At 54.6% G+C, this 60,948-nt stretch overlaps 2 protein-coding genes across 3 annotated transcripts; both read left to right on the forward strand.

The window, feature by feature from the left end:
- The first annotated feature begins 17,127 nt into the window (after positions 1–17,127).
- Positions 17,128–24,551, forward strand: KLHDC8A (kelch domain containing 8A). Of its 2 annotated transcripts, none has more exons than XM_045982077.1 (6): positions 17,128–17,393; positions 17,748–18,349; positions 21,390–21,554; positions 21,752–21,967; positions 22,216–22,345; positions 22,587–22,660. In XM_045982077.1, exons 2-5 carry the CDS (start codon positions 17,974–17,976, stop codon positions 22,299–22,301), a joined length of 843 nt encoding a protein of 280 aa, XP_045838033.1. In that variant the 5' UTR covers positions 17,128–17,393; positions 17,748–17,973; the 3' UTR covers positions 22,302–22,345; positions 22,587–22,660. The 2 variants fall into 2 exon arrangements, with proteins under 2 accessions (XP_045838033.1, XP_045838032.1); XM_045982076.1 differs by lacking the exon at positions 22,216–22,345 and adding an exon at positions 23,539–24,551 and having other exon boundaries at positions 17,131–17,393; positions 22,587–22,688.
- Positions 24,552–35,248: 10,697 nt separating this feature from the next.
- Positions 35,249–53,482, forward strand: NUAK2 (NUAK family kinase 2). Its single transcript, XM_045983539.1, has 7 exons — positions 35,249–35,690; positions 44,892–45,012; positions 47,670–47,821; positions 48,156–48,221; positions 50,045–50,164; positions 50,758–50,890; positions 51,323–53,482. Exons 1-7 carry the CDS (start codon positions 35,253–35,255, stop codon positions 52,387–52,389), a joined length of 2,097 nt encoding a protein of 698 aa, XP_045839495.1. The 5' UTR covers positions 35,249–35,252; the 3' UTR covers positions 52,390–53,482.
- Positions 53,483–60,948: the final 7,466 nt, after the last annotated feature.

The following is a 60,948-nucleotide window of genomic DNA, read 5'->3' on the forward strand; positions in this document are numbered from 1 at the left end:
TGCTCAGCAGGGAGCCTACTTCCCTCCCTCTCTCTGCCTGCCTCTCTGCCTACTTGTGTTCTGTCCGTCAAATAAATAAATAAAATCTTAAAAAAAAAAAAAGCACCTGACTCCTGACCTCAGCTCATAAATTTATAAGTTTATTTATAAAAATAAATTAATAAATAAATAAATAAATAAATAAAATCTTAAAAAAAAAAAGCACCTGACTCCTGACCTCAGCTCATAAATTTATAAATTTATTTATAAAATATAAAAATGTTTAAAAAGAATTAAGCCACTTGGTCATGTCCTGAATATATGGTAAAATCTTAGTTTACAAAAGCAACATACATTCCCATTTCCGTGACTCTAATTCAGGTCTTCATCTCCTCGCCAGGATGCTATTTGCTCAGTTCAAAGCAGGCCAAGTTCCTCGCTCATGGAGCTCATCATCCTGTAATGAAATCAGCTGCTTGTCAGTCTATTAGGTTAGAAGACAAAGGCTATGCTGATCCTTTTCATCAGGATGCCCTTGGTGCCTAGCAAGGGCTTCATACGCCATTGTAAAGAGGAAGCCTTCAGGGGCGCCTGGGTGGCTCAGTGAGTTAAAGTCTCTGCCTTCAGCTCAGGTCATGATCCCAGGGTTCTGGGAGCGAGGTCCTGGGATCCAGCCCCACATTGGGCTCCCTGCTCAGCCAGGAGCCTGCTTCCCCCTCTCTCTCAGCCTGCCTCTGTCTACTTGTAATCTCTGTCAAATAAATAAAATAATTTAAAAAAAAATTTTTTTAAAAAAGGAAGCCTTCATGGTGTCCTTCTCTCTCAGCACTTTACCTGGACCAAACCCATTTTACAGTCTGTTGCCAGATTAAGATCCCAAACACAGCTCTGATCATTTCACTCCCTTTCTCAAAAAACCTTCAGGGAGTCTCTCTTGCCTTTAGAGCAGCTCAGCTCTGTAGCCTGGCAGTCAAGCACGGGCTGGCTCTGGCTCGTCCAGACTCCCCTCCCTGGCCTTTCAGCACTCCTGAGGCATCTTAGGAGTTGGTCAGGCTGAGGGCGAAGCCCTGTTTCAGTACTCGTTGACTGCTTGACCAGAGTCCCACATTGCTTAAACCCTATAAGCCTCAGTTTCTTCACCTGTAAAATGGGTGCTGCCTTTGTAGAGGTCATTGCAGTGGATTACAAATAACACATTTAAGCACCTAGAATATTGCAGGGACTTGATGTATGACAGTGACCATTTGCTCCTATCATAAGATTACCAGATTCAGTAAATAAAAATACAAGATGACCTTAGTTAAATTAGAATTTCTGGTTAATGACAAATTTTTGTTAGTATAAGTATATCCTAAATATTCAAATTTAACCAGGCGTCCTGTATTTTATCTGACAACCCATAGTCTGCAAACATGGATACTTTGTCTCTGCTCGAATACCCTCTGGTCTAAGTTACCAAAACCTGACACGCCTTTGAAGACCTGGTTCAGAGTCTACCTCTCTTACAAGCTGTTCTCTGGGGGCGCCTGGTGGCTCACTCACTTAAGCACCTGCCTTCGGCTCAGATCATGATTCCAAGGTCCTGGGATGGAGCCCCAAGTAGGGCTTCCTGTTCAGCAGGGAGTCTGCTACTCCCTCTTCCTCTGCCCCGGTCTGCACTCATACTCTCGCTCTCTCTCAAGTAAATAAAATATTGGTTTTTTAAAGATTTTATGTATTCATTTAAGAGAGAGACAGAGACAGAGCGAGCACAAACAGGAGGAGAAGCAGAGGGAGAGAGAGAAGCAGACTCCCTGTCAAAATGGGAGCCCAACATGGGGCTCGATCCCAGGACCCGGAGATCATGACCTAAGCCGGAGTCAGAAGCTTAAATATCTGAACCATCCAGGTGCCCCGCAAATAAATAAAATCTTAAAAAAAAAAAAAAAGAACCCAACACGATGTTCTCTGGTATTCTCAGGTAATTACGATTTCTTCTTCCTCTCCACCTCCAAAAAGCAGGCTGGTCGCATGTCACTCAGCACATGCCTCCTTCCACTCTGGGGGTGGATGTCCTGTGTTTTATCCCCTCTGGAGCCTGAGAGCTTCCCAAGCACACAGACCATACCTGCTGTGCCGTCTCATGCTTTGTCCTCAGGAAGTGCCCAGGAGATACGCATTAAGTGAGGGGGAAAAAAAAGAGAGAGAGAGGGGGAGAGAGAGAGACTTGATTGTCCTTAAATCAAAGCTACTTTCTCTGTTCATTTGCAGAGTGGATCCCCAACTCCCCCCCTTAAATCCTGCAATCAGTGACACATGGGCCTCCCTGGCATATGGGGCTTTTTAAGAGACTTAATCTAAAATCTTCCAATTTAGGAGAAAGGGGGAATATGTTCATCTTTTCCTTCTCTGGACAAGGGAACATGAGTTTATAAAAAGGGGGGACAAAAGACTCACCACCAACAGACCTGTTACAAAATAAAATAATTGTAGCATTGAATGAGAACATCTCCCCAAGAACGGAGTTCTCTGGTGTGCGCAGGCAGACAGACGTATTTCCGCGTCTGTGTGAGCAGGTCTGGACTGAAAAGTGGAAAAATGAAATCCCCCCGGCACTGTTTGCCAAGGGATTTGCTCCCCTCCTTTGTCTATCGTGTGAACCCTGGAGTGGCTGAAAGCTACCCATTTTTGTCTCTGGGTTCAGGCAGAAGGGAGAAATCTTTTCCAAAATAGCCCATAGGATGGCTGAGTTCCCTGAGACAGGATTTGGGGGAGGACAAAGGCATCATGTGGGTGTTTTATGATGGCTGTCTGGACTGGGGGCTCTGTCATTTGGAAAGCATCTGCTCTGGCCGTTTGTACATCTTACGGTAATCCTCTCCCGACTGCCTGGCTTGCCTCGTGCTCCCTCCTGCCCACTTTGACTGGCCCTCCCCGCCGTGCCCTCTGATGTCAGGCCCTCTCTCTTACTGCTCTAATTCAATGCTTTCTAATTGGATGCTCTGCCTGGCTAATGGCTTCTACCCAACTGCAGGGCTGACATTTACTTACTTGATTTCCACCCCTCCCTGTGCTCTCTGGCCTTCTTTGTGAGCAGAGCTTAAATTAAGCAGGATTTCAGATCCAGCACCTTTTTCATATTTCTGCTAGGGCCTTTTTTTTTTTTTTTTTTTTTTTTGGCAGGGAGTGATAATGGTGGTGGCTGAGAAGAGCCTTGGAAATAGATGGAAATAGACCCTGGGCTGATCAATCCTGACACCTGCAGATAAAGCCAGCTTTGTGACTTATCTGTATCCCAGGACCCCAGCTGACTCCAGGCTGCTTTCCTTTGTTTGCTTTTTAACCTGGACCCCAGCCTGCTAATTTCAACTGGAACACGCTTTCTTTACTTCATCACCTAATATCAGACCACTGCCAAAAGCGTCGTTTTCATCACTGGAAAGGTTCCGGGCTGCACGTCAGACCTCCCTGTCCCCAGGATTCATGTTCAGAACTGTCATTTAAGGTGGCCGTCATCTTAATGACTACCTTTGCTGTCCTGATCTCACCTCCTCCCCTTCTCTTCCCTGCCTCTGGACGCGAGCGGCCCTGGAGAGATGAGGGGAATTTTCCCGAATGGATTTCACGTTTGAAACATCTTCATCCATCACCATCTTCACACCTGTCTCTCACTGAGTCTTGGAACCCCGAACAAAACAGAGAAGAAAGGAGAGCCAGCCCCTCCAAATATTTGCTTAGAACAGACCAACTGAAGTTCAAATTATTCTCAGATTATGGATTATGGAATTTATTTAGAGACATCGCCCCCCAGGGCAAACAGGGATCAGCAAGCTTCCCTTTGGCTTGGAGCCGTTAGGCGGCGTGGGGCCAATCTCCGGCATCACCAAGCACCTCTCATTTAGGCAAGCTGTTTGCTTGTGGTCTGTAATCTGTCCCCAGGGATCAGTTTCACTTGATTCTTAATTATATTCTACTTTCCACCCCCTCCAGTCACTTTACACACACGCACACCTTCTCTTTAATTGGGCTGTAGCAATCTCTCCGGCATTTTTAATGTGGTGCACAGTTCATTTTCGGCTGCCCTGATGGACAGCTGTCTCCCCAGGCCAACGTGTGACAGCTTGCAGCCCATGGTCACCGTGTCACCCTGTTCAGGGGCCAAAGTACAGCTCTGAGGGGAGTCTGGGAGACAAAGGGGAAGATAGTTCTGGCAGCGAGGCCATGGCGAAGAAATGGCTCCCGGAACAGGTGTTGAAAAGCAAACCAGAGGGGCGCCTCGGTGGCTCAGTGGGTTAAAGCCTCTGCCTTCAGCTCAGGTCATGATCCCAGGGTCGAGCCCCGCACTGGGCTCTCTGCTCAGCAGGGAGCCTGCTTCCCCGTCTCTCTCTCTCTCTCTCTCTCTCTCTCTCTGCCTACTTGTGATCTCTGTCTGTCAAATAAATAAATAAAATCTTAAAAAAAAAAAAAAAAGCAAACCGGAGTGCTGTTCGCCCCTTTAGACCAAGTGATGGAATGAGGATCCGCGTTACTAAAGGCAGCTCAGTCACCCAGGTGTTGCCTCTGCAGATAAGAGACTGATGTTCAAGCCTCAGGAAACCTCCAGAAAATCTCATCGCCATAGGTGGCCCATTACCGACAACATCTATAGGGCTGAGGTACAAGCCCCTCCTCCCTCGGCAGCTCACACACCAACACCCCCCACCCCCACCCCGGTCTCGAACTTCTCGAGCTCACTCTCTGTATTCTCTTTATGGGCAGAGGGCCAGGGTGTCAGGACGGAGTGACCGTTCCCTACGTTGAAAGGCTCACACTGATGTACCTGGTCACATAAACACACGTGAACAGCGGGGTGTCACTTACCTACAATAAAATCCATTGTTGGATGGTTTTTACCAAATGTATAGACCCCTGCAGCCACCCCACGGAATCTGAGCACACAGAGAATCCCCATGAGACAGATTCGTGTTACCCTCTCCGTGTTAGAGCTGCGGAAACGGGACCCAAAGCCTGATGACAATAGCGACAACAAAGGCAGACACACGCGGCCAGGCGTCGTTCCAGGTCTGTGACACACTCCCCGCATTGAATCTTCTCCACAACCCCACTGATCTCCTTGTATCCATGAGGAACTTGCCCAGGGTCTCACAGCTAAACAGTTGGGCGCGGATGTGCCATGTTCCGTCTACATTTTTTAAAGATTTTATGTATGTATGTATTTACTTGAGAGCGATCATAAATGGGGGGGGAGGGACAGAGGGAGAAGCAGACTCCCTGCTGAGTGTGGAGCCTGATGTCGGGCTCCACTCGAGACTCAATCCCAGGAGGCTGAGATCATCACCCGAGCCGAAGGCAGACGCTTAACCAACTGAGCCACCCAGACGCCCTTCAGATCACATTCTTACCCGAACTACCTTCTCGGAGAGTACAAAAATGTTTCCCTCGTTAAGATTTTCTTTTCCCTGGGGTGCCTGGGTGGCTCAGTGGGTTAAAGCCTCTGCCTTCGGCTCAGGTCATGATCCTGGGGTCCTGGGATCGAGTCCCACATCGGACTCTCTGCTCAGTGGGGAGCCTGCTTCCTCCTCTCTCTCTGCCTGCCTCTCTGCCTATTTGTGATCTCTGTCTGTCAAATAAAAAAAAAAATTTTTTTCTTTTCCTTACAAAAAAAAATTTTTTTATTTCCCACCTCTGGAAAGACAATGCCCCCAAACAGAACTCAAAGTCCTAGAAAGGAGAAGCGCCCGGACCGCATCTCCGTGAGCCCTCACCTGCTTTCCCTCCACACCAGACGCTGCTCTAACTTCATGGACGGAGGCTGCCAGGCTTAAACGCTGCCGTGTTTTGTTATCCCTTGAAACACTAGGCTTTTCATTTAAGAAACTTCCTTGAGCCACCTCTCCAAGCAAAGTGATCCAAACTGTCCTGAAAGTTTCCGCCTGACCTGGTAGAACCCGTCTAGCTTGGCCAGCAGTGCTGAGCGTTTCTGAGGGAGGTGCTCACCCTCTCTGAACGCTGCCGCCCCATCTGGGAACGGAAAGGCAAAGGTATGGGGTGGCTCTTTGGGACTCTAGCACGAAAAGGTCACCCCACCCCTCTGCCTTTTGCCCAGCGCACCCTCACGCCAGAGGAAGGAAACCTGTGATCAACGGATTAAGGGCCGAGGTGGGCTTTTGCCCCTCACATAAACATCCTTTCCTTTCCCTCTTCCTTCCATTCTCTTCCATCTGGCAGAGGAGTCCGGCTCCCTAAATCTTCTTTCTGTTGGTTAGTTTCCATGGCAGTTATTGTCTGTGTGTGTGAGCGAGTCTGCCCCTCACCCTCTCCCCTTCCAGAGCGGGCCCTGGCAGCGGAGGCGCGGCAGCCGGGGAGGCAGGCAGAGGCCCCAGGGCTCTGGCTGGTGGGCTCGGGTCCTCTTGGTGAGGCGGTGGGAGGGTGGGGTCAGGCCTTCAGGAGCTCAGGGGCCCCCGAGCTCCGTGCATTCGGGGTGGGGTCCTCTGCAGACAGCCCTGGCTGTACCTCCGTTCATCGGCCAGAAACAGCAGCTGTGGACTTGACAATTGCGGAGGAAGCCCTCAGGACTCTGGGGCTTCAGCCGGCTCCTGGAAGGAGCCTCTGAGCCAACCCCTGCCCGGCCCTCTGCCACCCCCACCCCTGCTTTCCCTTTGGCAGATGATCACCTGATATCTTTTATTCCCTGGTCAGGTAAGTTCTATTTCCATCTGTCTACACGGACTGTGGTCTTGGCATTCCCAGTGGCTGCTGCCGCCGGGGCGGGGGGGGGGGGGGGGGGGGGGGGAGATGGGGGAGGTGGGTGGAGGCAGTGGTGCTAATGGGAGGAGGGCTGCTCCGCACACATGGGCTGGGGGGAGATGGGGACAGGCGAGGGTCTCAAAGTGCCTTTCTTGCTCAGCTGGGCCTCTCTGGCTTTGAAGTTAAGGGTTCCTTCCCAGCTGGTTTTAACCCCGATGATCACATTCAGAGATCAGCGTCTGGGGCACGACAGACTGACGTACAGCCAATATCCAAGAATTCTGGCTTCTGGTCTGGATTAGGTTCAACGTATTCGATTATCAACCACATATAAGTTGTTATGCTTGGCTCCAAAGGAGCTGCGACCATGACCTGCAACGGGGCTCCTGCTTTTAAATGCTCACCATCTGGTGAAAAAGAGCGAACACCTACACAGACGGGGTATGCGGACCTCGGGATCAGATAAGCTGAGCTCAGTACCCTATTCTGGCTATGTGACCTTGGCCAAGTCCCATAAGCCTTCAAGTCTCAGTATCCTCCTCTGTAAAATGTGGATAATAATAGTGCCTTACAGGCTACATGACACACACACACGCCATCATAAAACGTAGGTCAGTTCATGACATCATGATCACCATAGGCTTGTTAACTATTACTATTACTTAAATTATGTAATTTTGTAATTACGTAATTATGTAATTATGTAAATGTGTAAAGAATTCGATGTCACCCTTTGAATACCGATGGTGATGGTTATTATCATGCGAGGCAGTTGTTGAGCGGTAACACAGTGGCACTTCCAGAAAGTGCCTACTCTCACCTGCAGGGATAGTGCCAGGCTCCTGGAGAAGGTGGGATTGAGACCAAGCACTGAAGAATGAATAGGGTTTTGGCATGCAGGAAGGAGTGTATCCAGCTGAGGTATGGAGAAGGGAAAAGAGAGGCCTCTTGGCCACCAGCTCAGAAAGAGCTTGGCTGGAGGCCAGGCACCGAGCCTGGCCAGAGGCTGGGCTGCACTTCAGGCTCCCCAGCAATTTGAGGACAAGGGCCAAATATGGGGTGTGACACTGTGAATACTGGAGTAGCCTAGCTAGCACTGGGAGGAGGAGGAGTGTGACACCTGAAAGAGACCCAGGCTGGGAGCCTGAGGTCAGGGTGCGGGTCCTGGCTGAGCTCGCAGTTGAACTAAGGGCTCTGAGGCTAACCTCTTCTCTTGCTCAGGATTTGTTACTCACCTATGAAATGGAAAGATTGCAACCTGATTTACCTGACGATTTTACCATCATTATTAACCACGGCATAGGAGTATGCCGTTGTAAATCAGTATGTAAAACGCAAAGAACTATTCTTCAAGATAAAGGAAAATTAAGTGCATCAACTGCTCAGCTCTGGGGGAAACGCAAAGGACGAAATCATCTAACAAGGAGGCTTAAGAAAATCATCTAGTACAATGCCTGACTCATAATAGTAGTTGAATGATCGCTTTCATAATTGATGGATTGGTTGACTCATTCATTGATTCATTTCATGTTCTTGGAGTACCTACTGCAGGCTTGGTGATGGGAAAGAGGGGTGAATAAGACAGGCATGGGTCCTGCCCTGAAATGCTTACAAGCAGCTCACGGAACTGGCAGTCTGAGGGTGTCCTGTGCTCCACGAGCAGCTTCCATCCCCCTGACCGCAGTCCTGCTTCTTACTGCTGTTAGACATTTATTTTTAGTTGATTTTAAGCTCGGGAGACACACCACCCCCATGGGTCTTCAGAACACCTCCTCTCTGCCCTCTACTGGCGGGGAGTTGTAAGGGCTTTGCGGTAAACAGCTCAATATTCATTACTCATAAATACCAAGCATTCCCTCTGCCTTCCATCACCCCTGAGATGAACTGAAGTGCCTTAATATTTAAAAAGGAAATGAATTTGTAATTAGCACCTTAACGTTATAGCAGAGCCATTCCAGAGGTTTTCTATTTAAATGCAAATTGAACCTTCCTGAAGGAAAGCTAACAAGTGATGAAAATAGATAGTAGGAGAGGAGGAAGCAGGCAGGAGGAGGGAGGGGGACCACATGTGGAGTTGTTACTGTTGCCGCCTTGTCGCTGCCCGTTGTCCACACTCCCCTGATGCGAAGACCAGGCTCGGGGAGCCAGAAGAGGGGCCTAGGTACCTAAAATCTGAGCCTCAATTTCCCCTATCTGTTCAGGGAAAGGGTGGGGAGGGGGGAGGATCTCCAAACCAGCAGCCATTTGGGTGGGCCCTTACTAGGCTGCTGGAGGTCATCTCAGCATCCCGGTGGCCTGGAGAGGATATGGGCTTTGGTGTCAGCAACCAGACTGGGGTTTGAATCCAAGATTCTCTTCAGAGTAGCTATGACAGTTCAGGCAATTTCCTAATCTCTCCGAGCCTCCCTGCTCCCACAAAGTAAGCCACTATCAATGCTTTGTGCCTCTCAAGATAGCTGTAAAGATATAGGATGAGCAGGAAAAAAACGTGCCTGGTATACAGTTGGTGCCTAACAAATGTTAGGTTTTTGCATTGTCTCAAGAAATTGCTGCACCAAATTTAACCTGTCAAGGTAGGTAAGAAAAGAAAAAAGGTGGTATCCTTCTTTCCCTTAAAATAACCTAGTGGGAGGTGGGGGAACAGAAACATTTTCTGTAAAGGGGCAGATAGTAAATATTTGGTGCTTTGTGGGCCATATGCTTTCTCTGTAGCAATGACTCCCCTCCGCTGTCGTAGCGGGAAAGCAGCCACAGGCAACACGTAAGTGAATGAGCGTGGCTGTGTTCCAATATAACTTTATTTAAAGACACTGAAATGTGAATTTCATACAATTTTTTCACCCATCACAAAATATTTTTCTTTGGATTTTTTTCCCCCAAACATTTAAAAATGTAAAAACCCTTCTGAGATCAGGAGCCGTAGGCGGCAGGCTGGGTTTGGCCTGCAAGTAATCGCTTGCCCACCCCTCCCCTAAGATGTCACAAGACCTTCACACCGGGGATTTGGGTGGAGTCTGTACCAAGGAGTCTCTTGGAGCATAATTCCGGAGGCTAGGAGCACAGGGGAGGGAAGCAAATAGCTCTTTCTGGGCCGGGACCACCAAAGACAAAAGGACACCCAGGATCCCTGGTGGTGGCCTCTGCTGGGGAGCCAGCCACTAGGTCAGGAAGTGAGTACAGGTGTCCTTCTCCTTCTTCCTAGTGGTGTCCAGGGAAGAAATAATGGCCCCTGGATGCTGAGCAAGGAGACATAGTCCCGCGTTGACAAGCCCTCACCCAGCACCGGGAGGAGAGGGAGTGTTAGCTGGAAGGAGATCCAGGCTAGGAGCCCGAGACCAGGGTTCCAGAAGGGTGCTCAAGGGCGCAGACCCTGCTGCTGTCTCCTCAGCCGGGAGCTCAGTGCAGGTTCCCTGGGCTCCTCAGCCCACCTGGGAGCGCCTGCTGCTGAGGACGGGCAGACCCTCTGATTCAGCCAGGCTTGGCCTGTTTCTCCCCTTTCCTGGGCGCTCTGACATCTGTTCTTAAACACGCACCCAGAGCGCCTGTGCAGCTAGCCTGTCCTGCCTTCCTGCCTGGTCTCCGTCTCTAGCACAGAGGGAACGCAGGTCACGGCGCCAGATGGCAACCTCAGGGCTGCGGCAGATTGCCGGCCTCCCCGGGGGAGGCAGAGTTAACATTGGGCACTGCATGATGCCTGTTCTCTGGTCCCCACCCCTCCTCTGGAACCAGCTTCTGCCCAGTCCCTTCTCCAGAGCCTCTGGGGAGAAGGGCATGTGTACAAGCACGTGAAGGTGGGGTAGAGGTGAGGTGAGATGGTGCTGGAGTAAGAGACGCTCTGTACCTCGGTGGAGGCCCAGACCACCGTGGACCAGGAGACCGGCCCTTCTTTCAGGCGGCACAGAATGATGCCCCAGGGCCTGGCTAGAAGGCAGAGGCCGAAGAGGGGCTGGGGCTCCCATTCCTGGCTCTCTGGCGTCATCACAAAATGGTCCACTCTGTGGAGCCCCATCAGCCTCTTCCCAACCCCGGAAGGGCCCAGAGCCTTGGACCCCACAGGACCTCAGGCTCAGAAAAAAATGGGGCATCAGCAGGGGGACAAGGAAGGAGAGCTGGGGCCAGGAGAAGCCCTCCTCCCAGCTTAAGCGGCAGTGGCCAAAGAGAAGCCCAGGAATGTTCCTTATCAGGTGAGCAGTATCCATCTGGAAATGAGGGGAACCTCTAGGGAGTGGCCCCTGTCTTTCCTGGGAGATGAGACAACAGCTTCACAGCCTGAGCTCCTGTCCTCCAGATGAGAGAGTCTTGCCAGGATGAGGGACCCCAGCAGGAGGTGAGCAGGAGAGCCTTTGTTCAGCCTTCTGTTGGCAGAAGGCTCTACCTCTGGGCTTGCAGAGCTCTGTGGGCCTGGGGTGAGTCCCCGCCCCACTCACTCAGAGCCTGTTGGCAGGGGAACCAGCCCCCCTCACTCACCCCCCCCCCAGCATACACACATGCGCCATCCGTGACAGGCAGGCTGGCCCATCTGCCAATCAATTTTCCTCGCCGATTTCCTAGCTGAAGCAGTGGGGCTGGTGTGTAAATCATTCAGAGCCCTCTCCCAGCTCTGCCAGGACGTGGAGCTCTTTTTAATTAAGAAGAATGGAGGGCGCTGCTGGCTCTGGAAATGGCGATATTAGCTTACTAATGGGCATTTAAAGAGCCGTGTTCGTGTTCGAGTGGTGGTCTGCTGCTGCCTTCCCCAGCCCGCCGCCTCTGCTCCTCCGCAGAGCTGCCCAGGCCGCCGCGAAGGCTCTGCTATCCTCTGCAGGAGACAGGTTAGCGTATGAGACCCCCACCCCACACACCCCCACCCCCCTCCCCGCCATGGCCCCAGGACCTAGCCCTGCTCCCACCTGGTGATCTGGGACAAACAGGCTCAATTTTGCATTTAGAGGAAGGGCCAGAATCAGGATGATTTGACATGAGCCCCTGAGTCCTCTGCCTGCTGTCCAGGCACCCTGGCTCCCCAGCGATGTCAGGACCCAAGAGGAGGCATGGTTAGGCTTCCAGGTGGGTGCCCAAGGCTCACGAGGAGCCAGCCCAGTCGCACTCGCTGCAGCTGTTGGAAATGGGGGTGGCGGCAGCAACAGGGCCAGGCCCTCCATGGGTCCCTTCCGATCACTGGACTTTGGGCAGCTGGCAGGGCCTCTGAGAGTCGATGGAGCCAGACTCCTGCATTTGCGCCACCCGGAAGAAGGTGAGGATGTCCGTTCTGGAACCCGTGGCTTTGTCACCTTGGGGACATGCTTCTTTCTCCCGGGCTTCCCACCCTGGATACCCCTAGGAGTAAAGAACGCTCGCGCTGGGAGAGACCTCCAGCCAGTGTGTTCTTCCTCTCTCTCCCTTCTCATTTCACAACACCAGAATGGACACAACTGGTCCAGGGGTGCACAGCCCCGTTCCGACAACACGTGGCTGGAACAGGGGTCTCCTGACTCTCGGGCCTGTGTCTTTCCTATTTCCAGTATCTCCCCGGGGAAGGTGCCACCCTGGCCTCGCAGCTCACCTCAGGCTGGTGTTTTCATTTTCTGACGCTCTTGGGCAGGAAGTTCTTCCTTCTTTCCAACCCAGATGCTCAGGCTTTGTTCTAAGCCCTATTTCCTCATACAGTCTCCTCTGTCAGCACAGGGAAGGGGCCATGGTCTCTCACAGACGGTCTCGCTTGCTGGCTGCTGTTGCTCTCATCTCTATGCACTAAACAGCAGACAAAGGGGCAGCTTCCCGACTCTTGTAAAGAGTGCAGCTCCTGAATCTGAAAACCGAAATGACCTCTTCCCGCACCCCAACATCCCATACCTTAGACTCGCTCTCCAGCAGACGCCCCTTAACGGACACGGCTAAGTGCCTCCAGGCCGCAGGCCTGTGCTCTGCTCTGGGGGCAGGGTGGGTGGCTGAAGGCATGGGGCTAGTTCTCCTGTCTAGGCAAGACTGTGGGGTGAGGAGGGCGCCATCCCGCAGGCCTCCAGACTGCCACCCCCAAGGGGCGTGCTTCTGCCTGCTGGCCCCGGCGTCACACCATCTCCCACCGAGTCCTCTGGAGCCCCGAATCCTTCTTCTGGGCTGGTGTTGGGACTGACTGGGCGGGAGGAGTCCCCATGAGGCTTTTCGATGTCAGGGAGGCATGTACCTCCCCCTGGATCCGCTCGCAGCCTCAGCCCTGCCTGGAGGAGCTTTCCACACTCCCACCCCCCGAATATGGCCATGGGCCTCCCGAGGAAGGAGAGGTGATTCTCTACAGGAAGGGCTCCAGCCGTTCTCCAGATCAGGCCCGTGACGCAGTGGAGGAGATTCAGTGTGCTAGGAGGGAAGAAGTCCTACCAGAGACCCCGGCGCAGACGTGGATGGGCACAAGAGAGTGTGAGCCCTACTAAGGGGTCTACTCTGTGAAACGGGCACCTGCTGTTTGGGCGCACTGGCCCGGATGCCCAGAAAGTCAGGGTGCGGGGATTTGCCGTCACACAGAGAGGAACGATGTACCTCCTACGTGCCCAGGATCTCTGCCTGTTCCTCCCATACCTCTAGAAAGTGGGTTTTCTTTTCTTTTCTTTCTTTTTTTAAAAGATTTTATTTATTTATTTATTTGTCAGAGAGAGAGCACAAGCGGGGGAGTGACTTTTTCTAGAGCTGAGCACCCCCTTGACAAGGCTGGTGCAGAAATGTCACGGTAAGAAAGACTCCGCAGAACCAGAGAGAGAATTTATTGTCAGAGGCTCTCATCAACTTTCCCTCCCCTGCTTCCCCACTGTCCTGTGCCACCTTGTAACCGAGGCAGAAAGTCAAACACTTCTTAAGAGAGAAGAGAAAGCGGGACCTGATGCAGTGCAAGGTGTCAGAGCGAGAAGGGTTTAGGTTTGACCGGAGGAAGAAGGTGCTGAGAGGGAAAGTGGCTGAGAGGGTAAGTGGCCTTGCTCTAGAGCGGGCTGCGGAGGCATCAAAGGGGTCACCAGACTCCCTGCCTCTGCTTGGCACGCCTTCAGGCCCCAGCTTGGTGCTCTCTGCCCAGGCAGGGAAACACGCCCGTGACTCAGGGAATCTTAAGTGGCGGTTGCTAGGTTACAAGTTTCCTCAATGTGCACTCGATGTAAGGATTAAAGGATGTCACCTGGCTGGGAGGAAGAGCCATGGGGGAAGGAGTGGGGGAGATGGAGAGAAGCCAGTATTTCCAGAACAAGCAATTAGGCCATGGTCTGAAAGGCATCCGGTTCGTAGTACTTTTCCAAGGGTCTGAGTCCCGAGAGCTCGTGGTCCTCACAGAGGGTGGTGCTTGCAAAACATGAGCGTTAGGCTCAGATGGGGCGTCTTCTGGGGCTGGAGTCCAGTCCTTTCCCAGTGATGCTGCCCAGCACACAGTCCAGCAGTGGGGGGACAGAAGTCCCTGGAACCCTTTGGGGGCCTGGGCTCCTTCCTTCACTGTAACTGGACAAAAAGCCGGAAGCCAGGTGTGAGTGGAAAAGCTCGGTGTCCAGAATACACAAGCTTTCATTTGTGATTTAACTGTTAAAGTGGAGGAGTGTTGAATTTGGAATTCACAAACCAGATCCACGCTGGTCCAGGCCCTCAAGAGGCCACAAGTCCATTACTTTATGTCACGAAGTCTCAGACTCCCCATCTGTGAAAGTGCGGACTAACACCCACTCGGGTCACCTTTCCCAGGGTTGTTTCAAAGATCGTGAGAATATGGGTATGTGAGGGTTTGGGTTAGCTGGATGAGTTTTGCAAATGCTGTTTGCAAGTAGTGTGGGACTCTGCTGCCCCGCTGGGCTGGGTGGGGGCACAAGGAGCCTCGCCTCACTGCTTTGGTAAAAGGCTCAGTAAGCGGGCACCTGGGTGGCTCAGTCGGTTAAGAGGCTGCCTTTGGCTTGGGTCATGATCCCAGAGTCCTGGGATCAAGCACTACAGCAGGCTCCCTGCTCAGTGGGGAGCCTGCTTCTCCTTCTCCCTCTGCCTAGTTGTGTTCTCTCTCTCTCTCTAATAAATAAATAAAATCTTTTTTTTAAGATTTTATTTATTTGACAGACAGAGATCACAAGTAGGCAGAGAGGCAGGCAGAGAGAGAGAGGAGGAAGCAGGCTCCCCGTGGAGCAGAGAGCCTGATGCGGGGCTCGATCCCAGGACTCTGGGATCATGACCTGAGCCGAAGGCAGAGCTTTAACCCACTGAGCCACCCAGGTGCCCCTGAATAAATAAAATCTTAAAAAAAAAAAAAAGGCTCAGTAAGCAAGGGAGGCCTGGGTGCACGGTGGATTAAGCATCAACTCTTGATTTCAGCTCAGGTCATGATCTTGGCTTAGGTCATGATCTCAGGGTTGTGACCTGGAGCCCCAAGTCAGGCTCAATGCTCAGTGAGGAGCCTGCTGGAGCTTCTCTTTACCTCCCCCTGCTCACGCTCTCTCCTTACCCCTCTCTAAAGTAAATAAATGTTTTTATTTTCTCTTTTAAAGGCTCGGTGGGTAAAAGAGACAGAAGACGCACCCCCCACAAGCCCCTTTGAGGAAGGCCTAGGGCTTTCAGTCTTCCTGATCAGCCTGTGCTGGTTGTGTGAAGACAGCTCAAGTCGGGGGTTGAGAGTCTATTCCCTGGTCTCCCCCAGGGAGATTGTGACCCCTAGGACAGAAGAGAAATATTTGGTGTTTCCTGTAGAACTTCATTAATTCAGGCCACATTCATTTGGAATTTATGAGTTCTTACTGAATAGAGAAAACAGAACACAACCTTCCTCTGAAGGTTCTAGAGGTACTTACTGTGTAAGTACAGAGAATTCAAACTAAAAGAAACAGGGGAATTTCTAAGCCAAGAACTCAAGATATTAAGATAGGCCTACTGTGAGTCGTGACTTCTGTTTCTCACAGGAAGTCATTCCTGAGCAAGGGACAAAATGTCTGTGTGTGTTCTCTGTCTGCCTTCTTCTGCATGTTGTTGACGATAGTTGGTAACAATGGTATTATAATAGCGATTTACCAGGCCCTTCCTATGTGTCGGAAAATGGAACAGAGTCTTTTACAAACAATATCTCATTTAATCTTCACAAAAATCTGCAAGGATCCATCCATAGCATGGAATACTATGGATACGTCCATCAGAAATAAAAAGGAATAAACTATTGGCAAACATACAACAACCTGGCGAATTTCCACGGAATTATGCCAGGAGAGGGGTGGGGAGTCAATCCCAAAAGGTTGCCTACTGCACCATCCTATTTATATAACATTCTTGAAATGACAAAATTATAGAAATGGAGAACAGATTACTAGTTGCCAGGGCCTGGAGAGCAAAGGGCGGGAGGGAAGTAGGTGTGGGTATAAAGGGGAACAGAAAGAATCCTAGTGATGGGAGTGAAGGAAGTACCTTCCCTGATTAACTGCCATAGCCTGGTTGTAATATTATTGTACTATACGTTTTGCAAGATGTTACCATTGAGGGAAACTAGGTAAAGGGTGTTATTTCCTATGACTGCATGTAAATCTACAATTTATCTCCAAATAAAAAGATAAATTAAAATAATAGAAGGAAATTGGGTCTCGGAGTAGTTAAATAATTTCAGAGCCAGAATTCAAACCCACCTCTGTCAGACTCCCAAGCCTGAGTGCTTCAAGACTGTATTCCAGGGAACCAGGAAGAAGGAGGACCCCACAGGCTTTGCATTCAGACCAGAGGGCCCACTGGTGTCTTGGGCACATTTGTTACAAGGGGATTGCTATCCTGAAAAGGCTATGAGAATGTGGCTTGAGAAAATTATTTGGCAAGCCCTGTGGATTGGTGCTGAATGGCAACATCACATAACCAGGCCTCCCCTTCTCAAGGAGTGTGCAAAAGGCATGGGAGCGGGGGAGCCCCCCCACCTCCTGTTTCTCCATCTACTTCGGTGTCTCTGGTTACGTGTCCACATGTGTGTGCTTTGTCAGTTGCTCGTCTGTTTCCGGACGGGGGAGGCTGGGGCGATGTGTAAGTCACACAGCGGTGTGCGGGTCAGTGCCCCGGCTCTGTCTGGGTGCACCTGCGTCAGGTCTGCACGTGTCACACCCACGGACCTTGTTTCTATGAGGTTAAACCACTTGATTGGTTGCCTCCCCCAACGCAAAGCTGACTACTGAGCCAGCCTGTCACGAACCGGGTCTGGGTGCTGTAGATAAACTGGGTAATTGGTCTCTCCGCCTCCTCATCCAAAACAAACACAAACCGCCCCCCCCCCCCCCGCCCCACCGCCACGCTGGAGGGAGTCTGGTCCCTGAAATCTGGGTTCCTGGCTCCAGTGCCCCGCCCCTCTGACCCCGTAGACAAGGTGAGCGGCTCCCGCGGGGCCCTTTCCCTCCCCCGCGGGCGGGTGCTGCCAGCGCTTATGTAAAGAGGTCACGGCCTGCTCCGCCGCTGGGCGCACGCGGCCTCCTGCACAGGTGTGGTGGGTGCGGGTGGGGAGGTGTGCGGAGCAGCCTGGCCGGCCTCCTCCCCGCGGGCGTCTCCGCTTCTCCTTCGCGCTGCTCGTCCCTTCTCCTCGCTTGCATGTGTGACGGCGGCGTGCGCGCTGGGGAAGGACACCGCGCCCTCTTTCCGGCTCCCCGCCGCCCCGGGGCGGAGGGGCTCCCGGCTCCCCGTTTCCCCGCTCCCGGCTGATGCACGGTTTGCGCCTCGCCACCGCACCCCTCGGGCCTGGCTGTGTAAGTGGTGCGGGGGCGTGGGCGGGAGGGCGCGGGAAGGGGGGCGGGGGCAGGGAGGCGGCGGCGCCCGGAGGTGTTAACTTCTCGCTCCGCGGGGAGGCAGCTGGGCGCCACGAGCCCCCGAAAGCCCCCAGCCCCGCGCGCGCCCCGCGGGCGTCCGAGCAGCCCGTCCGGAGGCGCGGGGGACAGGGCGCTGCGGGGCGCGATGCCGCCGCGGGGTGGCGCCCTCGGCCGCCGCGTCCTCCCTTTAAAGTTGGCAAGGACCTGGGAGCCGGGAGCCCGCCCGGCCGTTGGTGCGAGGAGGCGAGGGCGCGGGGCCCCGACCGCCCTTGATTCGCCCCATCCCTCCCCCAGGGCCAGGCGCGGACGCCGCCGGACCGTGCAGTCTGGAGGGACTGTGAAGCGCTGGCCGGCGTCGGGGCCCTTGCCCGGGGTCGGGCGGGAGCCGCCGGACGCGAGCCAGATGGAGGCGGCGAGAGGGGGCGCGGAGTAACGGGCGGCCCCCCGGGCTCGCACCTCCTGCGGCGCCCTGCTTCTCCGCTGGCACAGGGGCGCGGCGGGCGGGGCCCCCGGGGCTGCGATGGAGGTGCCTAACGTCAAGGACTTCCAGTGGAAGCGCCTAGCGCCGCTGCCCAGCCGCCGGGTTTACTGCTCCCTGCTGGAGAGCGGGGGGCAGGTCTATGCCATCGGGGGATGTGACGACAATGGCATCCCCATGGACTGCTTTGAGGTCTACTCCCCCGAGGCCGACCAGTGGACCGCCCTGCCCCCCCTGCCCACAGCCCGGGCCGGGGTGGCCGCCATCGCCCTGGGGAAGCGGATCATGGTGATCGGGGGTGTAGGCACCAGTCAGCTGCCCCTGAAGGTCGTGGAGATGTACAACATCGATGAGGGCAAGTGGAAGAAGAGGAGCGTGCTGCGCGAGGCCGCCATGGGCATTTCTGTCACCGCCAAAGGCGAGTGGGGCCAGGGCTGAGGGAGGGCAGAGAGGAGGGAGTGGGGGGCCATAGGGAGAGGGATGGAAACCAACACTGAGTCGGGGCGGCTCTCACAGTCCTAATCCTATCATCCCTATAATAGACACTGAAACTGAAGACCCACTAGCCTTATTTTACAGATGGGAAGACAGGCTCAGCAGGTGAAGTGTCTACTTAAATTCCGTATGATGCCAGAACTCCGCTCCACCGGACTCCTCCTGGAGAGCTGGGCAGGCCTGGCCAGAGGGGAGAGCTGAAGGGTTAGTGCTGTGTCCCTGCAGATGCCTTCATTCTGCAGAACGACACAGCCTCCCACCCACAACACCTCATCCCCTGCCCGCTGCCTTTTAGGGGCACCTCAGACACATATCTGGGGTCCTGGGAACCTTCCCTGCCCCCTTGTACCATCCCCAGGCCCCACTAGTGGGGCTTTGAGGCCTGACTCCAGGGTCTTCCCCTGGAATTCCCTCAATCTCCCCCTCTGCCTCCTAATCTCTGAGAGGCTAATGAATGGGGACTAGAAAGTTCCTGAGGGTCATGCTTCTGCAGCATCCTGCCCAGGTTCACAGGTCTTGGGGCCAGAATGTGCTGATCAGGAGGTTACATGATCTTCGTTTCACTTTCTCAAAACCCCTTGTTTCTTTCTCATTGGGTTTAGTACAACCCAGAGCACAGAGGGGGCTCCAAAAGCTCTTTTTGCTGAAACACGAAGGGTTTTTTGCTGCTGTTGCTGCTGTTTTTTTTTTTTTTTTAAGGTTTATTTATTTGACAGGGAGAGAGAGGGCACGAGTGGGAAGAGCAGCAGAGGGAGAAGCAGGCTCCCCGCGGAGCAGGGATTCTGAGGCAGGGCTGGATCCCAGGACTCAATCCCAGGACCCTGAGCCGAAGGTAGACGCTTAACCGACTAAGCCACTCAGGTGGCCCAGTGCAAAGGGTTTTATAGGAAATGGTCCAACAGGAATTAGAAGGCCCCCAGTGCAGCTCAGATAGCCTTGGTGGGATGCAACCCTCTCTCCCCCTCGGGCAAAACCATCCCATTTACCCATTGGGTCTACTGTAGATCAGGAATCAGTATTTCTTGAACACCTGTTCTGTCCCTTGCATAGTTCTAGGTCCCAGGGATGAAGGAGAGAGACCGAAGTCCTGGCCCCTACTTTCAGAAGTCCGGGTCTGACCAGTGAAGGTGACCAGTGAGAAACTCTAACCCAGAATCCCTCCGGGCAGTGGCCTGTGGGGCCTCCAGGAACCCTGGGTAGGAAGGACAGGAGACCTGGAGGCCTGTTGCGGGGAGAAAGAGAGGGAAAGGGTTTTCCTTACCCACCCCCCCCCCCACCGGCCTTGAGAGGTGCTGCCGGGAGATTAAGAACTAAACATTTATTGAGTCATTACCGTAGGTGCTTTATGTGTTTTAATGTGATCTTCACAGGCTGGGTGGATGAGGTAAGTGCTATGATTACCCTCATTCCAGAGGGAAGCCATGTGGGGCCGGAAGAGGTTAAATACCTCACCCAAGGTCACAAGGCTAATGAGTGATGATGGAGTCTCTGCTCTTCACTGTGGCACTGACTGGGTTCAGCAGTGGGTCCGATAAGCTTTCCTATGCCTGTGTGGCCAGCACTGAAGCAAATGCTGGGGCCACAGACAAACAGATTCTCTAACAATCTAGTGGAAGAAATAGACGACGATTATTTCGGTGACGAACGGCGAGTAGGGCAAAGCCGATGCCTTGGGAGGCACTGGTCTGGTGCTCTCAGCCCAGCTCTGCCATTGGGGAACACCCAAGTGCCCGTGAAGGGCTGAGTAGGTCCTGGCCCAGGAGTGGTGGTGGGGCACGGACCGAGGGTTCTCTGCTGGAGGTGTGTTTTCGGGTGACACAGGGATGAGCGAGGCAGAGCTCGTGGAAGGGAAACCCTCCCAATATTAGCAGGCCCAATCTCCTGATCTGAGGCTACGGTTGGGATTTTTTTCCCTTTTCAATAAAACTGGAGGTAGTACTCAATAGAAGGAAATAGTACTCATCCCTGTAATTCCCTTGAAGAATAAAAGCCTCTTTGGGCCAGAAGCCGGGAAGACTGGCTACTGGGAGACAGAATCCCAGGCACGGGTGGGTCCCCGGGAAGGCGAGTGGCTTGTGGGGTGGGGGAGCAGGGCAAGCTGTGTCTCTTGTAGGCCTCAGGAGGCCCTGGAGGGAAGCCCTGGGAAACACGGATGCCTTGCTTATCCTCTCTGCTGATGCAGCGTGTCAGGGGGGTGCCTGCCTACCTGCCTAGCTGCGGCCAAGAGCAACAGAAAATGGGAGCGAACTCGCTTCTGCTCTGAGAGTACCCAGCTTACTGCCCTGGCAGGGTTCCTTAAAGGGGCTAGTCTTTTGTCCTCCAAAGCCTCCCCCTCATTCAGCCCTAACCCTGTCTCATCTAGTGCAGGATACCTTCTGGAGCCCACAAGCCACCCAGTGTGCAAAGGAGGAAGGCACTCCCGGGGGAGGGGGGGCAGTCAGAGAAAACCAGCCGCAGGCCGGTGTCCCATAAGGCCAACGACAGCAGGGCTGACCTCATTTCCAAAGGCTCCTGCTGGGTCTGGAGCATTCCAGTCGGTGAATGCCTAAGCAACAGTCCACTATTGGAAGGCATCAGAGGAATACCTCTCCTCTTTGGCATTCCCTCTGGCTGCCTAGGAGGGAGGAACATGGAGAGGACAAGACCCGCAAAGTGTTGTCCAGACCCCCACTCCATCACAGTCTACCCCGTGCAAGATTCAGCCAAGGGCCAGACACCAAGGACGACTAAGACACACAAGCCTGATGCGGTTTCAGGAAGACCCAGACTCAACCCAGCAGGGACTTGTCATGGTTTCATCAGCCCCACTCAGGGAGGTTGCAGTGGTTGGGAAACTGACCTGACCTTAGTGCTGGTCTTCAAGGGGTTAATGCAGCCAGGTCTGGTAGGTGATTACTGATGGGCCTGTCTCATCCTGTGGATAAGCTGAGCCAGGGGTGTGTGTGTGTGGCCTTTCTCCTTAGACTACCGAGTGTACGCGGCCGGCGGGATGGGCCTGGACCTCCGTCCACACAACCACCTCCAACACTATGACATGCTCAAGGACATGTGGGTGTCACTAGCGGCCATGCCCACCCCGAGATATGCTGCCACCTCCTTCCTCCGAGGCTCCAAGATCTATGTGCTGGGTAAGGACAGGTTATCTGTCCCGTATCTATGTCTCCTTCTCTCCTGGGGTCCTGCCGTTGGAGGTCTCTCCTTGGGGGCACTGCCAGACAGCGCGCTCCCTGTACGGTTCGGTAACAGTCAAAAGGGGAAACCCAGCCCTCAGGTACTTACTGTGGCCCCCTCTCCTCCACCCAACCAACCCCGTTCTGGCCCCCAGGGGGACGACAGTCCAAGTATGCAGTCAATGCCTTTGAGGTCTTTGATATCGAGACTCGCTCCTGGACCAAGTTCCCCAACATTCCCAGCAAGCGGGCCTTTTCCAGCTTTGTGACCGTGGATGACCGCCTCTACAGCCTGGGGGGCCTGAGGCAGGGTCGGCTCTACCGACAGCCCAAGTTCCTCCGGACCATGGACGTGTTCGACATGGAACAGGGTGAGCAGGGCACCGGCCGCTGGCTGCCCACCACCCCTCTGGCTGACTCCCCGCACCTTGCCCCCATCCCATGCACCCGCCCAGGGCCGCGGACCTATCGGGGGGAGCCTTTCAGAGGTCTGGACAGCCCTCACCATTCCGGGCTACTGTTGGGATCGCTTTCCTCCATCTGGACAGGGCTCCTCTTGGCTGGCTGGTTATTTGTTTCCAAGACTTTCCCGTCTATTTTCTCTTCTTATGACATCCAGGCAGGGCCAGGGGAGGGAGGGCTTCTGCTTTTTACCAGTGCAGACCCAGAAGGATCCCAACCTTCACGCTCACTGCCTGTAGTTAGCCTTCTCTCCAGCTCGGAGCCCAGGAGAACAGAGATAGAACAAGGTGATTCAGTGCAGGGGATTATGGTTCCTTGGACTGGAGCAAGCCTGGGTGGGAGAGGCGGGAGGCCACGGAGCCCATCATTTCAAACAGCAGGAGGTGTAGTTTCTTCCCGGGAGCACAAAGGGTGGTTGGAAGAGACTTATGCCTCGGGCGTGAGCTCTGGGGACAAGGTGCGTATTTGGTGGGGGAGGTCAGCATCTAATTCTCTCTCAATTTATCCACCACTATCCATGGCCCGTAGGGGGCTGGCTGAAGATGGAACGCTCGTTCTTCCTCAAGAAGCGGCGGGCAGACTTTGTGGCCGGCTCTCTAAGCGGACGGGTCATAGTGGCCGGGGGACTCGGTAAGGATGGCGCTTTCAGGCTGTTACTGCGGGTTGGTGCTTGGTGGACACTTGGCGCTCTGCGTGAGCAGAAGGTTCTGACTGCTTCTTGCACACTGCCTGCCTACCACTTTATCCCAAATAATTCAAAACACTCCCTCCCACGTATCCACAAACGGGTCCCCATGTGCTCTTTCCGTCCTCTCACACACTGAGGCCAAGACAGCATGCAGAACAGGCTGCTGACCTTGGAAAGCAGGCTTGCTGAGCACAGCTCCCTGCGGCCCTATCCAGGAACACCTGGGGACAAACTCCTGGCAGGGATTAGCCTGGTCCTCTTTCTCTGGCTAGCTCTACTCTCTGGATATCCAGCTCCATCATGGACTAGGAGAGCAACCTGATCAGACAGATTTTTGTAGTGGGTTCAGGAGTCGCTGGATTACTCCTCACAGAGACTAGAGGTATTTTGAAGGCAGGACCCCAGCCTCAACAGGGCAGAGAACCTCTAGGCGCCCAGAGGTCACACAGTGTGGACAGACTCCCACTTCGCCTGAGCAGGAAAGGAGCTCAATGCGAGCCAGACCTCGGCGACGGCTGTTTAGGACAAGGCAAAAAGAAAGGCAGTGGCAGTGTCTAGAAACCTCTGGTCAAAGCAGTGTGTGGAGGAGATGAAAAGAGGGAGAGAAGGCAAGCAGGGCGAAGAGGCTGGCGGACGAGAGCCAAGGCCCAGGGTCAGGAGGGAGCCATTCTGCAGCCCAGGGACTGAGGGCCGTTGGCTTCTGCTTGTGGGTTCCGGAGGGGGCCAGGGAGGTGGCGGCAGGGATCCGTGGCTGGTCTCCTTTGCGAGGTCCGCTTCCCTTGGCGCTTTCAGGGAACCAACCCACGGTCCTGGAGACGGCAGAGGCATTCCACCCGGGGAAGAACAAGTGGGAGGCGCTGCCCGCCATGCCCACGCCCCGCTGCGCCTGCTCCAGCATGGTCATTGGGAACTGCCTCCTGGCCGTGGGCGGCGTCAGCCAGGGGCTAAGCGACGCCGTGGAAGCCCTGTGCGTCTCCGACTCCTAGCTGCCCCTGGGCCTGGCGCCTCGGCCCCGGACTAGACCACTCCACTCTGGACGACAGACACGGTCTCACCAGAGCAGTTTGGGTCACTTCCCAGGATGCCAGCTCCTGTCCACAACTAGGGGAGTCAGGCCCTAGGGGCTCTGGGGGGCCTCCCTCCACCTCCAAACTGTACCGATCCCAGGAAACCATAAGAAGACCCACGGACTCCACCAGCCTCCAGCTGGAGCCCGGCCCAGCTCTGAGGAGGCTCCTCCCCTCCTGCTCAGGCAGAGGAAGGCCCAGGAGTACCTGCTACCTCCCCTTCCTGTGAGTTCTGCCTCCCCCGGTGACCAGGGCAGGAGGTAGGTGGGGGAGAAGACAGTGATAGCCATCTAGCTCTGTGCTAGTTTGAGGGTCTCTTGGGATGGAAAATGGTGAGGGATTGCAAGGAGTCCCAAACCCGTCTTCTCTCCCATGATTCGCATCCCTACCCCGTTTGGTGGTCAGCAGTGGGCCGGCCCTCGCCCTCATCTGCTCAGCAAGAGTTGGCTTTGGAGCAGGGGCCGCTGAGCTGAAAGGGAAGTCAGGTTCAAATGGACCAGTCCAGGTCAGCAGCCTCGGCCCAGGGAGGCTGGTGGGAATGCGATGATGAGGAAGGAGCAGACACCCAGCCCAGGCTCTGCCTCCCGCTCCTCTCCTCACTCACTGTCTCCTTCCGCCACCCCTCCCTGGCCATTTTGACCCCAACGTTCCTGGAGCGTTTCTGTACAAAACCTTCTCGTGTACACTGTGGCATCAAAAGCCACGAAGTCTGGATTGACTACGCCCGGGTTAACAGCAGCAGCACAATGATTAAAATCTATATTCCTATCCTCTCGGGCAGCTGGTGCCGGGGTGGGGTGGGTGGGTATCTTGATGGGTAGAGGGGACCCCCGAAATCTGTCCCTGCGACGGTCTCAGACTAAATAGGGCCCCAGATGGCCAGCTGTCCTTGGCTGTTCCCATGGAGCAGGTTCTATCCCCAAACCTCGACCGGCCGTGTCACCTCGCTCCCAGTACGACTGTAGGCGAGACTCCACTTAGGAGGCAGGAAGGGCTGCACTCCTCAGCTGATGTCTTCACGGTGGCCTCGGTTCACTCAGCTGAAGTTCACTGCCATCTTACCCCAAGTGGAAAGGGGATTGCTCATGGACTTAAAGACTTGAAGCTCTTAGAGCACCTCTTTCTTCTTCTTTTTTTTTTTTAAGATTTATTTATTTATTTGAGAGAGAGTGAGTGAGCACACAGATGGAGAGGGAGAAGCAGGGTCCCTGCTGATCAGGGAGCCCAATGTGGGGCTTGATCCCAGGACCCTGGAATCATGACGCGAGCTGAAGGCAGACTCTTAACTGACTGAGCCACCCAGGTGGCCCTCTGCCCCCTTTTAAAGATTTTATTTATTTATTTGTCAGAGAGAGAGAGAAAGGAGAGAGCACAAGCTGGGGGAGAGGTAGAGGCAGAGGGAGAAGCAGACACCCAAATGAGCAAGGAGCCCATGCAGGACTCCATCCTAGGACCTTGGAATCGTGACCTGAGCCGAAGGCTAAACAGACTGAGCCCTCCAGGCAGCCTTCTTCTTCTCCTTCTCCTTCTCCTTCTCCTTCTCCTTCTTCTTCTTCTTCTTCTTCTTTCTTCTTCTTCTTTTTTAAAGATTTTATTTATTTGTTTGAGAGCAACAACAAGCAGTGGGGAGGGGAAGAGCAAGAGAAGCAGGCTCCCCCCACCCCTGAGCAAGGAGCCCCATGCAGGGCTCGATCCCAGGACCCTGGGGTTCCTGTCCTGAGCGGGAGGCAGACACTTAACCAACTGAGCCAGTTATTTTTAAAAGCTGTACCAGCACCAGGGATGCAAAGAAAACCTGCCTTGGGAGGGGTTACCGGGGAGTCAGACGGCACTTACTGCGTGATGGTGTAATTCATTCCCAAGAGGCAAGAACAGAGGAGGAACACCTGTCAGGGCTCAGGGGGAGCCTCCTGGAGGATCCACTCTGGGGATCAGGACAAATAGAATCTGGGGCTTTTCTCCTTTCATGCAGCCTCAGAAGGGTGCTGCCCCCTGCTGGCCGAACCTGGCCTTCCCACGCAGGCCAGAGGCAGCCGATGGCCACTGGTGCCCCCTGGCGAGCAGACTGTGGAGGAGACTCTCCTATTGCTTCTGGGCACCCCTGTTTCGGGTCTGTTTGTTGCTGAAGTAACTGTTAGAAGAAGGTGCTAGAAGAGCTTCAGACCCCGTAAGGGATGGAGCAGCATGTTTGGGAAGCCACTGCCAAGTCCAGCCCTGGTCTGCCCGCCCCCTAAGGCGTTTACAAGCAGGGGTCCCTCCACCCTTTCCAAGAAAGGCCAAAGCTGTGTGTGTGTGCGTGTGTGTGTGTGTGTGTGTGTGTGTGTGTGTGTTGGAGGAGGGGGCTTTCCAAGCACACAGAACGATACCATCCACGGATGGGACCGAGGCGTTTTTAAATGGTCGGAATTTCAGGGGCACAGCGAGCCTGAAAAAGGGTCTCCCTATTATGAGAATGGGGGACTGGCCACTACAGCCCATGAGGGCCACTAAGCTGGAGCTGGCATCTGCTGAGGACTTACCTCTTGGAGGTCCCTCCTGGGAAAGACTTTGGGGGTGCCTCGCTGAGCTAGGGAAGCAGGGAGTGTCAGTGGTAAACCACGTGGTCTGTACCTCACGGTGCCATGAAAGCCGCTCGGGATCTGGGGTGAGATGGCCCGGCTCCAGTCCCCCGCTCCATTCCCTCCACCGACCCACACCCTCCCCCACCGCATAGGCTTCCTATCACCATCCCTCTCTGGAAAGGTCCCTCCCCTCCTCTTTCTCCTCTTCATCTCCCAATCTGACAAGGTGGTGAAGCCCTCACTTCAATCCTTAGATCAACTCGATGAGGTAAGGAGTGTCCCATTCCGCAGATGAGAAAGCTAAAGGCTCCAAGAGATTACGTAACTTTTCCAAGGTCCCCAGCTAGTAAGTGACTGAGCCATGTCTGAGATTTCAACCGTTCCGAACAAAACACACCATTGCCTCGAATGACATAGCGCACGGAGGCGACAAGGACATCAGCTGGGGTGTACTATGTAAGGGGTTCGAAATGTCAAGCCCAGAAAGATGGGTGCCATGACAGCTGGAGGCCCCTTACATCCTTGTGTCCCTGTGAGCTTGGGCAAGTCTGGGATCGGTCTGTTTCACAGATGGGGAAATAGTGACTTCCACACGCTGTCATGAGCTCAGGAAATGGGGGAGCCCAGGCTTTCTAGCTTGCCCTCACGTACTCAGTGGCTGGTTCATGCCAGGGACCCAGCCAGTGCCTGAGAAGTGTGTCTTGAGTGAATTTAGGTGATGGTTCCTTGAGGGGAAGAACTGGGAAAAATTCCCAAGCCCAGCTCCTCATTAGCCAGATTGGACTCTCCTGAGACAATTTCTTTTCTTCATGTAAAACACCCTCCAAAGAAGAAGTATTTGGCAGATGACTCAGAGGGTCAGTGGGATAAGGGACTGGAGGCCCGGAAGTATCTGAAGACTGGCCACCTGAGCGGACCCCTAGAGTTGGTGAGTTTTCTCGGCAGTTCAGAGAGAAGTCTGTCTCCCCCCAGCCTCCTCCCCCCTCCCCCCCACCCCCGCAGTGCTGGAGTGAGGACCTCCAGGCTTGCCACTAGAGGTCTGGCCTATCTGGGCTGGAGCTGGGCCTTCCAGGCTCCTCCTCTGGTCAGCCTTGCAAGGGAGGGTGTGGCTGTGCCCTTGAGGCGATGGACTCCTATGGTCCCACTCACTGTCCCCCGAAGGTGGCCTGCCCTGCCCTCCTTATCTGGAGGATGAGAAGGGGACATTGGGGGCACTCTCCCTCCCACTCAACAGAAAGTGAGGCTTGGTCCTAATCTGTTTAGCAACTCACATCCTTAAAAGCAAACATTCGTAAGGGAATAGTAAGGGACAAATGCCTTTCCCAGGCTCCCCTATCTGGATTCAGTGTCCCTATCTTTGGGGACCCTTCCGGATGGGTCTCTGTTCACCTCAGACCTCTGCATCCAACACCTGTAGAAAGCCGGCTCAGCCGTGGTGACAAAGGACCACGCCACCTTCGGTCTTCTCACTCACATCCCCCTCAGGTTGGCCCCTCCCTGTTTCCCTTGGCCGCCACTGGGGTTCACCCCCTCATCCTCCCGCATGAGCAGTAAGTCATAGCCTCCCCATTGCGGTGCCCCCAGCACTCTCCTCCGCCCACCCTTTGCATCGCCGTTAGAGCCCCTACGCTTCCGAGCTTAGCATCCCCGGGAGCACCCTCTACCCTTCAGGCAATTCCCAGCTTCGGTCTGGGCCTCTGAGTCCCTTGGCACAGCTCCTACCTCCCCACTTCTCCTCCTCCTCTCTTTGCCTCTGCCCAGGGTCCCTGCCCCTCGTGCACCTGGTGAACACAGCCACTGCCCCCAAACGGGCCCCACCCCCACACACAAAACTTTGTAGGTTCTCCGTACAATGCCATTCACCCTCGGGCACTCAGAGCATCACAGAGAGCCCGGCTCGCAGTGTCCAGATGCATAACAAATAACTGGTGAAATAAATGTGTAACAAACAGCTGAATTGAATGAAGCCAGAAACCAAAGAGCCGAGAGATAGCACCAGCATGGAGAGTAATCTTCACAATGCCCCGGATTCCTCGGAGCCCGTCTACAGCCCATGACTGGCACAAAGAATCAGATTCAGGAAATCAGCGGTATTCCAAGTCCCCTTGCTTAGGGATCGGGTCCCCTCTCCCTTTGCAGCAAGCTTGGACGGGAGGACTGGCTCAGGACTGGGCTTTTCATAAACTCTGGAGGACAGCCAGCCTATTAATCCCGGCTTGTGCTAACAGCCCCCAGCACCAGATTGTGCTCGTGTCATTCAGGGCCAAGAGAAATGGTGGCTCTGGCCTTCCCTTACCAAGGGTCAGGAGCTGGTGACAGGCTCAAGAATGTGCTTTGTTTGGGGTTTGCATTCCTGGAGCGGCTTGGGAGGCCGAGGGCTCAGGTTGCCAGTGGGAGCCAGACACGGGGCAGGGAGGTGGCACCGGGGCAGGGAGGTGGCACCGGGCAGACCTTCCCTCCCCTCCCCTCCTATGCCCTGCCCTGCCTGGCCCTTTCCGGACTCACGGACCCACTCCCAAGTGCAGGGGGGGCGGCCGTGGAGGCAGGGCCAGGAGGAAGCGCAGGAAGCGCACACTTGGCCCCTTCCAGGGAGAGCATTTAGCTGGAGGATAGAGTCCTGAGCATGAGCCACCACCAGAAAACCCTGCAGCGGGGAGCCTTTCACAGTTTACAAAGAACTTCCACGTTCAGGGTCTCGTAACCAATTACGAACTGAGTGCAGGGAAACTGAGTCACCCGCTCCAGGTCATGTGGCTAACCGGGGGTAGAGCCAGGTTGGAACCCCATCCTCTGGCTGCCTTTCTGGGGCTCGTGTTCCACTTGCCCCATGGATATCAGCAGCCTCTGCACCCCAGGATCCAACCTAACTAAGACCCTAACTAACTAAGACCCTAACTAAGACCCTGACTTCACAGGGTCAGGGAAGGATCGATAAAATACTGGGTGTGAAGCACTGACCCGGTAAAGATGAGGACTTACTTTTATTTATTTATTTATTTATTATTTGACAGAGAGAGCACAGGCAAGGGGAGCAGCAAGCAGTGGGAGAGGGAGAAGCAGACTCCCCACTAAGCAAAGGGCCAGATGCAAGGCTCGATCCCAGGACCCTGAGATCATGACCTGAGCCGAAAGCTGGTGCTTCACTACTGAGCACGGAGGCATCTCTTATTTTTATATCTTCTGTCCCATCTCAGTCCATCATGCTCTCTGATGACTAAGGCCACAGCACTGCAGAATTAGTGGAAAGTACCCAGGGACTGGGTGCCCAGTGCATGAATCCCATGAAACTTTTACCCCAGTCCTAAACAGAGGTGTCCCCCCCCACCCCGCCACCTGCAAACCCCACGGTTATGGGTGTTATGCAGGCTCCGAGACTGAGAAAAGGACATAGGAATGAGGGGCAGCAAAAGAAAAAGATCTTTTCGTTTTGCCATCAACAATAGGATAGGAAGACCCTTTCCAAAACCCTGCCTAGAACCCCTGCAATGAGTCTACACAAACAACCACCCACTCTACCCCTAACTCCCAGAATATCCTTGTTCAGGCCACAGAATCAGCACAGAGAGTAATCCTCAGGCTCTTCCTCTCCCCACCCCCATCCCCCCGCCAGTTAGGCTCCTCTCTCCCTTCCCCAAGCACACAGCTCTGGCCTTGGGCGGTTTCAGTGCTTATCTTACCAGTCCTGCGACCCAGATCAGATCCGCTGTAGCTCAGGGAGTCTGATAAGCCCCTTGTTGTCACAGCCTGCACACGCACAGGGATCTCTGCCAGAACTGGGGGGAGGAGACTTGAGAGCAGCCGAGCTCAGTGAAACCCCAAGCAGACATAGGAAATCATCAATCTGGCCCCTTCACATGGTTTTGGCCCACAGAAAGCCCGCAAGGCCGTCAGGAGGCACATTCCAGGTTGAGGAAACTATGACATAGAGAGCCACAGTCTATTTGAGACTCTGGGCAAATCAAGTATGCTCTCTGAGCTGAAGTAGGAGGGCTAAGAGAGATAAAGCCAGATGGCCTGGGCTCCGGGCTGGCTCCACTACTTGCCAGCTTTTCTGGAATTTCTCTGTGTCTCAGTTTCCTCCTCGGTGCAATGGGTGGAATCCTACGCCAACACCGGCTTCCTAGAGCTGTGGCGGGGATGGAATTCATGTATACAGCGGCTAGCATGCAGCGTGTTAGCTGTGTAAAAGACAACAACAATTCTTGCCCATAGAGTTGCCAAGAGATGCGAAAGAGTCATAGTAAGGGGCGGGGGAGAGCAGAACCTGGAGCCTGGGTTGCAGATCCCAGAGCCAAAACATCATTCCAGTCTGGGGCTGGGAAAGGGAATGGAGCCCCTGATTGTAGAGATGGAATCACCTGCCAGGTGGGCAAAAGAAGGGGAGGGATGGAGATTTCTAATTTGTCCTTCCTTAGATATAGCCAAGGAGTCCCAGCAGAGCTGAAATGAAACACAGAGCTGGTTTATCCAAATCTCTTTTTAGAGATGAGGAAACATTCCCGAGAGAGAAAGCCCTTGGCCATGACCCAAATGGGGGCATTGGTGGTTAAAAGAGGAGCTGGAACCCAGGACCCCTGACTCTTCACCTCCCCAAGCTCTCCCGTGGCTCCAGGCAGGAGACAGGCAAACTGTCCCGCGGAGAAGATCTGGGGTCAAGTCCCTCCCAGGCCTCATCTGTGAATAAGATTCAATTTCCCGTTGTAATTGACAGCCTGGGGGACTGCTTTCAGTGTTTGCTGCGCATGATTCCCCCAAATTCCTGGTAAGGCTTCCAAAATTTAGATTGTAAGCAGCTCATTAGTTCCAACTTGTATTTCCAGAGCCCATTTGGGCACCACAAAGCAATACCATCCTTAGGAGCTCGAGCTGCCATGTTGAACTTCAGGGTTAGCCTCTCAGCTCTGTTACTCCCAGTTAGGACTGGGTGACCTTGGGCAGGACACAGTATATAAGACAGTTGCAACCAGGGCTGGCTCAATAAATGTTAGATATTATTCTACCTATTATTGTCATTGTTGAATGAATGAATGAATGAATGAACAAATGGGTAAATGGGGTGATTGGCTCATTGAAGGAATAATTACCTAAGAAGACCGAAGCTTGGGGTCACAGCTTTGGGCCTCCCGTACAGCTTGCTAGGCTTAAGTTGGTCAGTAGAGAGCAGCATTGATTGAGTCAGGCATCCTAACTTGCCAGCCACTTCAGAATTTACAATCCTCTCTTTGGACTCCCACCTCCTAATCTTGAAGAGCCACTTCTAACTCACAGGATTTTTTTTTTTTAATATTTTGTTTGTTTATTTATTTGACAGACAGATATCACAAGTAGGCAGAGAGGCAGGCAGAGAGAGAGAGGTGGAAGCAGGCCCCCCACTGAGCAGAGAGCCCAGATCCCAGGACCCTGAGATCATGACCTGGGAAGGCAGAGGCTTAACCCACTGAGCCACCCAGGGGCCCCCGTAACTTACAGGATGTTATGCAGACCATTCCACCAGCTCCAGGCAGGGGAAGGGCAGCACCTTCAAGGCCATACTGTCCACCATCTGGGGGAGCTGTAACCTGTCTCAGGGCTCCAGGGAAAGGGAATATCATGGTTAGGGTCTCAGGCTGGAAGGGCACTCCAGCCTGCAGCAGCCGTTTTCCCGAAGAAAAGAAAAGATGGGTTCAGGAATTGATATGGAAGTAAATCCCAAAAGAGGAGATATTCTAGGGCTTGGGAACCCCCTAAAGTTTATCAGATGCAGAGTGCTTGGCTGGCCCTTCTCTACTCTGCTGCCTGTCCCACCCCAGCCCCTCCACACACCTCCGCCCACCCACCTCCACCCCATCCCTGAGAGCCTTTCCCCACACTTCTCCCTTTAAGGTCCTCCATCAAATCCCTGAGCCAGAGCAGGGCCCATCCTTCCAGACTCACATGGCATCCTGTACTTCTCTTGAGGTCCTTCCTACTTTCTGCCTTGGGTTATAGGACAAACTGCTCTTACTTACTAAACTGTATACCTACCTCCTGACAGTAGAGAGCCAATTCTGGGTCACCCCTCAAGATTCATCTTAAATTTTCAGAAGAAATGCCTTACCCCTCACCCTCAAAATATGGCTTTGGTGTTCCTCCCCTGCCCTCCCGCCAGCACCCTTCGCTTCACACCCTACAGAAGTCCTTACTCTAAGCCATACGAACATCTGTTTTTACGAGTCTCCAACCCACACAGACATGTATGCACACAGGTGGTGGAGTGTGTAGGGACTGGGACAGATGCTTGTTTCTCACTGCTTGCCTGATGTGGCCCAAAGAATGGTTATCCCCAGAGCCCTTCACACAGCAGTCAGTGATAGGACACGGGGGTGAGGGGGCCAGGCTTCCCCTTCCCAGGAGGGGACGCTGGGGCAGGCAGGATTACTATGACCCAGCTCAGTCCAGCTTTCCAGCCATATCCAAGCACATGACCCAGGAATGTCCTGAAATCTGCTGCCGCCGAGGCCCCAGCTATAATCAGATGCCCTGTCAGGGAATTATCACTCTGTTGCGACAGACCAGGTCTCCCTGTAAGGAGTCTGAGAGTTGAGTTTCAGCAGTGAACCACATTTCCTAGTCACAGGCTGTTCTGGCTCTTTCTCAGTCTGCGTCCACCTCCTCCGCTGTCTCTGTGGACTCATCACTACCATCTCTAGTCCCTCAGGGACCACCAGGGCACCCCTGCCCGGAACAGGGCAGATTTCTTTTCTCTGAGCTCTTTGATCATGCGTGACGTGCCCACTAAATAAGGATTCACCTTCCGGTCAAAGGAAGCTGAAGTAGGGTGGGGAAGACCCAGGAGGCGCAGGAGATGGACCCCTCACAGCCGGGAACGGTTCAGGTGGGGATGGAGAGAAATCAATCATCTGGAGATGCTCACTTTAGTCTTCAAATTCCATCATACATATGTTCCTTTGGTTCATAAACATCTAACCAAGCCCCTTTTTTTGTGCCCAGCGGTGCTGTATTGGGGATATCTGGAAGAATTTGTAGGAGTCTAGATGAAGCCTGAAAGGGAATCTTAGGCTCATCTGGATCATTCTTTCATCTTATTTATGAGGAGGTGTTGATTCATCTGGCTAATTGTCTCCCACCCTTCAGGTCTCTGCTTAAGAGGCCCTGTCTGCTGGAAACTTCGCCTGACGACCTCATCCTGTTTGGGCCAAAGTCTCCCTCCTGTTATACACCCCAAGGGCATTCTGTTCTCTCATCCTGAGCACATCTTCTTCTGTCGGGATTGGCTTGTTTATTTCTCATTAGACAGACTTCTCTGAGGGCAGGGACCATGTCCTTCTCATCACCGTCATGAATATCCATCTAGCAGGCACCAGTATTTATAGAATGAGTAAGTGATTGGTAAAAGGCCACAGAACTGCTTGGTGTCAGCAGGACTAGAACTCAGGGCCCTGTGCCTGCTCTAATACTACACCTGCTTCCTCTTAAGGACCCTAATCCACCTGGATGGGCCCTGCTAGCTTCCATCCCAAGATGGAAGGGGATCTCAGGGAGAAAGGAACAATAGGTCAGGGGGACTGGTACCTGGACCTCATTCTATTTGGGCAGATAACTCAGAGCAAGAAGGGAGGCTGGTAGAGGAAGAATAACAAATTGGCTACCTCTCATGGCCCCCCAGATTTGGGGAAGGGAGGTTGGTTTCCTCCCTAAGTGGATCCTCTCCCTCTACAAAGGAAGCATTCTCCATCCCTAACTCACACTAGAAAGGATCAAAGGATCAGTGGAAGGAGGAAACTGGGCAGACACTAAATACAAAATCCAGTCACTGGGGATGTAGTCCTTCTTGCTCTTCAGCTTGTCCTGAACACGCAGCTGGAGACACAGTCCTCCTGTGGGGGTTCCAAATCCCAGCTCTGCCATTTTCTCTGTATGGCTGTACGGCTTTTGGCAAAATAAGACCCACTTCAAAACACTGGGTTAGCATGAAGACTCAAGGGGAAATGTCTCTTTCTCCCTATTACACTTCACATTTAGAGGAAGGAGGAGAGCCTTTGGATATTCTCATTTCATTCTAAGCGACACTCAGAATGGGGATTCTAGACCTAGTGTTCCAGGCCTTAAATACCAAGCCAAATCTCAGTCCTCCTGGCTCCAAAATCACAAGAGGAAAACTCTGAGTGGGCAGTTATATACAGATTTAGGGAACACAAGTTAAATGATAGGAGTGTAATGCATTTTTTTAATGAATGAATGTTTCCCTTTGCCTTACTCCACCTCCTTCCAACACTTCATAAATACCATGTCATCTTGAGGGAGCTTTTCAATCCTAGAAGCCTTCTTTGATGAAGAGGTAAGAACTTTCCAGAACCACACTTCTGGGATCCAGTTAGGGTTGATCTAACTGAAGACGAGTAAACTCAGAACCCAGGAACATCTCTCCACTAGCTGTCCCGCTACACTGGAGTCTGCCTCCATCCCACTCCATTCCCCCCTTCCCCCTTAGGGTCTGGAAGAAGTGGTCAAGTGGCTTCATAGATTTTGGCATGAGAGATGCTAATTAGGATGGAGAAATAATACTTCTAGCCCTGTCAGTTGCCCCTCGGTAACAGATCACAGTACAGTCGGACAACAGGTGTCTCTAACCAGGACAGAGTGCCACTCAGAGGCAAGAGCAGCAGTTCCAGGGCCGCTCAAAAGTTCTAGTACCCAGTAGTACCCACCAGCCAAGCAGCCTCCGCTGGTGTCTCCTATTCCGCGAAGCCAGTCCCTCTGGGGCCCCGGCGGGGTGGGGGCGGGGGGACCGGGCTCCTTTGACACCTTCGGCAGACTCGGCGAGGGGAGGAGTCGGGGCCCGAGGCCCGGGCGAGCCAATGCGCGCGGCCCTGGTCACATACAGCCGGCGAGCAGGCCAATGGGCGCGCGGGGGGCGGGGCCGGGGGGGGTAGGGCTCCGAGCGTTTATAACAACTTGGAACGCGGCGACTTGCCGCGCGCTGTTTGTACCGCTGCGGCTTCCCCGCCCGGGTGCGGGTCGTGTACCCCGGACTCTAGCTCTCCCCGCGCAGCCGGCTCCCCCCTGCGCCCTCGTTCGCCTCCTGGTCGCCATGGAGCCGTTGGCTTTCCCCCGGCGCCCCGGCCCGGCTCCCTCGGCCGCCTCCGCCCTGACCGCCGAGCCGGCCCGGCCCCTGACCGACGGGCTCATCAAGTCGCCCAAGCCCCAGATGAAGAAGCAGGCGGTGAAGCGGCACCACCACAAGCACAACTTGCGCCACCGCTACGAGTTCCTCGAGACCCTGGGCAAGGGCACCTACGGGAAGGTGAAGAAGGCGCGGGAGAGCTCGGGGCGCTTGGTAAGTGCGACTCCCTCTCGCGGTGCTGCTGGGCGCGGGGCTTGGACCGGAGTCTCCTGCGCTCCTTGGTGGCGTGGCCAGCATTCAGCGCGCGCGCGCGTGGTGGGGGCCGGGGATGAGGCATGCGTTGGACCTGAGAACCCCAGCACTAGCCAGCTTACGAGGACTGTCCAGTTAGTGAGGCGGATGGCCGGTGCAGGGTGCAGAGAAGATGCATAGTGTCCTGTCTTGGGACGAGAAGACTCCCTACAGAAGATGAGACTTAAGTTGAATTTTGCTTGACGCATGCCATCCAAAAGAGTGGAATGGAAGAGGAAGTAAAAGGTGCCTGATCTTAGCGTGAGTTTAGTAGATGAGTGTGTGCTGGGATGAATGTGTGAGGTCCAGCTCCTCGACTTAGCTCTTATACTCTGGCAGCCCAGCCTACTGTGGGGATATGGGCTTGACATTTAGGGCCTTTCAACCTCTAAAACCGACTCCCAAGTTTCATTAGGATGGGTGTTTTTATTCTGGGAAATGTGAAACCAGGCTCTGGTGCAAAGACTACTGTGTTCCAAGATCCTTTGGGTTTGGGACCTTTTTAGAAAGATGTCCAGTTAATGTGGGGACGGAGGATGTGGGTAGTAGTAGCAATGATAGTAATCGTGATTTGTGAGAGCTTGAGCAATTTATTTTATCTCTATACTCAGTTTCCCCTTCTGTAAAACTGAAAAAAAAAGAAAAACCACAAAAAACAAACCAAACAAAACCCCACAACCACCCTCCCAAGCTGCGATGAGGATTGAATGAGGCACAAATGTGAGTTTAAGTTGATCCTGATACACAGAAGCTGCGGTAAGAACTGGTGTTTGTATCTGGAAAGGCAAATTCTGAAAGGGTAGCAAGTTTGCCAAGAGTTAGTTAACAAACATGTTTCACATGCATAAGAATCACCTGGGGTGCGTCTTTTGAAATACTTACTGTCTGGCTCCACATCCAGAGGATTTTATTCCAAAGGTCTAGGATGGGGCCAGATAACCTGCATCTTCTTAAAAGATTTTATTTATTTACTTGACAGAGAGAGCATGAGAGATCACAAGCAGGGGGAGCAGCAAAGGGAGAAGGAGAAGCAGGCTCCATGCTGAGCCATGGGGACCTCCATCCCAGGACCCTGGGATTATGACCTGAGCCAAAGGCAGATGCCTAACCGACTGAGCTATCCAGGCACCGCCCCCCACCCCCACTTCCCCTTCATGACCGGCATTTTAATAAGCTTTTGGGGGCAGGTGGTCTAGGGACTCTTTTGCAAAATTCTGTTGGGTGCTGGTTATGAGACGTGTGTGCATGTGTGTGTGTGTGTGTGTGTGTGTGTCCGCCCATGGTTTACCCTATGAGCTGCGGGAGCAGTGGCCTCCCAGATTGTTTGCTTTCTCAGTCAGTAACTGGTTTGAAATTCAAGAAGTCATTTCATTGGTGAAGGAGAGTGGATGCTAGAGAGAGGGAGTGGATTATGGCCTCATCAATAGGGCCGGGTATGTTTTTTCTGCTAGAGCCTGGCACTGTCCCCAGTCGCCTGCTGCCAGGTTACAGCTATTGGGCAATCATGTACTTCCTGGCTTTCCTTTCTTTCTCTTTCTCTAGAGTGTGAGGGCCCAGTGAGGCTCTGAGACCCCTGGAATCAGGCTTTGTCTGGGGCTTAGCTACAAAATAGCGTATGTGCCTCTTGTTGGAGGACAGACTGAGTTGGGGGGGGGGGTGGCCCAGAAACTGGGAAACTGAAATTGAAGTTGAGATCCCATCAGAATCTTGACCTGGGTGTGTGTGTGTGTGTGTGTGTGTGTGTGTGTGTGAGAGAGAGAGAGAGAGAGAGAGATCTCTTTGATTCTGGAATGAGATAAACCAGCTTTCAGTTTTCCAACCTCAGTGACTGTAGGCAGGGATTCCAGCTCTTATTACATCAGAACAGAGAGAATTCAGAAGGTACTCCCCAGCCTCCTGCCTCTCGCTGTGGGCGGGGAGCTAAGGTCAGTAGGCGCGGGGCCTGCTTTGAGCCACCCGGATCCACAGACCACCCTGTACTTTGGCTGGAAACCTGCTCAGGGTCTCCGTCCTGCTTGGAGAGTAGCTGCCTGCGGGGCTTAATGGTTTCTCCTTTCTGAAGAGGACTCCTCTTCCTCACCCCACCCCCACTCCTGCCTCTTCACTGTCCTCCCTTAAGAGAGGCTGACCTGGTGCCTCAGGATCTCCTGTGAGGGAGAGGGACATGAGAAGGCCCCTGACATCCCTCCAAATGAGCGGAGGTTGTTGGTGGGGTCTAGAGGCAGAGGGCCTGCTGGGTGACTCCCATCCCCACTCTACCTTTCTAGCCTATTTCCCCTTCCCAGCCTGCCTAGATGAGGTTAGCAGGGCCCAGATGGGACTGTCGGGAGGGAAGGGAGAGTGGGCATGACTAATGGCTACTCCAGGAGGGCATCAAAGGAAAAGCAAACATTTGCTCTGGATCTTCTCATCTCCGAGTACATTCCTAGGATCCAAATGACATTTCCTACCGTGGCTCTCCCCAGCTCCCCTGACCGCCCCTCTCGGCATAAGAAAAACACCTGCTGGGGTCCCTGGAATGCTAGAATCCACCAAAGCCTTTGGGATGGTCCACAGGGCTGGCTTCTCTCCGGGGGTGCCCTGAGCAACATTAGGGAAGTCCGAGTGGACAGTGATCTGGGACAGGGATGTTTTTGTGTCTTATATATGCTGGGCTGCTACGTGGGATGTCAGAATGTTTGACAATGACCCAGACGATCTGAGCCCTTCGTTGACAGATGGGGAAACTGAGGCCCAGAGAGACGATGGGACTTGTCCTGTGGCTGGTTAGTGGCATCCCTGCAACACAGCCTCCTAACTTGACCACCCCAGGCGGTGGATGACCAAGTCTGAGTCTTGGACGGGGAGTTGCCTTGAGCTGAGCCCGGGCTTGCCTCCCTGCGCTTTGTCATTCCAACCCTGAGCACAAGCCGCCTTTCCCAGAGCTCCAGGCAGTGCTGAGGGTGGGAAGAGTCACTGGGAATGAACTCCCTCCCCCACACATGCTGACTCTGATGAGGGATCCTGGATGAGTGAACTACACGACATTCCTGGTTTTGACCGAGTGAACTACACGACATTCCTGGTTTTGACCTCGTCGGGAAGGCTGTGGAGCCCAGAGTCAGACCATAAGGGTTCCAGTCTGCACTGTCTTGCTTACTAGCTCTGTGACCTCTTGTGTATCTCTGTTTCCTCCTCTGTCAGTGAAGGGTCGGACCATAGAGGGGGCCTTATGATAATTCCTACCGTGTGGGGCTCTCAGAGGATGACGGAAGATGATATCGGTCAAGTGCTCAGCACAGGAACTGACACATAGTGTTATTATCCCAGCAGGGCTGGCTTTGACTCCAGGCCCAGCCCTCTCCTAGGGGACCCCATCCTGGGTCTGTGCTGCCTCGAGCAAGAGAATGGGTTGTGCTGCGCTTCCCTAAGCCAAACCACTTTGGTCTTTGCTTTGTTCAAAGTCCTAGTCTCTCCTTCGGCCCCTGCTCCAGAGAACGGCTCCCTCTGGCCAGGAGCCAAAGGCCTCTTCTCTGTGACGCTGCCCTCCCAGGCCCGACTACACCTGCCTGCTCAGCAGCAGGGAGGGAGGCTCCGGCTGCAGGCGACTCTTGTCCTTGGGCTGTGGCCAAACCACACAGGAGGGCTGGGCAGGGAAGCGCCTTGCCCGGCAACCTGGCAGAGTGGGCAGGAGGGTGGCAAGGAGGGGGTGGGCACAGCCTGGGGCTTAGGGGAGGCAGCTCAGGCTCCCCTCATTCCCAGAGCCCATTCCACCTCTCTGCCTGGGTCTCTGGCGGGCTTGGTGGGCTGGTGAGCCACCCCCAGACCCCTCCCCACTCTGCCCAGGCTAACCCAGGCCAGCCTAACCTCTCCTCCGTTATCTAAATGGGTCATCCTCCAGCTCCTTGCCCCGCCTCCCAGATGGCAGCTGCTCCGTGAAAGGCGGGAGAGGAGTCAAGGATCTTGGCTCCGACTCCTGGTGATAGCTATGACCGGAGATGCCCAGCTTGCACCCTGTCTCCTGGGACCTGAAACCAGCCCCTCTGGATGTTCTTTTTCTAAGACCTTTCCGCCATGGTCTCCTGAGTCCAGATTATTCCTCATCTGAGTTCCTGCAGGAGAGGCAGCATCTAACCAATTGCGCCCCCAACACCCATGTCCCTGGTGTGTTTGTGGACCTCTAAGTATGATGAGTGCCTGGAGGTACTGCCCCAAGGCAGGGGCTGGGGCCTTCCCTTCTCCGAGATGGGAGGCAGGGAGCCCAAGGCAGGGCAAGGCACCTGCAAGGAACTTTGGTCTCCTGATGCGGCAGCTTCTGCAGACCACACCCTTCCATCTTGGTTCTGTGTCATGGAACCTTGGAAGTCAGAGGACCTTTCTGGGCCTCAGTGCTTCTTCCATTTGCAAAAGGGGACGGGGGATTAGTCCTGCCGTCTTTGCAAAATGGGCCAGCATCTATAGACTTTTGCCCAAGCAGGTTAACAGGGACATAGCACAGGGCCTCCGAACAAGCTCATTCCAACCAATCCTTGGCCAGCATCCTTCTGGCAGAGTAGCCCGTGACCTACTTCTGAAGAAGATCAGCAGAAAATGCTGGAGTTTGGAAGGGAGATTAGAGGTCTTGATGTACACATTTGTGAATGGTTCTTTTTTTTCTGGCCTTTGCACAAACCTTTCTCTCTGCCTATAAGGCCCTTTATGTCCTTCCCCAGCCTACCCCCTTTGGCTTGGCAAACCCCACTCATCCTTCGAGAACTCCTGGAGCCGCTGGGCAGTCAGAGACATCAACTGTCCTGTTCATCACAGTAGATTTAATTGCCAGTCCTTCCACTGGACTGGAGGGCCTTGGTGCAGGGACTGTCCATTTTTTTGTCTAAATCTCCAACACCTAGCATAACACCGGGCACATAGTAGGTGTTCAGCGGGTGTTTGAAGAATAAATGCCCTTTCATTTTTCGGATGAGGACATCAAAACCAGCCACACCAGTTAACCAGATCATTTAAGTGGCTTGTCTCGCATTGCATGGTTCCATGGGGACAAATAAGAATCAGGTACCTGCTCTCTTGACACCCACTCCACTGACCTGGCATTCACACTTCTATTATCATGTAATTGTCTTGCTTGGGTGTCCTGCCCCACTGAGTAGGGGGGCCATAAAACCCACCACCTGAACTCAGGTCCTTTTACTTTGGAGAGTAAAAGGGGTTCTATTTTTTTTTTTTTTAATTAGGGTAAGCTTTTTTTTTTTTTCAAGATTTTATTTATTTAGGGTTAGAGAGTGAGAGAGTGCAGGAGTTGGGGGGAGGGAGGGAGGGAGAGAGAATCTCAGGCAGACTCCCTGATGAGCACAGAGCCCAAGGCGGGGCTCGATCTCACGACCCAGCCGTCATGACCTGAGCCAAAATCCAGAGTTGGATGCCTAAGGAACTGAGCCACCCAGATGGCCCTAGAAGGGCTCTATTAATAATTATGCCTGGATGAACTAGGATTCTCTAGGCGTGTGGCCTTCCTACCTCTGGGAGGTCCATTCAGCTTACTGCTCCCCTCCTCCTTGGCTCTACTTAGGGTATTTTAATTTTAGACAATGTTTGCTCAACTAGCATAGGAGAACAAAGGTCCCTCAAATCAGTCCTGTCACTGAAGGTGGCTTTCCACCATACCTGGGATGAAGGACAGAAAATCTTTTTTTTTTTTTTTAAGATTTTATTTATTTGACAGAGACAGAGGGAGAGATCACAAACAGGCAGAGAGGCAGGCAGAGAGAGAGGGGGAAGCAGGCTCCCTGCTGAGCAGAGAGCCCGATGCGGGGTCTCGATCCCAGGACTCTGGGACCACAACCTGGACCAAAGGCAGAGGCTCAACCCATTGAGCCGCCCAGGCGCCCCAGGACAGAAAATCTTATCTGGGTAGCCATCCTATCGGTCAGGAGATCAGTCCAGTGACTTAGCCAGTAACTACAGATTTCTGATTTGTGCTCACCGGTAAGCAGCTGTTGAGTGCTTTCTGTATGTCGGGCGCCTTCTAGACCCCAGCTATTTCTCTGTCTCCTTTACTTGGACAGACCAGCCAGCAGATGGTGAGGGGCCCATCCTGTGGGGCAGGAATAGGTTGGGGAACCGTGGACCGGGCCCCCAGGGCAGTGACACATCGTTCTTCTTGTATGTCACCCCGCTTGGAGGCTAGCGGAGGCCGGCTGGCAGAACTTGTTAGCTTCATAGGAAGTGCCCACCAGCTGTGGTCTTCCAGGACCTCATGCGGCTAACTGGAGGTGGGGAGGGTGTCGGCCGGGGGAGGGTCCTTGATCTAGTTCCCTGAGGCCAGAACGGAAGTTTGCAGGAAGGTGGACCAGTTCACTGAGATTCACCGAGGTTCACTGAGGTTTACCAATCCCGTCGAGGAATCCTAGGCTTCCAGAGTTGAAAGAAACGGATCTCAGGGTTCAACATTTGTACGCTCTACTGGCCTGGAGACTTCTAGCATGACTTAAACCCTCTTTTTGGAACCTCCTTTCTCTTAGGCCTTGTCTTTATGAGACCCCCCCACCAAGCCCGTGATGATTCATCTCCTTGCTGTATAGGTTTGTGCATACGCCGTTATAATATGCCTAATTTTTGTATATATGTGCACCTTAAACTCGCAACTCTTTCTGTTTCATTATCTAGATATGTGACTTATATATGGTCTTTTTTTTTTTTTTTTACTACCTATTAACACAAGGTTTATGGCTCTTTATTGGAAGAGCTCATAGGACTTTATCTATTGTCTGATTTTTAAAGCAAAGAATTCTAGAAAAGAACGAGTCTGTAACGTCTCCCCTTCAGGGAGAGGAAGAGGTGTGGAGAGAGGGGTGCGCAGGATCCGTGCAGCAAGTCGAAGGAGGATTGAAACCCTTTCCTCCGCATCCCCACCCCCCTGTCCAATTCTAAGCTGGAGATTTTTCTGCTTAGCTCATTGGGGTGGTTTGGAGCAGAAGGGGGGACAGTCCGTGAAGAAAGCCCCTGAGGGGCCGCCCCCACCCCTGTCCCGCCCTGGCCCCTGCAGCTGTAGCGTGGGCCTCTCCAGCATCTTGGGAAGAAGGCTCCATGGTGACAGGTCCCTCCTGCTGCCATTGTCCTCCCTGCCCTGCTCCGGGAGGGCACAGGAGCTGGGCCTCCCCTCTTTCAAGGATGCAGCTCCAGGGGAGGAGCGGGGCGGAGGGCACGCCATCCCTGGCCCGTTGCCGGGGCGACCGGGCTGGCCATTGTGCGCAGCTCCCCTTATGGGATTAAGGCTGTTCCGCATTCTTGTCCGATGGGGAGCACTGCCCGTCCCAGCTAGCCGGAAGCCATTGTCTGCCTCCAGAGCCCTGTGAAAGGGTGGATTAGAGGCCCCTCCCCTGGAGCTGTGGTCTCCTTTTGAACCTTGAGGGGAGGCCAATCCTCCTGGGACGTGGAATGAGGAGCCGTGGAATGAGAAGCTGGTTTCCCTCAGTCTGGGCCTTCACATTTGGGCATAACAGGACCGCCTCCCCTGAAGAGGAAGTCTTGAGTTTACCGTTCGTGTCTGACCGGCCCTGTGGCACCCCACCCGGCCCCCACCCATCTCCTCAGGGCACCCCCAAACCCCGCATGTGTAGGGCTGGTCCCCCGCCTCAGAGCCAGAAAGCACTTCACAGGGCTTGGTTCAGCCTATGGTTGTGCAGAAAGGACAACCGAGGCTCTGAAAGGGGGTGGGACTTGCTCCCGGGGACAGCGACAGAGCCCGCAGGAGGAGGACCCCCAGGTCCCCTGCCTCTCCCCCAGGCTGGGGAAGGGACCTTGTCACTTTCCTCTTTCTGTCCCCCTGGCTGCTCAGTGGGACGGGGCAGAGAAAGCAGAGGTTCCTCAGGCTCTAAGAGTTCTGCTTACTGGCCTGGCATCTTGGCACTGCTTTCATTTCCTGTCGCCTCACCCCACCCTTCCTGAACCCACCGCACTTACCAGCCCCTCCCCCACCATCCTTATATGGTATTTTCACCTTTGCAGAGGAGACAGCAAAGCCCAGGGGACTCTCACTGTCTGGTTGTTTGTTTGTTGCTAGGAGAGGAACATTCCTTACCTAGACTGAAGGGACTGGTATGGGTTTTTTTGATATTTTTTGTGTGTGTGTGGTTAAAAATATACATAACGTATAGTTTACCATTTTCCCCATTTTAAAGGTACAATTCAGTGACCTATTAGGTACATTCACGATGCCATGCAAACATCCACACCCCCCATTTGCAAGATCTTTCATCACCCCACACAGGAGCTCTGAACCCATGAAACAATAGCTCCCCACCCCTCCACCTCCCCCACCCCCACCCTGGGAGTCGCTGTTCCACTTTCTGCCCATGCATTTGTCTATTCTGGTTACCTCCTAGATGGAAAATCAGACAGGGGCGCCTGGGTGGCTCAGTGGGTTAAGCTCCTGCCTTCGGCTCAGGTCATGATCCCAGGGGCTTCCTGCTCCTCGGGGAGTCTGCTTCTCTCTCTGCCCCTCCCCCTGGTTGTGCTCCCTTTCCCTCTCTCTCAAATAAATAAATTAAATCTTTAGGGGGAAAAAAACAAGGAGAATCGTCCATCTGTACTTGTGTGTCCGGCTTCTTTCACTTAGCATAATGTTTTCAAAGTTCATTCCTGTTTTTGCCGGTTTGTCACTGCACGACCTTGAGCGGGTCACTTCACCTCTCCGTGGACCCTTTTCCTCACCTGTCAGTGAGGACCGCTTTCTGGGCCTCCCTCCTCAGGTGGTTGGGAAGGCCGGTGCCTTCATAACGAGGTGACAGATGCTTGCTCAGGGCCCCTGTGTGGCATCAGGGATCCAGTCCTGAGCAAAACCAGGCCGACCCTTGTCCTCACGGTGTCATATGGTAGGTTTGCTTTCTAAGTCATAAAGCATTGGTCTTACAGATGCAGGATGTACCTTCCTTGTTCGTCTGCGGACTCTGAATAAGGTCACCGGCCCATACTCCTTCCTGCTGTGTGGACTTAACCTAACCCGGGTGCTCTCCAGCCTCTCTGTCACCTATCTGGGCATGGGACGGAGTGGCTGCTCTGGGTGCACGTAGCACCCACAGGCGGCCAGGGGGGATACCTTTACCTGCCAGAGCCTTCTCCTCAGGCTCCCGCACTCTCTGTTCCCAGGTGGCCATCAAGTCCATCCGGAAAGACAAAATCAAAGACGAGCAAGACCTCATGCACATTCGGCGAGAGACTGAGATCATGTCATCACTCAACCACCCCCACATCATCGCCATCCATGAAGGTACAGGGGCAGGGCAGCGAGGCAGAGTGTGTGGATGGGTGCGTGCATGCGTGCGCGGATGTGTGTGTGTGTGTGCGTGCGTAGGAGCAGTCAGGACAGAGAACACAAAGAAGTGAAAAAGACACAGGCTTTAGAGTTGGACAGAAGGTGGATTGGAAGCCCAGCTGTAGGACTTTGGGCAACTAGTTTAATTCGGCTCTGGGCAGGCCTCTGTTCCTCATTTGTCAAACGGGCCCGTCCCACCTACGTCACAGGAGAGCTGCAAAGATGAAATTAAATGTCACTGAGGATTCAGCTCATGGGAGGAACTCAACAGACTGTAGTCTTTCTTGTTGTCATTGTTAGGGTTTCCATAATGGAACACTACCTCCCCAACCCAGTGAGAGCCCCAGCATCCTGGGGGAGGCTGGTGCGCACACAGACCTGTACCTGTCTCAGGTCCCGACAGCCAGGCCTCCTACAGTCTGCCCGCGACTCTGAATCATTCCTGCCATGGGGCTGGCTCCCACCTTTCCTCATCTTCCTTAGGTTCCTTTTTCTCTGACATCAGTGTCGCCTTCCCACCCCACCGGCTCTGTTCCCTGTGACCCAGACAACAAAGTGAGCAAGAGAGGGTGACGAGGGAGAGAGGGGGAGCCTACTCCTACCCACACTCGTCTGCTTCCAGCCTTTACATAATATCAGTGAGATGGGAAACCAGGCATAGCGGTAGCCCCAGGAGGGAGGGGAGGAGGCCTGTGGCTTTGCCCTCTGTCTGAATATTCCTGGTGGGAAGTAAGGGAGAAGTCTTTCTTGGGTTCTGTCCATAGGAAGACCAAGGGCAGAGTCACTGACATGGCCCCATGGCCAGAGCTCCACAAGGAGCCCAGGCAAGTGGCTGAGAAGGCTAATTGTAGCTCTTTGTATTTCCCCCAGGGAAGAGTGGGTAGATGACAGAGTGTCGGTTAAGCCAGGTTGAGCTTGGTGATTGGGCAGAGAGAGTGACTTCTCCCCTGCACCCATCCCTCCAAGCTACATCTGGGATCTGAGTCTTGAAGCTTAGGATGTGGATTCTCCCACCCCTCAGATTCCATGATTGTAGGCAGGGATGTCCCAGTTACTGTGGGACAGGCAGTTCCCCCCTCCCCAACCATTCCCAGCCTGCCCCAGTGCTCAGGAGATACGGACTAGGGGGAAGGCTCCGGTTTTAGGAAACGAGCAGCTCTCCAGAATGTACCCTGGCTGGCTCTTCATGGCACAAAGGTGGCATGCATCCCTACAGACATCTGGAGGACCACAGGAGTAGGGTCTCACTTGGGTACCCCCCAGGAGACGGGGCCACTATGGGTTGGGACCGCTTGCCCATGTGGGAGAGGGGAAGAGCTCAGTCCTCCTGGCCCTGTGTCCAGTCACCTGGCACCTGGGATTCCTTGGGAAGAAGCTGCGTCTCTCAGCTCCTTCTCCCAGGCTAGACAGCAGCAGCTCTGGGGCTGGCTCAGCAAGACAGACTCCTATGGCAATGTCACGGACACACGTGCTCGGATGCACACCCGGCCAGTTTGACGAACCAGTCCTTCCCTACGTTTCCAGGCAGCTGGAGCCAGGAGAAGGGTGAGAGGCATGTGAGCTGGAATGGGCTCATTGCCAGGAAGTCGAAGAGGCTGAGGGTACCAGATCTCTAGATCAGCCTTCCTTGGTACCATATAGTTTACAACACGTTCATGTACCTTTATCTCTCCTCGGACCCTGGAGGCAAATGTTATGATGCGTGTTGTTTTCCAAGTTCATGCACGAGGGTGCTGATTATAAATCAAGCACTGGGCACTATTTGTCAAGTGCCTGCTGCTATGTTGGACCCCAAGCCTGGCTTGCTCAGCCAGCCCCAGAGTTCTCGCTGACTTCTATTGATGTCTTCCCCGGCCCTGTGAGCTTACCATTGTATCTCTTCAGATGAGCAAATGGAGACACACTGGTTAAATAACTTGCCAGGGTCACCTGGCTAGTGAGTAAGGGGGCCAGGATTCAAACCCCAAACCTGAATTCCTACTGGTGTATCTGGACAAAGTTGACCCACCGTCCCCAAGCACAAAGTAGCAGATTCTGAACCAGAGAACATGACTTGTCATTCTCATCCGTTGATGTCCCTGCCTTCCTGGGAATTTGCAGGCTGGTCTTAAGGATCCTCAAAAGGCTGGGGCGCCTGGTTGGCTTAGTCGGTTAAGCATCGCACTCCTGATTTGGGTTCAGGTCATGATCTCAGGGGCATGGGATCAAGTCCCGTGTCTGGCTCCACGCTCAGCACGGAGTCTGCTTGTCCCTCTCGCTCCTCTGCTCCTCCCCTCGTGCTCGCTCTCTCAAATAGATAGACAGATAGAAAGAATCCTTAAAAGCCTGGACTTCCAAAGAGAGAGAGGATAAGCCAGTTCCCTTGGCCTCGCCTCGTGGCTCCCAGAAGATGATGGGAGCTTCAGCAGCTGTTCCTGCCCTTACTTGCCCCTGCCCCTACTTGCCCCTGCCCCACCCCGCGAGCAGATAGCCCTGCAGAAACATCCTGTCGGTCTTGGGCGGGGGGGGGGGGGGGGGGGGGGGGGGGGGGGGGGGGGAGCGGATTGTGTGCCCCCCCCCCGGGAGCACTGCACTCTGGAATGGCCTGAAGTCCCCACCTTGCTCTGCTGCAGTGTTTGAGAACAGCAGCAAGATTGTGATCGTCATGGAGTACGCCAGCCGGGGCGACCTGTACGACTACATCAGCGAGCGGCCGCGGCTCAGCGAGCAGGACGCCCGCCATTTCTTCCGACAGATCGTCTCCGCCGTGCACTACTGCCACCTGGTGAGCCGCCCCCCCCCCCCCCCCGCCAGCTCTCTTCCGAGGGGGTCCCTGGGGTTCTGGGACTGTCCAGGATCCCACAGGGAGACAAACAGAGGCAAAACTCATCTGGACTTTGGGCGCTGGGGATGTTGGCATCTCTGGCTGTGGCTCTTAGGGGTAGAAGGTTCTGTGATCCGTGGTCCTGTGTTCCAACGAGATGGGCATTCCCAGCCTACCCATGCTGCCCCAACGGGGCCCCCTTTGTGTTGACCTCACTCTCCAGACTAGGCCTTCATGTCCTCCTGTCCCTCTTGGAGACCTCCCTCTGACCCCCTTTCCTCCCTCCATCTTTCAGAATGGGGTTGTCCACCGGGATCTCAAGCTGGAGAACATCCTCTTAGATGCCAATGGAAATATTAAGGTGAGGCCCTCTTCTTTGTTTCCCGCAGCTCCCTACCCCACCCAGCCTTTCTGCCCTGTTTCCTCACCAAGTGTCTGTCCCTAAGCGTGCAGGGATTCTAGAAGCTCAGGTTTAGATGTGGTACCCGTAGGGAACTCAGCCATCATCCTTTCCAGTACCTTGTTCTGTGGATGAAAACCCTAGGCTTCAAGATAAGGGGTGACTTACCCAAGGTCCCATGGCAAGGGAGTGGTTGCATCTGGGCTAGAACGAAGGTCTGCTGATTCCCCGGCCAGTGCTCTTGACGTAACCGACTGATAGGAGCCTGGATCTAGGGTCAACTTTTGCATGCAAGCTGGGGCCTGGCAGGGAGAGAGGGCCACGGCCTGAGTTCTCCCCACCTGCCTGTGCATGCAAACACACACACACACACACACACACACACACACACACACAATCTGCTACCATCTGGTAGCCCTTTGGCACTTGCCTCCATAGACCAAGCACCCCAGCACCGGCGTTCTGCTTCCTGCAGCTGCCGAATTCCCACGCCTACATAGTTAAGCTGAGGTCTGAGAGGTGCCGGTGGCTTCAGCTCAGAGCTCAGGGCTGGCAGGGGGACATAACCGGGGCTGTCCCCTGCAGGTGCCTGGCCGGGCTCTGACTCTGCAGTAGGACACTCCTCAGACTCTTCCTGAACCCAACACACAGTCCCTCCCCTTCAGTGGCCCTTGAACCCATGCCCTGCAGTCCCCTGACACTGAGTTTATTCCCCTTACCCAGCCAGTTCCCGGAGCAGGTGGGGCTTTCTTTGATGCTAAGCAGGGGGAGGGGAGCCAGAGCCAGGAAACTCACAGAACCAGACAGGCACGAAGAACTTTCCCGTCTCAACCAATCATCTGCCTCTTTATGGGCTTCAAATGGTAACTGCTTGATAAGAGGCCAATAAAGCCATAAACAAGGAGCCAGAGTTTCACAAACAGCCCCTCCCCACCCTGGGCGCACACAGCGCTCTGCTGGGGGCGAAGAGGTGGGGAGCAGCAGGCCATTGGCCTCTGCTTCTGTCTGAGGATAGTTGGGAGAACGGGGCTCTCTGGGGAGTGAGAAGATGGGCTTGGGGCCCCTCAAGCCCTCAGTATCAGATGGTTCAGGGAATGCTGAAAGAAGATTCCTTCTTCTGGGCTCTAACCACAACCCTGATCTTTGTTCTGACGTCACCATTGCATCTTAGCTATACCAGGTGACCCCAGGTCCCTTCCACTGCATTCCTGCCCAGCTATGGGCAGAGATGAGCCCTTTGACGGGAAGGGCCAGCCAATCCTTGCCCGGTAAATCCTTAATGGGGCTGGCTGGCTTCTGAGGGCCGTGGTGTTGGCATGAGAAGGCGATACTCTCCCTACATCTGGTCGACCCCTCCTTCAGTCACTAGTGTCGGTTGAGTCCCATCCGTGGGTCCCGCCTGTGCTGAGAGCTGCAGGAAGGGTGGGGGCAGAAGGAGATGAACCCAGGGAAGGTGTCGACACAGTAATGTGAGGAGGCAGACTGATGACCGCTGGAAACCGTGGGCGTTGCGGGAAAAGGAGGTCTTAGGAGAGGTGGGCTTGCTAGCTCAGGAGGATGTTTCTAGGCAGAAGAGGGCATCCCTGGAGTGGGGTCCAGCATGAGCAAAGGAGCCCGGGGAATAGGGAGGACCCTGGAGCCTCCACACGCCCAGGCGTTCCTCACTGATCCAACCTCCTGCGAGGGCCTGGGTTCCCCTGGGATCTGGAGAGGGGCGGGCTGAGAGCTGCAGAACATTCCAGGCCTTGGCATGACCCCTGCCTGTGCTTGACCCGCTCTCGCAGATCGCGGACTTTGGGTTGTCCAACCTCTACCACCACGGCAAGTTCCTGCAGACGTTCTGCGGGAGCCCCCTGTATGCCTCGCCTGAGATCGTCAATGGGAAGCCCTACACGGGCCCCGAGGTGAGTGTCCGCTCTCCGCCTGCAGCCTGCCTCCGCCACTGCCCTGTGCCTCTAGATTTTCTGAGAGAGGTGGGCTGGCTTTCCAGTTCTTCCCCCCTTCAGAGCACAGAACTCCACCCCCACCCTTCACACACAAAAGTAGGGACTAGCCAGGTCCTAGTGGGAGCAGCAGAAACCGGGTTAAGAACTTAAGCCTGCTGGCTCCCACCCCCACCCCCCCATCTGGTTTTGTGCCTCCTCACCTTCCTAGTTGCTGTTCTCTTTCCTGGCATCCGTCCAGGTTCCCTGGAAAGGTGGGCTTTCTCTCCACCACCCCATCCTGCCTGGAAGGGATGACCTCACCCCTGCTCTCGTTTGTGGCCGCCCCTCCTATGGGCAGAGGATGGACAACACCTTTCTTTCTGAACTTTAGTCCCTCTACAACATCACCATCCTTACTCCTGGGTCCTAGAGGGAGGTGGTTCTTGGATGCCCCGGCACCCTGAGCTCTCCAGAGTGTACCCCTTTCTTCTCTGGAGTTGCTGGATGCCCTCCAGCCTGTGACATCCAGGCATCCTTGTTGACCCTCCTTCTCTCTCTCTCTCCGTCCCTAGGTGGACAGCTGGTCCTTGGGTGTCCTTCTGTACATCCTGGTGCACGGCACCATGCCCTTTGATGGGCAGGACCATAAGACATTGGTGAGACAGATCAGCAGCGGGTCCTACCGGGAGCCGCCTAAACCTTCCGGTGAGTGAGAGGCCCGCGTGCCATCCTCCAGGCCCCTAGGGTCCTTTCCTATTCCTGAGGCAGGCGCCAGCCAGGGGCAGGGAAGGGAAGAGGCCTACCCCCTACCTGCTGTCTGCTCTCTGCCTCCAGGGTCTGTGACTCGGAGAGAGAAGGGGCACCCCTGCTCTCCAGTGCATAGAGCAAGGCTGAAGAAGGGGCCCTGGTCCTGAGGGGCCGAGGGATGGAAGAAGAAAAGGGCCGTCAGTCCCAGGGGGCTGGAGGCTATGGGGAGCCGGCAGGGCTGTGGGGTGTGTGTGGAGCCCCGGTAGGACCGGACACATCTGACCCGGAGGTGTGCAGTCTCAGCGCAGATTGGGGTGAACCGCTGAGAGGGGCTGCAAGGGGCCTATTCTCGTGGCTGCCAGTCTGAGGCCCCCGTCTCCTGTCTTCCAGATGCCTGCGGCCTGATCCGGTGGCTGTTAATGGTGAACCCCACCCGCCGGGCCACTCTGGAGGATGTGGCCAGTCACTGGTGGGTCAACTGGGGCTATGCCACCCGTGTGGGGGAACAGGAGGCTGTACGCGAGGGAGGGCACGACAGCGGCGACTCCGGCCGGGCCTCCATGGCTGACTGGCTCCGGCGGTCCTCCCGCCCACTCCTGGAGAACGGGGCCAAGGTCTGCAGCTTCTTCAAGCAGCACGCGCCTGGAGGCGGGAGCGTCGCCCCCAGCCTGGAACGCCAGCATTCCCTGAAGAAGTCCCGCAAGGAGAACGACATGGCCCAGTCTCTCCAGGGGGACCCGGCGGACGACCCCGCCCTTCGCCCTGCCAGGGGCAACCTCAAGCTGCCCAAGGGCATTCTCAAGAAGAAGCCACTGCCCTCACTGGAAGGGGCCAGGGAAGAGCCTGAGCCCAGCCCAGGCGCTGCAGACCTGGGCCAGGCTCCCCCGCTGCTCCCCAGGAAGGGCATCCTCAAGAAGTCTCGGCAGCGGGAATCCGGCTACTACTCCTCCCCTGAGCCCAGTGAGTCTGGGGAGCTCCTGGATGCGGGGGACGTGTTCGTGAGTGGGGACTCCGAGGAGCAGAAGCGCCCCCAAACCTCAGGACTGCCCCTCCATCGCAAAGGCATCCTCAAACACAACGGCAAGTTCTCCTGTGCCGCCCTAGAACTCCCAACCCCCAGCACCTTCGGCTCCTTGGATGAACTGGCATCCTCCTCTCGCCCTCTGGCCCGGGCCAGCCGCCCCTCAGGGGCTATTAGTGAGGATAGCATCCTGTCCTCTGAGTCATTCGACCAGCTGGACTTGCCTGAACGGCTCCCCGAGCCCCTGCTGCGGGGCTGCGTGTCTGTGGACAACCTCATGGGGCTTGAGGAGCCTCCCCCAGAGGGCCCTGGAAGCAGGGGCCTGAGGCGCTGGTGGCAGGACCCCCTGGGGGACAGCTGCTTTTCCCTGACCGGCTGCCAGGAGGTGACAGAGGCCTACCGCCAGGCCCTGGGGGTCTGCTCAAAGCTCAGCTGAAGGGGGGCGGGGGGTGGGCACTGCCCTGCCCTGGGCAGGTTCTAAAATGCAGCCGGGTGCACCCTGAGGGGGGACTGCAGCATCCCCAGCCTCCCAAGACCAGCCTCCTGGCCAGGAAGGCTGAGGTGGTTTGCGGTGGAGCCCTAGAGAGGGCTGGATGGGAAGTGGGCGCATCGAGGGTCCAGGTCCTCAGCCCTGTGGAACGAGAAGACAGTAGAGGGGAAGCTGGTAGAGAGGAGAGGAAGGCCTGGGGCCAGTCCAGGTGACCCCCCTTCCTGTCACATGGTAGGGACACGGATGGCAGGAAAGAGCACTCTCAGCCTGTCTCCTTCCCTGAAATGTTTTGTGCATGGTGACTTCCTGCCAAGGGTGGGGGATGGAAACTCTTCCCGTATAGGTCCCATCCCCACCTGCCCCTGAAACTGGAATGTGGCAACCCTCATGTGCCCGGGGTGTCCTGGGAATGGTCTCCTAGGGGGTACCCTTCCTTATTTATCTCCGGAGTAAGAGGCCACAACCTCCATCTCCTCAAAGGTTCTCTCCCCTTTCCCATCCTCCAAACCCGGCCCAAGCCTCCCGGAGTCGCTGCTAGGAATCTGAAAGACTTGAAAAGGCTCAGGCTGCTGCTATTGGACTTCATCTCACAGGGCCCAGACTCCCCGGGACCCCACCTTGGACCTCGAGGACTCTAACTTCTCTGGCCTCCAAGCTGCTCCTGCTACTGAGAATGGCTCTGGGCTTTCCGGACCCTGGAATGCCCTTATTTATTTTTATGTGTTCAGCTCTCTGTCTTTGGAAAAAAACGGAATCTAGCTGTTTTCAATAATGTGAATACTATGCTCTGGGAAAATCCACTGTGACGTCTACGTTTTGTGAACAGGGAGACCTGTCACGATGATTCCCTGCTGATCATGGAAGGGAGTTGGGTATCAAGCCACGTGTCCCACTGCGCGGTTTGTGGAGGGGGGCGTCCCCTGCTCCCTCGCTCCACACCCTGACTCTGTCTACCTGATGCTCCCTCTTCCTTCCTCTGTGGCCAAAAGGAACTACTCCATTAAAAACCAGAACGGTGATTGGAAAATAGCCTCTGTTCTGTTTGGGCAGGTGGTGGGCAAGACTTTGGGCCTCCTCTTAACCCACACTCCCCCTGGGCTGCCACAGGAGGGAACTGGAGCACCTGCTTCATTAAAAAAAAAAACAAGACACAACCACCACAAAAGCCCAGCTCTTAGCTTCCAGAGGCTCCCGTGAAACAGCCCTCCGCCGTTCTGGCCCGTTAAGCGCACAGGCGGGGAAGCCCAGGACGGACGTGCCCGGTTTGCCCTTCCTGCCCGCAGCGCAAAAGGAAGAGCGGGGTGTGGATTCTGCAGCCCGTCCCCACCCTCCCTCATCTCCCACCCCTCCCCCGCCGTCTCTGGTCCCCGCAGCTTGAAGACACCCGCTCCACCTTTATTCTCTCCCACCAAAGAAATCCCCTTTCCTCCAGCTGCTACCCCTCCGGCCCCTCGCAGCCCGCCTCCTCCAGGAAGTAAAGAATGCTTGGAATGCCCCCCCTCGTCGGCCGGCCCTCTCAGCCCCCTGCAGAGCATTCCCCAAACGCCAGCTCCATTGAGAAACTCCCAGGCTCCGAGGGCCAGGATGAAAGGGAGGATAAGGACAAAGGGCAGGCCGGCAGCCGGCTGGCACTGGCTTCAAGCGGGCTCCTTCCCCTGGCCCTCCCCGCAGCGGGCGGGCGTTCACTGGCCCCTGGAATGTCCCCAGTCCGAGTCAGCCCCATAGCACACCTGTCCTCCTGCCAGACCTCTATGCCTGCCAGGGAGCAGCATCTGGGCCTCCGCTGCTCCTCCCGGCAGCTGGGGGGGCAGGCACGGTTGCGGGCTGTGGGGAAGAAGGGAAGCCAGGTCACGGGGTCAAGATGCGAGAGCAAATTAGAAGTCGCACCGGCTACCCCTGGGGTGCTGCCGTTGGTATCTTGGAGGTCTGGAAAAACAGGGAGTCTTTACCCTCAAGAAGCATCGAGCTCTGCTGTGAAGTTGGCTGGGCTCACTTACTCCTTCAGCTCTGGAGTCTAGCCCTGTTTGGGTGCCAAGCTCCGTGGAAGACTAAGCCAATGGCTGTGTCCCCAGTACCGCACTTAAGATCTTAGCTTCTGGGGGTGGCTGGGTGGCTCAGTCAGTTAAGCGTCTGCCTTTGGCTCAGATCATGATCTCAGGGTCCTGGGATGGAGCCATCAGGCTCCCAGCTCAGCAGGAAGCCTGCTTCTCCTTCTTTCTTGCTCACTCCCCCTGCCCATGTTCCTTCTCTCACTGTCTCTCTCTCTGTCAAATAAATAAGTAAAAATTATAAAATTATTTAAAAAGGGACGCCTGGGTGGCTCAGTAGGTTAAGCGACTGCCTTTGGCTCAGGTCATGACCCCAGAGTCCTGGGATCAAGTCCCGCATCGGGCTCCCTGCTCAGCAGAGTCTGCTTCTCCCTCTCCTTCTGCCTGCTACTCTGCCTACTTGTGCTCTCTGTCTCTCTGTGTCAAGTAAATAAATAAATAATCTTTTAAAAAATTATTAAAAAAAAAAAAAGTCTTGTCCTCCAGGAGGTTGCAGCCTGGCTGGCAAGCTGCCATGCATAAAAATACATAAAATTCAAAAGAGAAATTGTGGTCAATTCAGGTAATGTGGAAAGGGAGTCTGGATAACCGAAAAGCATTGCATCTTAAGAGATAATAATGGGGCAACCATTTCTTAGGTACTTTTAATTTTATTTTGTATTTTTAAGATTTTATTTATTGGAGCAAGAGATGAAGAGAGAGCACAAGCCAGGGGGAGGGATAGAGGGAGAAGCCAACTCCCCCAGGAGCAGGGAGCCCAATCCCAGGACCCTGAGATCATAACCCGAGCCAAGGCAGACACTTAACAGACTGAGCCCCCCAGGTGGCTCTTCTACAGGACTTTGACATCAAGCCCTTCATATGTGGTATTTAATGCTATGTTACAGAAGAAGAACTTGAGACTCAAAAACATTGCGTACCTTGCCCGGCCAGCAAGTGGAGAAACCAGAACCCAAATCCAGATGTCAAAGCTAGCAGGGGTCGGCGGGGAACGGAACTACAAATACTTATAAATACTTACTGAGCATCTATCATGCACCAGGCTTTTTTCCAGGCACAAGGAATCTGGCAATTCCCTCAGCCTGAAATGCCTTCCCCTGGTCTCCACAAGCCCCAAAAGGGAACTGAGAAAAAAGAGGGTGGGTGGGAGGTAGGGGGGAGAAGCTGAAGTTGGGGGGACAGGATGGGCCAGAAGGGGCAGGCCACGGTGGAGGGAAACGGGCAATGTGGGGGAGGGAAAGGCCACAGCCCCCCCAGCCCTGTCCTATCAGCCTATCTGGGAAGGGGGTGGGGTGCGTTGAATTCCTGGGAAGGAAAGGGAACAGAGGTGTTTGGTCCTGAGGTCTTTGTCCTCCTTGGGGTCTGTTTGCTTAGTGTCTTCGAAGTCAGGGGTGGGAGCGTAGGCAGGAGAGGGGCGGGCATGGGGCAAACCCGCCGGGGAAGAATCTAGGTGGGAAGACTAGGTCTGGTACCCCAGCTCCAAAGAGAGCCAGACTCCTGGCTGCTGATTCCGCAGAGCAGGGCCCTTCTCCTCTCACCTGCTAGGGAGCTTCATACCAAAAACATTCCAGAAAGCAGGCTCAGAGAGATGATGCTGGGCCCCCGGGGCAGAAGGCTGGAGCCCTAGGAATATTTAGTGCCACATCAGCGCTTCCGGAATGTGAATAACCCAGACAACGGAGTGGGAGGGGGGTGAGGGAGCGACAGGGGACCGGGGGGGGGGGGGGGGGGGGGGGGGGCGCGCGACCGGGAGACAGGAAGGGCCTTCTGAAACCAAGACAAGAAACGTTTCAGTCAGAATCCTGTCCCATTCTTGGCCCTCCCCTGGGGCAAGTCCACCAGACTGCCCCTGAGTAGAAATCCCCCGCCTGGGGAGTACCGAGACTCCTTTGTGTGGACGGAGGGAAACCCCCAGGGCACGGAACCTGTCCCCACTGTCAGGACTACCCCTTGGTTTCTCCTTTGGCTCATCCAGTGGGGACTGCCCTGAGCCCTCCTGGGGGCGGGGGGGGGGGCTGGCGTGAAGGGAAAATGGCCACCAGGGTGGACTCAGGACAAAAGGTTAGCTGAAGAGCCTGGACATGTTTAGGCTGAAGAGGGCATTTTGGGGCTTTATGGGAAACCACCTCATAGATGACAGGGGTGATGTTCTGAAAATGTGAATACACTTGTAGGCTCGTGGCCCTCGAAGCAGGATGGAGACCAAGGGGTAGAGGCTTCTGAGGCGCAGGATTGAGCTAGATGAGGCAATCAGCCGCAGAAATGTGCTGCTTCGTTCCTTCGGGAAGTGTTTGCCCGCAGAGTGCCCACAGTGTCCACTGCTCTGGGCTCTGGGGGACAGGTCTGTGCACAAAACTGACAAATCTCTGCTCTCCTGGGGCTGTCATTCTAGTGGAGATAGACAGATAAAGCAAAGGGACAATAAATAAGTAAATTATACAGGATGTTCGCAAGTCCCAAGTATTAGAAGACTAGGGTTGGAGTATAGGGATGAAGGGAAGAGGGAATCAAATTCTAAACCTAAATTCTAAATGATGAGAGAAAGCCTCGCTGCAGAGGTAGCGTTTGTCCAAAGACCTGAAGGAGGGCAGGGAGCTAACGCTGTGAATATTTGGAGGAACAGTGTTTCCAGGGCAGAGAACAGCCAGTACAAAGACCTTGAAGTGGGAGCGGGTCAGGCAAATTCCAGAACTGCCAGCGAGGCTGGAGCCGAATGAGTGAAGGAGAGAGTGGCAGGGAGAGGTAGGAGAGGTCAGGGGGAGTGAGGGCGGAGATCACATTGGGCCTTGTGAGCCATTATTCGGACTCTGGCTTTTATTCTGAGTGGAATGGGGAGCCAGTGAGAGTTCTGAACAAGGGCAGGGAGTGGCTTGATTGGACATTTTTCTTTAAAGTTCCTCTAGCTGCGTGTTGAGAACAGCAGGGGATGGGGGGTGAGGGTCAACACCACGAGATTTTTAGCCTGAAGGACTGAAAGGAGGACTTCCGTCAGCTGTGACAAAGAAGGTTACAAGTGGAGGGCTGTGGGGGAAGCCAGGGAGCACTTAGACCTCAATACAGATAAGAGGTATGAAGAGTCTGGAATTTGGGAAAGAGGCGTGAGTCCGGTGAGCAATAGAGATTTCCCAGTTGTTGCTTGAAGAACTTTCTGCTCTGGGTGCTGACTAGGCAATCTGTGGTGTCCCCATTCAGGAAGACCCTAGCATTTTACAGAATCGGACGGCAGGTGTTTCCATAGCCCATCAGTTGCTAGAGAGCCTGAAAGCCATGGAGAGAGCCGTTTTGCCTGGTTGGGATCAGCTTTCTCCTCCTGAAGAGGACCAAGGGCTTTCTCTTATGGATGGGGGAGAAGGTTGGAGGGAAATGGCCCTCCAGAGGGTTGAACGTTCCTGAGACCGGTTTCCCCATCTGTATGACGAGAAGGTTGTTCTAGACACTTCTCAAGACCCTCCTCCACTGACACCTTGGCCCTGCCCGTCTCCAAAGGCTTTCATGGGTTTCATAAAAATGCCAGGAGTGGGGGCACCTGGGTGGCTCAGTGAGTTAAACCTCTGCCTTCGGCTCAGGTCATGATCTCAGGGTCCTGGGATCGAGCCCCGCACGGGCTCTCTGCTCAGCGGGGAGCCTGCTTCCCCCCCCCCCCCCCGCCTGCCTCTCTGCCTACTTGTGATCTCTGTCAAATAAATAAATAAAATAAAATAAAAAATGCCAGGAATGTCATCCTTGGGCCAGGGCTCTGCCTCTGACATTGACAAAGGGGATGGAAGTCGCCTTGTGCCTTCCTGTGTTTCTGAACTTCCTGCTTCAGATAAGGGGGAGGTTGGGGGGCGGGTTGGCGAGGGTTGGGGCTTGAGCCCTGCCCTCAGAGGGCCAGGGGATCTGCATTTTAACACGCCAGGCATGGGGCTCCAATCACACCAAAGGCTGAGAACTTACTCCAGTTGAGTAAGTGGTAGCTTCGGTCCTCACCTGGAGTAAGCGCTCAGCCTTTGGTGTCATTGGGGACCCTTGCCAGGGGCATTAAAATGCAGATTCCCTGGCCCTCCGTGGGCAGCCCTCTAGCTTCTGCCTTGACAGGTATTGCACACGGCTGGGCCTGCAGCTTCTCTCTGGAGCTCAGGCCTTTCTCTGTCATTCTGCCTCCTTCTGGCTCTAAAATTCTCCCCTCACTGGAAGGCCCCATCCTTTTCAGGTCTCTCCAGGCTCCAATCCTCTCCTGGAGCTAATCTCACCTTCTTGATGTCACCATTTCCCCTCTCCTGGGGCATTTAGGTCAGGCTGGGGGAAATGAGTCATCCTGGGGTGGGGGAGGGGTCTTCAAGTCCATAAATGGGCAAAAGCTCTGATTTCAGCTTTCTGTCTTTAGGAAAGGGACAGTCTCTCCCCTCCGTTATCCTCCCCGCTCTGTCATCGTCCTCCCCCAGAGGAATTCCCCAGAGACAAGGAAGGCCTGCGGGGGGGGGGGGGGCGGGGGGGGGAGGCTGCCTTTGACCAATGGAATTCTAGAAACAGCAGAGCTTCTCAGGGAGCTGCATTCCGGTCTGACTCAGCTTCCCTGATAAACAGACACTGCTGGCCAGGATTTTCCCAGCCCATGAGGCCAAAGCCCCATTTCCGGGTGGAAGTGCTCAGCTCTGCCTTCAGAGTTGAGGACCCAGCCAGGGAGGGCTCTGGATGCGGTCACTGTAGCAGGACTGGCCACACTCTCCCGTGATCACTGCTGTGTCCCCAACAGCTTCATCCTCGAAGCAGGCCTGCCGCTGGCGTGAATGTTGCCTCTGTTAAGGGACGCTCCAGGCTCTGCCTGCCCCTCTGCCAGTGCCTAGTCCCCTGGGAACGAGAAAGCCACGGGAGGGGCCCAGTGCTGCCCGAGGAGAGCTGTGGTCGCCCCCCCCCCACAGTGGAACCTCACCTGGTGGCCACATTTCTTTTGAGTTCTTTTCACCACTGGGGGTCTGCGCCGGCTCTGCTGCAGAAACCTTGCGTACAACAGGCTCCGGCCAGACTCGCAAAGCTCCAGATACATCAGAATGCCAGTTCCCTGACTTACCATGAAAAATGCAACTGCTGGCAAACCAGCCAGATACTTGGGTTTGCTGGTGAGTACGTTCACCGCCGGTGGGTTGTGTCACGTAGGGGGAAGCCCCAGCTCTGCAGGAAGGTAACTAACTCAGAGCGCGTGGCAGGTGGGCCAGGAGTGCTAGGGAACTGTCTTCAATGACTGCCGGGCTCGCCGTCTCTGGCGCGACTCTGGAGAGAAGCCCACACACATCATGGGTGCCACGGAGACCACCTCACTGGCTTAGAGCGTCCTTTCTAGAGCCAAAGCACATGGCAGCAGTTCAGAGAGTCACTTTCCTAGTTCAGGCCTCACCAGCCATATTGCTGGAGGGGTTCAACGAGACTGCTCATCCACACACCCCAGAACCAATACCTCATCCAAGAAAAGCGAAGGAGTGAGAGTAGGTGCTCAATAAATGTTTAATGAAGGGTCTCCACCTGCTTTGCGGGCCCCAGCCCCTTATAAAGGGAAATCGGATAGTTAAGTCAGTGGAAACCCATCCCCTCATAAACCCATCAACACGCATTGAGAACTTACTATTGTTCTAGGTGCCAGGGGAAAATACAGACGCAGTCAAAGGACCGTCCCCTCCCTCCAGGAATTCCTATATAATAAAGTTGAAGCTATAAACGAACACCTACGGGAAGATCGTGAGCAGCACCAGTGGGCGTGCCAAGGGTGTGTGTCTGGCACAGAAAGTGTGTAAGTCGCTCAGGTCCCACTGGACTTGGCTGTGACGGGGCCGCTCGCGTGGACGAGGGAGGGACTTGGCTGTTTGGGGTCCTCACTCTTTGGTCACTAGATTTGTCAGTAAAGGGATAAGCCCTGCTGACCGGGCGGGGGCGGGGGGGGGGCGGCTCCAGGTGCCCAGGTCCCAGGGCAGGCTCTCCCTTGAGGCCACCAGCCACAATGCAGGAAAGCCACAGCCAATGTCAGACTCACTCCCACCGCACCTAGCCCTCACGGGAAACAGGGAGGGTCAGGAGGAGCAGACACACACGGGTGAGGGACAGGGGAGAGAGACAGCTGGTTACCTCCCTTCCTCCCTCCCCCGCCAGCCTTGGTTGGGGCGTAGGGTGGGGCAGCAAGCGGCAGGCTCACCAGCCCTGTTCCCAAGGAACCGGAGCTACCATCAGGCTCTTCCATTCTTTTCTCCCTGCCTGGAGGGGTTTGCCTCCTTTATTTATTTATTTATTTGCTTTAAAGAGCCATTTCTTTATTTTAGAGAGCTAGGGAGACGGGGGAGAGGCCCAGGGAGATGGAGGGTAGAGAATCTGGAGCAGACTCAGCACCAAGCAGGGAGCCCGACACAGGGCTCGATCTCACAACCCCAAGATCGTGAACTGAGCTGAAATCAAGAGTCAGACACTCAACCAACCGACTGAGCCACCCCTG

This window comes from Meles meles, chromosome 17, assembly GCF_922984935.1.
Source record: "Meles meles chromosome 17, mMelMel3.1 paternal haplotype, whole genome shotgun sequence".
NCBI classification, from domain to species: domain Eukaryota; kingdom Metazoa; phylum Chordata; class Mammalia; order Carnivora; family Mustelidae; genus Meles; species Meles meles.

Excerpts from the sequence above, each read along its gene's own strand:
- KLHDC8A (XM_045982076.1), top strand. The coding sequence starts at position 17,974 with ATGGAGGTGCCTAACGTCAAGGACTTCCAGTGGAAGCGCCTAGCGCCG. Across the intron at positions 18,350-21,389 it reads CATTTCTGTCACCGCCAAAG|ACTACCGAGTGTACGCGGCC; the intron begins GCGAGTGGGGCC and ends CTTTCTCCTTAG. Across the intron at positions 21,968-22,586 it reads CGTGTTCGACATGGAACAGG|GGGGCTGGCTGAAGATGGAA; the intron begins GTGAGCAGGGCA and ends CATGGCCCGTAG.
- NUAK2 (XM_045983539.1), top strand. The coding sequence starts at position 35,253 with ATGGGCGCGCGGGGGGCGGGGCCGGGGGGGGTAGGGCTCCGAGCGTTT. Across the intron at positions 45,013-47,669 it reads CATCATCGCCATCCATGAAG|TGTTTGAGAACAGCAGCAAG; the intron begins GTACAGGGGCAG and ends GCTCTGCTGCAG. Across the intron at positions 50,165-50,757 it reads AGCCCTACACGGGCCCCGAG|GTGGACAGCTGGTCCTTGGG; the intron begins GTGAGTGTCCGC and ends CTCCGTCCCTAG.